This window comes from Stegodyphus dumicola, chromosome X1, assembly GCF_044657685.1.
Source record: "Stegodyphus dumicola isolate Sdum_Otavi_A_Nest chromosome X1, ASM4465768v1".
NCBI lineage: Eukaryota > Metazoa > Arthropoda > Arachnida > Araneae > Eresidae > Stegodyphus > Stegodyphus dumicola.
Genome location: NC_140780.1, coordinates 13,937,482 through 14,009,570, shown reverse-complemented (window position 1 = coordinate 14,009,570; position 72,089 = coordinate 13,937,482). Strand labels below are relative to the sequence as shown.

General features: G+C 35.0%; 1 protein-coding gene across 1 annotated transcript; it reads right to left on the bottom strand.

The window, feature by feature from the left end:
- Positions 1-22,583: 22,583 nt before the first annotated feature.
- Positions 22,584-67,410, bottom strand: LOC118184116 (acid-sensing ion channel 4-B-like). The gene is made up of 8 exons (XM_035353767.2): positions 66,969-67,410; positions 57,356-57,540; positions 54,538-54,668; positions 52,014-52,179; positions 36,173-36,253; positions 33,846-33,945; positions 28,057-28,136; positions 22,584-25,676 (listed from the first exon to the last, which is right to left on the bottom strand). Exons 1-8 carry the CDS (start codon positions 67,037-67,039, stop codon positions 25,564-25,566), a joined length of 927 nt encoding a protein of 308 aa, XP_035209658.2. The 5' UTR covers positions 67,040-67,410; the 3' UTR covers positions 22,584-25,563.
- Between the last annotated feature and the right edge of the window lie 4,679 nt (positions 67,411-72,089).

Here is a 72,089-nt window from a genome sequence, read left to right as displayed (position 1 = left end):
TGCATTTAAATATTTGTGAAAAAATAATAAAAGAAACCTAGATTTTGAAAATGGGAAAATGGCTAGGATTGACTAAGCGGAAAAATGATGATTCACAGGGGATGGATCCAGGACAATCTACTACCTCTAAGAATATTGAAAAGAAAATAAAAATTGTATATAGAAAATATAATGAAAGTTATTTTTCATTTAAGTTTCCTTGGAATGGAGATGAAATGGACCCTCAACCTCAATGTGTTTTTTTGCGGTGAATAAAGTATGACACCATCGTTTATTAAAAGACGTCTTGAATCCGCCAGTTTAAATGATAAATCTGAAGAATATTTCAAGACGAAATTATCGGAGTTCAAAATTGTAAAAAAGTGATGAAAGATTTTTTTACTTCAGGTGAAGAAGCTTTGGAAGCTAGTTACCTAGTAAGCCTAAGAATTAGCAAGACTGGAGGCTCACCACTATTGGAAAAAACCTTAATATTGCCAGCAGCTAAATATATCGTTTTAACATTATTCAGCGAAAAAGCGGTTAATGAACTTAATAATATTCCGTTTTCAAATAATACAGTAAGTCGACGAATTCATGAAATGGCAAATTCTATAAGAGGGACATTTATTCAAAAAATAAAACACAGTGCGTATTTTGCATTGCAGTTGGATGAAAGTACTGATATAACGAACTTTGTTCAATTATTAGATTACATACCTTTGGAAGAAGATAAACGAATTGCTAAAAAGTATTTATTTTGTGAATCTCTTCATGATAGAGCAAATGCAAGTGAAATTTTAAAGTAATTGACAATTTTATGCCTGAGAATGATATTCCTTGAAATAAGTGCATTGTCGTATGCAGTGACGGAGCTCGGGCTTTAACAGGAAATTAATTCGGAGTGATTTCTCAAGTAAAGAAAAGTCGCACCTGAAACTAAATTTACTCACTGCTCCATACATCGTGAGGCTTTAGTAGCCAAAACAATCCCTGAAAGTCTGAAAATCGTTTTAAATCAAGCAGTGAAAATTGTTAATTTTATTAATAGCCGTGTGTGTGTGTGTGTGATTATGGCAAAGCCTCGAGGGCTATCTGCCTAAGAGGAGGGATGCCTTCATGGAGGACTTTCTAAGGGAAAACTGGCTCGTATACACGTTACACATGGGGAAAACCACGAAAACACCCATGCAGCCAGCCCGTTCGCGGGATTCGAACCTCGGCCCGAACTACCAGTGTTCAGCGACTTTACCGCTCGGCCGCTGGTGGGCCTTATTAATAGCCGAGTTTAAATTTAAGAATATTTACGATTTTATGCCAAGAGATGGGCAGTGAACATAAAACGCTTTTGTTATATTCCGAAGTAAGGTGGTTATCCGGAGGCTAAGTTTTAAATCGTCTTTTTGAATTTCGATCAGAAATTTAAATTTTTCTCTGTGATTCAAAATTTGAATTCCAAAAATGTTTATTTAGTGAATTATGTTTGGCATGTTCAGCATATTTAGATGATATTTTTGGAAAGTTAAATAAATTAAATTTAGTATTACAAGGACAAAATGTCAATTTGTTTACCTTTAGCGATAAAATAAAGGCAATGATACAAAACCTCGAGCTAATAATCAAAGAACTGGATAATAATAGCTTAAGCTTTTTGACACTTTTAGGAAGTTTTCTAACCGAAAATAATTTGAAAATAGAAGAAGAATTAACATCCAACATTAAAAATCATTGTTTTCATTGATAAATAATTTCAACATGTATTTTCCCGAGGATTATGAAACAGAAAATTGGATTATAAATCCATTTTGTTCAAATATACCTGAAAATTTCTCGTGAAGATAAAGAACAATTGATAGAAATTTCCTCTGATCGAACTCTAACTGAAGATTTCAAAAATAACACACTTATTAACTTTTGGCTGAACCGAAAAAAAAAAAAAAAAAAAAAAAAAAAAAAGAATTTAGAAGCATTTCTAATAAAGCTATTAAATTTTTATTGCCTTTTTGCACAACCTATATGTGTGAACAAGGATTTTCTTCTATGCTATATTTAAAAAATAAATAAAGAACAAAATTAAATGTGGATTCTAATTTGCGCTTAAAACTAAGTGAAATAAGACCAGACATAAAGAAAATTTTTTTCCTTAAACAGGCTCAAATTTCGCACTAAATTTCAGAATTAAAGTATTATGACTTAAATTTTGATAATTAAAATGGTAATCAATTTTTAATATAATATTTTTATGTGCGCATATTTATTTCAAATAGACAATAGGTTGTGCACATGGCAAAATATTTTTTAGCCCAAAGATTGTTAGCCCAGAAGGGCTATTAATTTCAAAACGGCATTTTGCGTCGATTCATTTTTTAAACTGTTGCCACCAAATATTATCGCCGTGTATTATATTTAAAGAAACTAAATAATGAAGAATCTGCATGAATTTTTCACGCATTGGGAAAAAAACAACAGTACCTAGAGCCATCAAATATTGAATAATGTAGTCTTCCAACCGAACATGGCCACTTGGAAGCTCGAATTTCGAATTTGTTTTATTATCTATTTCAAATTTTGCAAAACTTTATAACAAACTCAAAGATTTCAAAGCGCGTAATGGCAAAAAGGCACGAAAAAAAAAAAAAAAAAAAAACACCATTTTAATCTCCAGCGCGCGAAACTGTGTGTCAGAAATTCTAAAGGTATGCTGTTTTGCTGTTTTTAAATATTTTGTGTTATTGCTATTGAATTGAATTTTATGTGTTTTAAGTACGAAGAACATGATATTTAATAAATAAAGGTAACACACTAAACGTTAAAAAAAAAAAACAACCCTTTGGGCGTAATATAAAACCTGAAAGCATTCAGATTTTCCTTCTTTCTTTTTAGCCCAAAGGGCGTTAACCCTAAAGGGCTATTAATTTCGCTTTGGCCTTTTGCGTTGAAAACTTAAATGAAAAAATTTATTGCGGCTGAATTCGGTGATGTAATTTTAACACAGGCAACAGGAGGTGCCAAATTTCAGCTTCGAGTTGGCTGCCATCTCCGGTAGGTGGCGTACTTCTGGAATAGAACACTACCTACAGATAAGTATTTGGACATCCATGCAAATGGTGATATCTGGGGTCCTGACATACATTATGCACTCCGCCGTTAAAAATCTTGTAGGAAACACCACTGGCATTAGTCGCATACAAGATGCCACCAAGTGCAGAGTTACCTAATTTTAAGAATTGTGTAATCGTCGGGTATCACAGGAATAGCCGATCCTTAAGTGGCATATCTAGTGAGCTGAATTACCGAAAATCGACAACTGTATACATTATTCAGAAGTAGAAGGTGAACATTAAAAAATGCTGTGACCATCCAGCTTCACCGGATCACATATTGGGTTCTTTCTAAGGAGGACTTAACATCTGATCCCCTCACTGTTATTGATTTTTTGACAGTCAACAATCTTCTGGAGCTGATCTGATATATATCAGATCTTTCGAGGGTAAGCAACAACAACAACAACAACAGAAAGTGAGCTGTGATTCTTGAAATGTGCCTCGACTCAGCAGACCCATGAAACTGCCAGATAGTGGTGACCGAGTGGTGCCGTGCAGAGTTTCCATCCTGTAGTGTTGTTTCGATGAATACCATTCGTAAGGAAGCACATCAGCTTTGATTAAAAAGTCCAACCGCGCTGCTCAGTTAATGTGGTACAAAACACGTCGACAGTGGACTGTAGATCAGTAGAGACGGATTCTCTGGAGCTACGGATCAATGCTCGCCCTATACCGTTCGGATGTCTATACCGTCGGGCGGGTCTGCGTCAGGCGTCTGCCTGGAGAACGCCTTCTACGAGAATGCATCATGCAGTAAAGTTTGGCAGAGATGGAATTATGGTCTAGAAGTGTTTGTCCTGGTATGGATTGGGAAACTTGGTCCAAATTCATTTTAAGCCCAACGCCGACACTTACTGCACTGTTTTGGATGACACTGTAATTCATGCTTTGTGTAAGTTTTACGAGTTCGGCCCATGTTACTTTGAGGACAACAATACCAATTATCAAGTTGCGAGATCCATTAGTATGGTGACAATGCGATTAACCGAATGAACTGACCTGCGCAGAACCCAGACATGAGTCTTATCTCGAACGTCAGGGAAGAGTTGGATTGCTGAATGAAATGGTGATAATTTCCATCTGACATCGGTGAAGGAAATTACATGTCTTCTACAAGCTGAATGGAAGAAGATACGAATAGCCGACATACAAGGATTTTTGGAAAGCATACCCCGGATGGTTGAGGCTGTAGATGCCTCTAGTGGAGGCTCTACCAGTTACTGAATATGAATAAATTTTGTTTTCTTTTCTATTGCAGTGTCCACATACTCATCCATAGATAATGTAACACAACGAAAATATTCCGTATTTTTGTTAGTTTTGTTTTCTGTGCCTAATGACGTTATGATCGTCGAATGCCATGTAGCTTTCTGATTGGATAAAAGAGAAATTAGCCGTACTTTATATCTCAATAGCTTGTAGCTGACACCCTACTTAACAGTCACTGTATCTTTCTTGTGAGTTTCGTTTGTATGTGCTCGTTTGCATTTGTTTTATTCGTTTTAAAGTATTTAATGTGCCTGGATATATGAAATATTCAATCTTTCACTGAAGTACTATTTATTAAATCATTATATGCATACTTTTTTTGTTCACCACATATAATTTTATTGCGTGCTGTTATCAACATAAATGAGGTATGGAATTGATAAGAAAAAAAGACCAAGCAATTACGTTTATATAAAAAAATTAATTAAAGTGATTATTAATAGTAATTACGAATGTTTAGCGTCAACTATTAATCCATAAGAAAAGTGTACTATTTGTCAAAGTGTTTATGAAATTGGATATATGCGTGCGTTAGCTGCAAGGCAGCATAAACAATCAGGTTGGCATAACCGTACCAGGACAACATAACAGGAGCGCGTTATCACCCAATTCTTTCATTCATAAGTTTTATAAAAGCAGCACGTTATCATCCAGTTCTTTCATTCATAAGTTTTTCATAAAAGCAAAATATAAAGCAGAAGATACAATAGTTGCTTTTGAAATAGCTCCAATATGCCATGGCGATAAACACAATAATTTCTAGAACTCATCTGATTGCAGTTTAAAATTAAATTAAAAATATTACCAATATTCCAAAGTAGCTGAAAAATTATCTGTCGTTAGAACAAAATCTCAAGTAGTTGTTAGTAATATACTTTGTAAAAAAGGCGCTAGGCGTAGTTTTAATGCATTGAAAAATTGTGATCCACTTCAATAATTATGTCTTCAAATTCATGTTTCAAATAAGAAACATGAAAATATATTTTCAATGTACGTTTAATATTTTAATATAGAATTCAGTACAGTGAATTACAAAATTAGTTGTTTTTAAAAAATAGTGACAAAATTGCAGATCCAACGTTCCGGTATTCGAAAAATTCTATAAAAATCTACAATTAGAATGGAGAAGAATTTCTGGTTTTATAGCAGGTAATGCTAACTGCAATTAAAGTGGTGTTATTAAAACTAACTGCTGTATTCACACTGTGCATAACACAGCAAAATGTGCTATGGGAAATCTGAATCTGGGCAAAGAAAGTATTGTCCCAAAATACATATAGCCCTATTTCATTTATTTGTAGAAAAAGAATTCTGTGAAGTTCTCAGACATGTACCTACTGAGTAGCTTTCTTTGAAGCCATGTATTGAAAGAATTTTGATTTTGCGGAAAGCGTTAAGTTCTTACTTTTTAATTTTTCTATAAGAGACCAAATGATCATTTAAACGTTATTCAAATAGAGTTTAATTGATGATAATTCTATAGAAATTACAGTGATTTTTGAAATATATGTATTGTTTTCAAAACATTTAATGCAGACATTCAGCTCAGTTGTTGAACAACTAAGGAAGAATAGCACTTCTGAAAATGTTTTCAGTGTTTTCATCAAATTAAGAAATAAGCTTAAACCTCGATATGATGGTATTTTTTTAACTTTCATCAACATTTGAAAAAAATTAGGTAATGCACGATCTCAAAAGATTACACTGTTCTGCATTTTGAAACGTTTTGTAACTCCCTGATATATTTATATTTTTGTGTGTGTCTACTGTAATATACTGAATTCAAATATGAGCTCCGTTTTCACCTGTCACCCATAGGTTTTTAGAAAAGGGATGAAGAATATAGAATATAAGAAATCTAAACTATAAGCAATCTAATGCACTTTCAAAGATTTAAAAAAAACATTCTGTTTACAAAATATACTTACTTTTGTATCGAAAAAAGTATAATACAATCATATAAATTATTTTGTTGTCTTTTTGCGCTTGTATTCGCCGGGATCGGTTACACGTTTGAGGGTCCAACAGCAGTCTGCTAACATATTTGGGGGCCATTTTCCACTACATCGCTTCTGCATTTGAGCAATTTGATTGCTGCATTTGAGTGAAATCTTTTGCCGTGTTCATCTGAAACTGCAAATTCTCAGAATTTCAAATGAGAGTGAAAAAAATGCAGCTTAAGTGACATGTTTCAACCTATCTTCTTATAAGACTGAATAAGTTCTTCAACTAAATCGTTGTAGTTCTCCGATTTCGTCTTACCTAGAAAGTTGCTACATACACTTTTGAAGGCAGTCTAAAACAGATGGTTGTTCGTTTCGATTAAACAGTAAAACTTGTAAGGATCTTAAGTTTTACTAACGTTTATTTTATTTTAAATCTTTACTATCACTTCTTATTTTCTACTTCCGGCCAGAATTATAAGCGTTAATGTATTTATGCAAAGTTTGTCTGGCGAACGCCAAGTATTTAAGTTGTGGCTTTTTGCCAAGCGAGAGAGAGGAAGCAGTTAGTCGAAGCAGGCCGCTTACCTTAGAAGTTTTACTCAGTTGCTGGTTGCCTTCCAGGCCAGAGGTTTTAATCCTCTTGATAATTTTTAAACGTATTGTAGTGTTCACAGTTCTCTGTACTACATACGGCTTCCTGTTAATATAAGGCCAATCTTCCACGTTTATTAAAGTTAAATTAGAGTTTAGTTTTATTTTTTATATTTTTACGTTTAGACCACAAGTAGTGGGTCTGTGTATTCCGAAGTACGGAAGTTATTGTAAATAGAGAAAAATAAAGGGTTTTGTATACCCTTCTTGTATATCCAGTCTACTTCCCACAGTGATTGAACATAGCTTTAGTAAGCTCTCTGTTCCGAGTCAGGTCCTTGCATGTTCCCGAAGAAAGTAAGACGGAACATTGAACCTGATAGTGGCGCCCAACGAAGAAGAATAACCATGGCCGAGTTTCAAGAAGAACCTGTGCTGCCTGCAGAAGCGGCTCAGAATCCAGAAATGCAAGCTGCCGCCCTGGAAGGATTTGGTTACATCGTCCAGACCATGCGCGCTTCGATGAAACCAGAAGCAACATTTAATGGAAACTCACCGGTAACCAGTTTTTTGGAAAAATTGGATGACCACTTCATGCTCTACCCCGTGCACGAATTTCAAAAAGTTACCTTAGCTACCAGCGCTTTGAGGGGCCAAGCGCTTAATTGGTTCAAATGTATAGGCAGAAGTCTCTTGGGTCAAGCAGGAAGTCCCACCTATACTTACGAGAATTTCAAGACTGCCCTACTAAAAGCCTTCCCTGTCGTAAAGGATCGTGCGAAATTAGAAACGGAACTTTTCAGCATATATCAACAAAGAATCGAAAATCTCTCAAGCTTTATTTTAAGAAAAATTCACGTCTTCAAACTCTTGTATGGAAACCGTCCGGATACTGAGATAATTCAAGTGATTTTGCCGAGGTTACTGCCCCAAGTGCAAGACTTTATTGAATTAAGAAATCCGACTACACTGGAAAAGTTATTTGAGCTAGCAATCCAGTTTGAAAGTAGAAGAACGGCGGACATTGAAAGAAGACGCCAATATCAACAGCGAAACCAATTTGGTGCGCCAAGACTACAGCAAACTCAAGCACACGGCTACGGAAGCAAAGCGAATCAGTGGGCAAGGAAACCCGAGCATTCAAAAACAGCCGGCGAACGTCGACAGTTCAATAGCAATCCAGGAAAAAAGTCTCAAGGCCAGTGGAAAAAGAAGGAAAGCACGGAAATGAAAAATAAGTTAAACTAAAACGGATTTCTGCTGACGTGAGGGTGCGGAAATCCGAAGGCCAAGAAAACCCCTCTTCCTTCAAGTTAAATACAGTAATGGTGAAAAATTTGACTCTTCCGAAGATTGAAGTGTTGGTGAATAATATCCCAGCCACCGCACTCCTGGATACAGGCGCGCAGTGTTCCTGTGTGGCAGAAGATTTTTTTAGGAAGTACTTTCGGAAATACCGCATATATAATTCGGATAATACGACAGTGTTAGCGGCGAAAGGAGAAAAATGTAAGTGTATAGGTAAATTACCGCTGTATGTCCGTATGAAGTACGAACAAGTAAAGGTGATGTTTTTCATAGTAAAGAATCTGCAAGCACATATTATTTTAGGAATAGATTTCCTTTCAGAGGCACAAACAACGCTGGATTTTAATGATGCGTTCCTTAAGCTGACAATGAAACCAGTTCGTGGAGAAAAGGCTGAACCGCCGATGTTAAATCTTGACCACCTGCCTAATGACGAGCAAGGAAGAATCCGACAAGTGGTAAGTGAATTTGCTTCGTTATTTAGTGATATTCCAGGATTTACTCAGGTTACTAACCATAGAATTGACACCGGAGATTCAATGCCAGTTCGCCACAAAGCATACCGGTATGATAAGAATAAGGAAAAAATTATAGAATGGCATATCACCGATATGCTACGTAAAAAGATCATAACGCCCATCTCAAGTAGTTATGCTAGCCCGGTGGTTTTATGTAAGAAAAATAATGACTATCCTTTGACACATCCAAAAAGGTGGAGATTCGCAATTGACTACCGTAAATTAAACTCCATAACTAAATATCCGGTATATCCGTTACCTATTATTGAAGAAATTCTAAGGAACATAACATCCACCAAATATATGACGACTTTAGACTTAACGACTGGTTATTTTCAAATAGGGTTTAGGCCTGAGGACGTGCCTAAGACTGCTTTTATAACCAAGTCTGGCACTTATGCATTTTTTCGTATGCCATTTGGCCTTTCAGGGGCGCCGGCAACATTTCAGCGATGTATGGACATTGTGTTAAGACCTGTTCTTGGAAAGTCCACATTTATCTATTTAGACGATATCATTATTACTAGTGATAATCTCGACCAACATGTACAGGATTTAAGACAGGTGTTTTCTTTATTAAATGAGGCCGGTCTAAAAGTTAATGTCAAAAAGTGCAAATTTGCAGCCCCTGAATTAAAATATTTAGGTTACAAAATATCTCAGAAAGGAATAGAGACAGACGAATCAAAAATAATCGCTGTACAAAAGTATCCGACTCCAAACACGGCGAAGAAGCTCTCTTCTTTTCTAGGACTTTGTTCATACTATAGGTCCTTTATAAAAAATTTTGCAGCTATTGCTGAACCATTGTTAAAATTAAAAAGGAAAAAGGCAAGATTCTCGTGGACGGCCGAAGCCAATAGTACTTTCGAAAAATTAAAACAAGCATTAACGCAAGCCCCTGTGTTGAAATTTCCTGAAAAGGATGAGAATTTAGAAATTTCAGCGGATGCTTCGGATTATGCGGTAGGAGCGGTACTTTCGCAAAATCAGCAGCCCGTGGCATTTTTTAGCCGAACTTTAAATCAAACACAAAGAAACTATTCCGCGACCGAGAGAGAGGCACTTGCAGTTCTGTTAGCAGTGCTAAAGTTCCGAGTCTATTTTGGAAAGGCGCCAATAACAGTGTACTCTGATCATGCGGCGGTAACTAGATTGTACTCAGGGAAAAACTTATCCCCAATGTTAATAAGATGGGCACTCAAGCTACAAGAATATAATCTGGTAATCAAGCATACCCCCGGAAAGGAAAATATCGTAGCAGATGCCCTATCCAGAATTAAAATAGATGAAGAAGGTAATACCGTAAAGGTGGCAATGCTCACAGCATGTACAATAAATTCCCGAGAAACTGTAATAACCGAACTAGGTAAGGATCCTGAGTTTGGAAGCATTTATGAGTATTTAAAGGATCCTGAAAATTTTAGCCACCAAGATATTGTGGCGATAAGAAATAGGGCGGCCCATTACGAACAAATAGATGGTCTATTATTCTATACAAAAACTACGAATTCCAACAACGAATTTCGACCTGTTATCCCAGCTAGTCTTAGATTAAATATCCTGCAGGAGCTCCATGACAGCCCTTTAGCTTCTCATGCTGGTATTCGAAAAACTATCCAACGCGTACGCGAGGCAGTCTATTTTCCTGAACTGCAAAAGTTAACAAGGGCGTATGTCCAGTCCTGCCCAACATGTCAAGCAGTTAATTATATTAATTTCCGCCCGGCCGGGTTTCTAAATAGTATTAAATCCGAATTTCCAAATGAAATAATTGGCATCGATTTAATGGGCCCTTTCCCAAAAAGTCAGTTAAATAAAAGTCGCTATCTCCTTGTTATGGTTGATCATTTTAGTAAATGGACCGAAATTGTTCCCTTAAAACGAGCCTCCGCGAAATTAGTTACTGATTCTATTTTAAATAAATATATTTTAAAATACGGGGCGCCCCTAAAAGTTATATCGGATAATGGTCCTCAATTTGTAAGTAATATATTTGAAGACATGTGCAAAAAACTGGGCATACGTCATTTAAAAATGGTCCCGTATCGGCCGCAATCAAATATAGCGGAACGGGTCAGCAGAAATATAGTGAAAATTATCCGTAGTTATGTTAAAAATTTTCATAAAAGCTGGGATAACTATGTCAATGAATTTGCTTTCGCCCTTAGGACCGCAAAACATGATACAACGGGCAAAACTCCTGCTGAGTTATTTTTAGGCAGAAAGATTATAACGCCGTTAGATAAATTATTTTATGTGCAACAAAGAGCCCCAGAATTTAAAATGGGTGATATAGAAAAACTAATTAAGGAAGCAAAGAAGAATACTGAAGTAGCACAGAGAAAACAAAAACTATATTATGACTTGAAACGACGGGGAGTAACTTATAAAGTAGGGGATGAAGTTTTAAAAATTAAGCATTCACTTTCTTCAGCACCAGAAGATAAAACTGCCAAATTTTTTCCACGATTTGAAGGACCATATGTCATAGAAAAAATAACTCACGCTGTAGTAGTGTTAAAAGCTAGAAATGGTGAAACCTGCTCCGCAAACATTGATCAAATCAAACCCTACTATGATCGTAATAAAATCACGGCAGACACCGCAGGCACAAGCTCCAGAGGTGGAAAAACGACAAGTACAAGGGCAAGCCATTAAGAGGCAGGAGCAAGTGAAAAGAAAGTTTCCCCGCGGAAAAATTGAAGGTAGCAAGAAAAAGAAGCCGTTCCACCGTCCAGAAAAGAGAGCTCACGAACACCCCCAGAATGAAGAAGGGAGAAGGACGACGTATGCAAAGAGAACCAGGAGAAATGACGGCAACTATAACCCGGCTCTAAAACGGAAGATCTACTCATCCGACAGGACTCTCCGCAGCAAATGTCGCCGAACTGCGGAAGGGCCATCAGCGGCGGAGGAAAAGTTACAAGGAAAATTTGAACGGCCAGCAACGAGGTCCAAGCAGGAACACGAAAGAAGTTTCCCGGTTCCGCCAAGACCAGCTGCCATCAAACGGCCAAGACCACAGGCAGAGGCGAAAAAGAAGGTATTCAAGGGTGACCGAACTGGAGAAAAAAGAAAGCATCTAGAGGAAGGCACTGAAGGGCGAGCCCGTACAAGAAGGAGGATAAATCAAACAACAATCTGCACTACCTTTCAGGACTGGGTCCAGAAAAGAATGTCCGAATATCACAAAGATAAGTAAAATTTTATGTTGCTTTGCAAACTTAAGTTAATCTTTCATTCTTAATGCAAGTGGCAGATTTCAAGAAGTTTTACCTCATGCGAGGTCTACCTTTATCGCCAAAAGGGCGAGAAATGAGTTGTTACCGATTTTGGTATTATGTTTTTCAATTACTCGCGCGTAAAACTAAAGTTGATGTATAATAGCGTTGTGTAAAGACTTAAATATTGTAAAAAGTTATTGTATAAATATTATTTAAAACATTCTGGCAAAAAAGAAGTTTTAGTCTGAAAGACTTTTTGAAATGTATTATTTCAATGTAGAAAGAATTGGCACTTGCTTTGAAAAGAATAGAAGTTAACAATGTACTACTAATGTATGTTTTCAAATGTATAAAATTAACGGCATGTTAATATGTTCTTATATACAATGTGAACTGTTATTTTAAATGTTAAGAAATACCGTGATATGATAAAAGTGAAAGTAATGTTAAATTTTTTTTTTATTCGTGTGACTGTAAAAAGACTAAATCATGGTGAATATGTGTTGAATGAATGTAGTTAGGCTCTCTGACGCTACACTTCAGAGTTAGCCACTTTCAGAATAGTACCTCAGGGTTTAGAGTTGAAGTTAGGGTGTGTTACGAGGTCTTGGTATGTTGAATTTTTAACACGTTAGTGCTTTGATTGTAGGAGGAAGTGTTGAACACATAGACATAAACACATTCGTGTTTGGTGTTCTTTTACAACACATGTCAGAGAGCACGGGGAGAGATAATTAAAATAGTCATGAATGAAATAAGAATGTTAAGAGAAGTATATTCTATATGTTATTTGCAATGTCATTGTGTAACATTTCATTAAACTAGTTTTCCTTCCAGATCTCTGGAAGGAACCAGAATTGAATAAAGCTCCTGTTTAGATGCAGTACAGATGAAAAAAATGTGTCCTGGGAGCTGCTATTGTAAAAACAAATTTATTTCTTTTAAATTTCTAGTTTCTAGCGAAAAATGTTTGTAAAAGATTGGCCTCGCGTTAGATTCTAGAGTTTATTTGAAACTTCAGAGGCTACAATGCACATAATGGTAACCGACAGGCAGCTTACTTATTATTCTCTACTATTTACGACTGTATATGACGTCTTAAATTCTTACATTTCCTTTTGATGTTAGTTTTAGCGTTGCCTGTTTACTTAATATGCTAAAACGTATTCGTATAAAATTATAGTTGTCTGTGGTATGCTATTAATGATGTATCAATTAGATAATAAATAACAAAAGTATTGAATTCGGAATTGTGAATTGGCAGAAGAGAGATGAATATGAACTAGGTCAAAAATGTTTTAATACTTTAAATATACAAGACAGGACCCTCTTATGGTATACAAAATTGTTTACTATACTAATAGGAGAGGCATTCTTCAATAATCTTCTAGTAAAAAGAGCTGAAAGGTTCAGTTTCATCAGAACTGCAAACTTAGATAAGTAATTAATATGACTTGCGTATCGCTGTGACTCAAAGCCTTTTATAAAAAATCTAGTTTTGATGTTATATAAAAATGCGAGTGAGATGCATCTTAAAAACAAATATTCTCAAACATTACTGTAAAGTCATTATGGTTTTTTGAAGCAGGTAGATATGAAAAATGCGCAATGCCCTCGCCGGGGCTCGAATCTGGACCTCTCGAATACGCACCGAGTGTACCACCGTTACACCACGAATGCATGCAGAAAGGAAGGATAGAATACTATATAATACATAATGACGATGTCAATGCAAATACGAGCACAGTTATAACTTACATTAATTTTACGTAAGTTGTAAGGATCTTAAGTTTTACTAACGTTTATTTTATTTTAAATCTTTACTATCACTTCTTATTTTCTACTTCCGGCCAGAATTATAAGCGTTAATGTATTTATGCAAAGTTTGTCTGGCGAACGCCAAGTATTTAAGTTGTGGCTTTTTGCCAAGCGAGAGAGAGGAAGCAGTTAGTCGAAGCAGGCCGCTTACCTTAGAAGTTTTACTCAGTTGCTGGTTGCCTTCCAGGCCAGAGGTTTTAATCCTCTTGATAATTTTTAAACGTATTGTAGTGTTCACAGTTCTCTGTACTACATACGGCTTCCTGTTAATATAAGGCCAACCTTCCACGTTTATTATTTTAAAGTTAAATTAGAATTTTAGTTTTATTTTTTATATTTTTACGTTTAGACCACAAGTAGTGGGTCTGTGTATTCCGAAGTACGGAAGTTATTGTAAATAGAGAAAAATAAAGGGTTTTGTATACCCTTCTTGTGTATCCTGTCTACTTCCCACAGTGATTGAACATAGCTTTAGTAAGCTCTCTGTTCCGAGTCAGGTCCTTGCATGTTCCCGAAGAAAGTAAGACGGAACATTGAACCTGATAAACTAACTACGTTTAGACTTGTCTTCGAAGAGTCAATAAATAGTCGCCACTTGGTAAGCTTATAGGACATGCTGTTAATGTTCTCTAATTTTGCTACGTGATATGACAATTTAAAAATCAGTGTAACAGTTACACAGGTACAAATTATCGAAATAACACATTAGTTTGGCGGGAAGGATTTTCATACAGAACAGTGATTATCGATGACTTTATATTATTTCTTTTCAGATATTACCCCTCAGGGGGCTCACTTTTGTGTACGGTTGTGGCAATTTATCGTAATTTTGCTGACAAATTATTTACAGAAGCTACTGAATTTTAATTAAGGTTCGGGATGGAATCTACGCAAGATGTTTGGAATTGGCACTAAATAAATATGATCCTTTAAAAGGATCGAATTATATCAATTTACATAAAGAACATAAATGTCAAAAATAATGCTAATAAATACTTTATGTAGTCTTTTTTATTTGCAGTTGGTCCAGTAAAATGCCTCTCAGGGGGCTCACTTTTGTGAGTACGGGTGTGGCAATCCCGAGGTACCCTAGCCCTTCAGGGGATCATCTTCTTGGTGAGACGGGTGTCACGATCCTGGAGCCCCAGGGATCTATCCTCTTTTCCATCTCCTCTCCTCATAACTGGAACTTTTTTCCTTCCCTTCTCCCTTGTGGTTTCTCTCTACGGAGTTTGGGGCTCGTCACGAGAGACTGATACAGACCTTGTCTCTAGTTTTCGACTGGCGAGAAAACTGCCCACGTGTTTGCCGTGCGTGGAGACCCGTGTCGCTGGAAAGGAGGGTCCTGGTAGTTGAGGGGCGAGGTACTGTCCCCAACACACTGCTTTGGCCTCTGCTTCAGCTAAACGGGAGGCACCTTAGTCGTCCTCACGGGTGTCAATCGGCTGGTCACTAGTACTTGTGTCAGTGGCTTGGGGTTACGCTCTCGGGAGTACCTGCTTTCGGGAAAGCCGACTGTGGGGCTTCAGTTTGCGTATATGTCCGGCTAGCCCTAACACAAGAATCTGTGTTCCCTTGTTGGGCTCCGTGGTGGGCGGGGCCGTCGGACCTGAATCGTTTCTCATACAAACATGCCACACGAAAAATGCCACACAAAAAATATCAAATAAAAATAGAAGTCGCAGCAATAGCTCTCTTGATGAGATGATTTCTGAATCTGCGGATTCAGACTTTATGGAAGTGGAAGAGTGTCTGGAAGTTCCCAGGCATCTACTTCCACGAAAAACAAAAGAACAGCACAGGAAAAACAAAAACCATTCATAATGGCCACCCTCATGTCATGGAACTGTCGCGGTTTCCACCGAAATTTGCTCGACATCAAAGCCATAATTAATGCTTATTATCCTGTATGCTTCGCAATACAGGAAACAAATCTAAAACCAGAACAGGCAAAACTTCGGAGGATTTCTTTCGTCAGGAAAGATAACATTGAAGGTGAGCGTGCCAGTGGAGGTGTAGGTCTCCTCACCTCACTGGATTATCCCTCAAATGTGCTTTCTTTGACGACATCCCTCCAAGTTGTCGCTACTCAAACAAATTTTGATATTGTTGTTACAGTCGTTTCTCTGTATTTGCCTCCAAATGAGCATATTGATCAGCAAGATTTAAATGGTCTTTTAGAGCAGCTGCCTGAGCCTTTCATCATAATACGAGATTTTAAAGCCCACAGTCCTCTCTGGGGTAGTAAAGATACAAATTGCCGAGGAAGACAAATTGAGCAGATGATCGAAGATCATAGCCTTTTTTCTCCTAAATAATGGGCAAGATACGTACTTCCATGAGCCTTCAAGGACATTCCACGCTCTAGATCTTGCCATCTGTTCACCATCTCTGTTGGCATTTTGCACTTTTAGTGTCGGAAATGACCTGTACAACAGCGATCATTATCCCATCTTTGTGTCTCTTGCACGAAGAGGAGCAAATCCCATGACGAGACTCCCTCGGTTTATGCTGGACAGGGCAGACTGGGAACTCTTCTCTTCCATTGCAGAGCTCAGAGATCAAATGGTAGAAGATGGGCATATCGATGACGCTGTTGAAGCTGTTACTAATACTATTATTCAGGCAGCTATGCTCTCCATTCCTAGAACATCAGGAACACTACTAAAATATTCAAAACCATGGTGGAATCGCGACTGTCATGAAGCACTGAAAAAACAGAAAAAAGCATCGGGTATTTTTCGTAGATATCCTACTCTGCGAAACCTCATAGCCTTTAAAAGAGCCAAAGCAAATGCACGAAAAGTAAGAAGGCAGAGCCAGAGGGATTCCTGGATTTCATATGTGTCGTCAATAACATCCTCCACGCCTAGTAAGCGGGTTTGGGAAAGAGTTCGAAAAGCATGCGGCATATATAAAGACCACTCACTTTCCTTTTCGGAAAAAGATGGTCGAGTGATTAGCTCCATAGAAGAAATTGCGAATACTATTGGTGAGACATTTGCTGCCGTTTCTTCCAGCACAAACTATACACCTGCATTTCTCTCTATGAAGCAGCACTCTGAAATAAATCCCATCGCATTCATCTCTTCCAAATCTGAGCCTTACAATAGAGACTTTACTATGCTTGAATTAAGGAGTGCTTTATTGCAGACACATAAGTCTTCTCCGGGTCTTGATGGCGTGAATTACGAAATGCTAAAGCATCTGTCCTATAAGTCACTGAATGCCCTTCTCACTCTTTACAATAGGGTGTGCAAGGAGCGTACCTTTCCCAGTGCATGGAGGAGAGCTGTTGTCATTCCTATTGCTAAGCCAGGGAAAGATCCAAGGAATCCCTCCAACTATAGGCCAATTGCCCTTACGAGTTGCCTCTACAAACTGTTTCAAAAGATGGTAAACAGCCGCCTAGTCTACTTCTTGGAAAAAAATAATATTATATCACTTTATCAAAGCGGTTTTCGAAAGGGGAGGACTACCGTAGATAATATGCTCCTCTTAGAGACATCTATTCGAAAAGCTTTTGTAAGAAGAAGTCACCTTGTCTCAATATTTTTTGACATTGAGAAAGCTTATGATAAGGCATGGAGATACGGTATACTTCGCCATCTTCACGAGAGTGGTTTGCGCGGCAACCTACCAATTTTTATTCAGAATTTCTTGAACCCTAGAACTTTTCAAGTAAGAATTGGCTCTGTTTTTTCGGATGTTTTTCAACAGGAAGAGGGTGTGCCTCAAGGCTGTGTGCTTAGTGTAACCCTGTTTAGTTTAAAAATAAACTCAGTACTAAAAGAACTTCCTTCCACCATCTTGGGATCTCTATATGTTGATGATCTGCAGATTAGCTGTCGAGGGGCAGACATGAGATACGTAGAGAGGCAGTTGCAGATAGCTCTGAATAAGATCCAAGAATGGTCAAACAAACAGGGATTTACTTTTTCCAAACAAAAACCTGTGTGCGTGCACTTTTGTAGGAAGCGAGGTCTCCATCCTGAACCTGAGTTATATCTCAATGGTTCAATTATTCCAGTTGCGCCCGAAGTAAAATTTTTAGGAGTGACGTTCGACCAGAAATTGACTTTCGTTCCTCATGTTTTAAACCTGAGAAAGAAGTGTCTAAAAACACTAAATATTTTAAAAGTGTTGGCGAACACGTCCTGGGGTGCAGAGCGTTGCTCCATGCTTCGCATTTACAGAGCCCTTGTTCGCTCTAGAGTGGACTATGGCTCAGTTGTTTACGGATCCGCTCGGTGATCAGTTTTGTTAAAACTCGATCCCGTTCACCATCAAGCTCTGCGGATTTGTTCATGAGCTTTCAGAACTTCTCCTGTCCAGAGCCTGTATGTTGACTCTAACGAACCATCACTTTATCTGAGGCGTGACCAATTGTCCCTATTGCAATATTTTAATATTCTATCACAACCTGAACATCCCAATAAGCTGTACTTACTTGATGATGTGTGTAACACTTTATTTGAAACACGTCCATCCTGTGTTCCTACCTTTCCTTTAAGAGTTCGCCCTATCATTGAGGAAATTTTCCGTCTCTGATATGCGCCCCCAAGCAGTACAGAATTTTGAATTTCCACCTTGGAAAAATGCACGGATTCAGCTTCTTGATGTTTTCAAGCATCACGTCAAGGCAAGCACCAATGACATCATTTATAGACAACTCTTCGCTGAGCACAGGCAGAAATATAGCAGTTATCTTCCAGTTTATACAGATGGATCCAAGTCAAAAGATCATGTCGGGATGGCATTTGTAATTGAAGACCACATGGAGGGCAGACGCTTGCACCATGCCTTCTCTGTCTTAACATCTGAATTAACTGCAATATATTATTGTCTTTTGTACATCTCAAGGCTCTGCCACAAAAAGTTTATAGTTTATACAGACTCCTATAGTGCACTGAAATCTTTAGAAGCTTTTTCTAACACTTAAAACCCAGTCATAGTGGATGTTCTCAAGATACATATAAACCTAACGAGTCGTGGATATGAAATCCTGTACTGCTGGGTTCCCGGTCATGTGGGAATTAAATGGAATGAGCTGGCAGATATCACAGCGAAATGTGCTGTTGAACTGTCCAGTCGCCTCATCCCTTTTGGAGACATCTGTTGTGTTGTGAAAGAGAAGATACGAAAAAAATGGCAGCAATTTTGGGATGTTCAGCGTCAAAACAAGTTAAGACATGTAAAGCCTAAAATTGAGCATTGAGATTTTGCTGGAAATCGTAAAGAAGAAGTTCTTTTGACTCGCCTCAGAATTGGTCACACAAGAGTGACACATGGCTACCTTTTAAAAGCAGAGAATGAGCCTGTTTGTTCAAATTGTAATGTTTGTCTATCTGTCCGTCATATTTTAATTGAGTGTCCATATTTTAATAATCTTCGTCAGAAGTATTTTAATAGCTGTGACTTACTTCTCGACCGTTTAATCGGAAGGGAGGTGAATTGTAATTTATTTTATTATTTAAAAGAGACTGGCTTTTATCACCTAATATAATTTGTTTTGAAAATTGTGTTTTGAATTTTAAATGTGTGGTTTTATCTTGTTTTTATATGACTTCATCCTCTGGATTTGATACATTTGTCTACTTGTTTTTATTTATTGTATTTTAATTTCATCAATTGTACTCACCCCATCTCGCGTCTGGCGCACTATAATCAACTTTGGTTTTGCGCCATAATCTCTCACTCACTCACTCACTCACTTTTCAGATATTAATGAAAATTCTACAATTAGAAAATTGTCAGTTGTAAGCCTGTTACGTAATTAATTTCCATTTAAAAACTTCTGACTCTATTCGAAGTTCTGAATATTTTACAAGAATCACAACATTGGGTACCTGATTAACAAAATATAAAGATAGAATTGCATCGTCAAAAGGATAAGCCATTATCTTTATAAATTCAGCAACGTCTCCTTAAGCTTTTATTATTCATCATGCACAATTGTAGATAAATTTTCTATTTAATCTCTGGTCCAGTTAAATAATATAATAGATTATTTTTCTTCTCTTAGTTTATATTTGTTTTAGTCTCTTAGAAAGATTTTATAAAAATCTTATAAATTATTATTATTATTTAAAATGTGGCACATGAACAAATTAGTGGTTCAAAAGCCTATCTTACTTCCATGTCTTAAATTGTAACTATAGATCTGAACTAACCATTTAAGAAATACTTAGATATGCAATCTTTTTGAGGCTTTCTGTCTGCAAACGCTTCGCTCGGAGCTACTTGTTCAGAAATTCTTAAATAAATGCCTGCATAAATATTTTCCAATGGAGATCAATTGCTAATATTTTATTTTACTTACATCATATTAGTCAGAAAAGGAAAGTCAAGTGATATTCACATGATTTGTTTTAAAATATTTGTGTTAAGATTGATTAGCATTGCCATTTATTTTTGTACATCAGGATTATCACACTGTCTGTGTATTAGGAATGATGCTTATTCTCTTCATTGCTGTGGTTATTGATTTTGTGCGTTTATAATGCAGGAAATGTTAAGTTTAAATTTCAAGCCGTATTTAAAAGGATTTTGCGAGAACATGCTTACTCGGTTTCTTAGGAATTAAACAAAAAGTAAGTGTTCGTGATGTCAGAGGCAAAATATTTCAAACGTTCCTCTTCATGATTTCAGAAAATTATCTTTTTTAATAGTCGTTTCACTGAAGCTGTACATTGCATGAGAGTCTAAGAATAAGTGAAACAATCTGCATATCAAACTATTCGCAAAAGTATCTAATGTGAGGGGTCGGCAACGCGGACACCGCTGGCGCCATGAAGGCCCTCCATGAGATTTGTATGCGTCTTTAGACATGCTGAGCTCAACAACTATATCGCTCGTAATGTAATGTAATCGCGCAAGCTCAACATCAGCAAATAGCAATCAATGTCATATAGTGACGCAGTTGTAAGAAGATTCTCATTACTGGTACATTTGGTAGTATTTTATTGTTCTGCAGACAAGCTTCACATATTTTGAGTATTAGTGGCCGTATCACGCAAGATAGTCGCATTTCTTACTACTAAATCCATATTGTACTTGTTAAACGGATTTTATACATAACCCACCATAGTAAAACGAAATGAAAGCATTCTTTTAATGATGACTAGAAAGCACAATTTTTCTTTATTGATTTCAAAGGCTTATTGCATTTTCTGCTTACTGCGCAGTAACAATGCGAAGATTCCCAAGAAAAGTAACATTGAAAGACATTCAAAACCGTTCATTCTAATGCCGACTACCTTATGAGCTTCGAAACAAGAAGAAAACGGATATTCTATAATAAACGGATATCTTTCTATAATAGCTGATATAATAATCAGCTATTACCAAACAAGAAAGCATTTTTGCTAAACCTTTAAAACGATCGAAAGCTGACTTGTTATGAATTTGTATTGCGAGTTTTAACCGTTTTTCTTTACGTATTAAAAGGTAACGAAAACGATACAGATAAGATTACTTTTGCAACGGTTGGTACTAATAGAATAATTTCATTTCAGCTGATTGTTGCGTGTCAGTAACTTGTTTCCATTACATAGTAGCAAAAAATTGCCCATTTTCTTGCTTGGTTGGGAAAGCATTTTATGTGCATTTTTTCATAAACGTTTTCACAATGACAAAACAAATTGCTAGAGCATAACAACTTTTACGCCGCATAAATTAACTCTGTTTTGATCTAATTATACATCTGTTATTTTTATCACATACTTAGTTTTATTACATACATATTTTTATTATTATTGTAGCCGCTCTACTGCCCCCGCCGAACTCTCGCAAATCTGAAATATGCTTTTCTAAAGAAAAAAGATGTGCAACTTTGTGTTATATTTTATAGATGTGAAAAACTACCCCGGCGTTATACCATATGAATCATTTTATAGTTTAGAAGTTTCCTGTTTATAAAATTGTTTTGACTTTTTTTACTTTCTGATTCCACAATAGTTTGTTTTACATATTACACACCTTTAACAGGCAACTCAAAAACTATCAATCAGCAGGCATTAAGACTTTTGCACCGCGTCTAGTCTGAGAATAAAATCATTCCCCCATGCTTAGTCCTAGAATAAAATAAGAATGAAACATCTTGGCTGAAAATTAAGGTTATGGAAAAAATGAAAGAAAAAATCAAATCAAATGAATTGATTGCTACCCTTTATATTGTACTAATCAATACTTTTATTTTCGTATAAAGTTTTGAACATTTCAATTTTTTTATTGAATTTTATGAAGAACAGTACCTATTACAGTGAACTTTAGCATCACTGGAAGGCTATATGAAAATAGTAATAATAATATTAATAAAGGCCTTGTGTATAATAAAACATAAAGAAGATACATAAAAATAAAGCTTTCTATCGCATAAAAAGAAGGCCTTACATCTAAGGAAAGATATTTAAAAATGATGCATAAAATGTGTATATATCTGATTATGGCAAAGCCTCAAGGGCTATCTGCCTAAGGGGAGGGATGCCTTCGTTCTAAGGGAAACTGGCTCGTATACACGTTACACATGGGAAAAACTACGAAATCGCCCATACAGCCAGCCCGTCCGCGGGATTCGAACCTCGAACCGAACTAAGCAGAACTAAGTAGACAGCGTTCAGCGACTTTATCGCTCGGCCGCTGGTGGGCCTGATGCATAAAAACAAGGATTGCTGTGATATATAAAAGAAGGCTTTAGGCACAAAGAGCGAAGTTCGTTAATCACCAACAAAAATCTGTTGGTGACAAATCAACTATTGTCTAACGAAGTAAACTTTTATACCATATATATATATATATATATATATATATATATAAACGATATAAACAAATAATTGGTAAACAAAGACATTTATTTTACAGGCTTTGAAATTTAAAATCTAAAGTAAATTTATTTATAAGATACATAAAAATAGCATTTTGCTTTCATCAGTTCTTTTAAACAGTAAAAGTTGTCATGAAATTGCGTAATAAATGTAGTTTGTCCTGAATTAGAATAGTCTTTACTATAACTATGCATAAGAAAAGTCCCTGAAATCGTAATTTCAAAATTGGTTTACAACTTCAAATTGGTTGTGATCTCGTGATTTTCATAAGTAGTTTATTGTCACTGTAACTTACAAAATATACGTACTTAAACAGAAATAACTGCAACATCCACTAAAAGGTGCAGTTATCTTTAAAATATTGGCATAATTGGAGTTACTTTATTCATGACAGAATGATGCTTGTAAATTTCTGTTTTTAATTGTTTCAAAATAATCTCATATTCTCTTACGACTTGAATTATTTATACAAAATATCGAATATCATTCGTAATGTTAGCCAGTGCAAAATTTATCAGTGATTTAAAATTGCAAAATAACGCATTCATGTGTGGGTAAACAATTCAAAGTCTTTAAAAACGGAAAGAACAGTATATTATAGATACTTTCCAGACCTGTCACTAATATGATTGTGAACAGTTTTCTTTTCATTATTATATACAGTTTTTCATATTTTTGCATTGTAGGAAATCATTTAAAACACATGACGAAGTTAATCATGAAATACAACTAAGCGAGTTTATTTGAAACTTCAGAGGCTACAATGCACATAATGGTAACCGACAGGCAGCTTACTTATTATTCTCTACTATTTACGACTGTATATGACGTCTTAAATTCTTACATTTCCTTTTGATGTTAGTTTTAGCGTTGCCTGTTTACTTAATATGCTAAAACGTATTCGTATAAAATTATAGTTGTCTGTGGTATGCTATTAATGATGTATCAATTAGATAATAAATAACAAAAGTATTGAATTCGGAATTGTGAATTGGCAGAAGAGAGATGAATATGAACTAGGTCAAAAATGTGGTAATACTTTAAATATACAAGACAGGACCCTCTTATGGTATACAAAATTGTTTACTATACTAATAGGAGAGGCATTCTTCAATAATCTTCTAGTAAAAAGAGCTGAAAGGTTCAGTTTCATCAGAACTGCAAACTTAGATAAGTAATTAATATGACTTGCGTATCGCTGTGACTCAAAGCCTTTTATAAAAAATCTAGTTTTGATGTTATATAAAAATGCGAGTGAGATGCATCTTAAAAACAAATATTCTCAAACATTACTGTAAAGTCATTATGGTTTTTTGAAGCAGGTAGATATGAAAAATGCGCAATGCCCTCGCCGGGGCTCGAATCTGGACCTCTCGAATACGCACCGAGTGTACCACCGTTACACCACGAATGCATGCAGAAAGGAAGGATAGAATACTATATAATACATAATGACGATGTCAATGCAAATACGAGCACAGTTATAACTTACATTAATTTTACGTAAGTTGTAAGGATCTTAAGTTTTACTAACGTTTATTTTTATTTTAAATCTTTACTATCACTTCTTATTTTCTACTTCCGGCCAGAATTAAAAGCTTTAAATTATTTATGCAAATTTGTCTTGCGAACGCCAAGTACTTAAGTTGTGGCTTTTTGCCAAGCAAGAGAGAGGAAGGAGTTAGTAGAAGCAGGCCGCTTGCCTTAGCAGTTTTACTCGGTTGCTGGTTGCCTTCAAGGCCAGAGGTTTAATCCTCTTGATAATTTTAAACGTATCGTAGTGTTAACAGTTCTCTGTACTACATACGGCCTTTCTGTTAATATACGGCCAATCTTCGAGTAGACACTTGTTTATTAATCCAAAGTTAGTTTAGTTAGAATTTAGTTAATATTTTTATATTCTTACGTTCAGACCACAAGTGGTTGGTCTCTGTATTCCGAAGTCCGGAAATCTTTGGAAAGAGAGAAAAATAAAGGGTTTTGTATACCCTTCCTGTGTATCTTGTCTACTTCCCACATTTATTGAACATAACTTTAGTAAGCTCCCTGTTCCGAGTCAGGTCATCGAATGTTCCCCAAACAAGTAAGGAGGAATACTGAACCTGATAAAGTAACATATTACTAGGCTAAATTAACATGAACAATTTAAATGCATTTAATAGACAGAACCGATTGAAAAGTTTCTGTTTTCTTCTTCCACTCTTTGACTGATAATTAAATGAAAGAGAATTTCAAGAACATCTGTCCACGTTTTCAGTACGTCTTTAAACCATCCAATACATCTGGATAAGGCAAATGTTTTCGTGACACACGCTGATACACTTTTTTTTCACATTTATGTCTGGGATTTCTGCTGATAAGTTAAACGTTAAGTGATATTTCCGTAATAAAATTTGAGCTACAGCTGCATTATTTTCTGTACTACAAATTCGTAAAATTTTAAATTTTTTTATGCATATGCTTAAATAAATCCTTATTTTTCATCATTGCTGATATATTCCAAAAATACTACTTCAAACACGTATTTCGCTAGTTTTAGCTTAAAGCTTCAGGAAAGTAATAGATATGAACACTTTACGCATTTAATATAGGCACTAAAGAGATGGTTTACCTTGTTCGTTAATTGTAAACTGAGTACAGTTCTAAGAATTGGTAGGAAAATGAACTGCACTTTCTAAATATGATTTAGTTAAATAGTAAAGAAAATTCGCAGAAAAATTGATAGATAGTGTCTTCTCTGATGAAAAGTCAAACATATGAACACAATTACAACTACCTCCATTTCATTCTTCAGTATTAACATTCCGCTCACTAAGTCTATCTTCTACAAACGTATTCGCTCACTAAATCTATCTTCTACAAACGAGTATTCCGCTCACTAAATCTATCTTCTACAAACGTATTGATGTTGAGTGAAGTGACTCGATTATTAGCTTGAATTCCTCCCTTGCCATGTGGATGACTAGATGACTTCCTGTTCATATTTTCTCAAAGAATGTAAAATATATCCACTGCCCAAGAAAAGTGAGCAGTTCTACTCCGGTTAGACAGCTAGCACCTAAGAGAAGTCCCATGGCTCCGCCAATATCACCTTTAAATAAAATAAACAAATATCAGAAATAGTTTCTTTTATTTCTTTTTTCTATAATATAACTGTTTTCGCTATTTTGTGTAAATTTATGTGCATGAATTGCAATTCAGATTCTTATTCGTTAATTTATATAATTTTTCGTTACTGAAATAATAAATCACAACTTTGACGTAGAGTTTCTAACGCAAGCAACAGAAGCGAAATTTAGAATATTTTTTCTAGAAAAATACGATCATAAGTGAATGAGAAATAAAAGAATAAATAACTTGTCTTTCAAGCTTTGCTTCGCCTTTAAACATTTTTAACACCGAAGTAATCTCTAAAAATCTAGATTTAGAAAAAGTAATGAGTTGGTAAGCGATATCAGATGATAAACATACATATAATGAAGATGAAAAATTATTATATAATCGCGATGAAATGGTCATGATGAAAATAATTCTTTAAGTTCCTTGTGGAGTTATCTAAGCATTTGAAACAAAGAATAAATCAGATAATCTCCTTTGGTTCTAAACATTTTAAAGGAATAAGTTTATTATGTAATTATGTTAAATATTGCATACATCATTTACATTATTTACTAATATACGCATCGAAACATACAGGTCAATGTTGAACGTTTAATTAATTTGTCACGTTTACTAGCATTATTTGCATAATATTTGTTCTGTGCGTATCAACATTTTTCGGAATTTCTTGAGGCAATATTACTGAATGATTGCAACGAGGCTAGATAATATACTAATGTGCTAGTCAGTTCCTTGTTAATGTGTGCATTTAGACACCTGCATTGCCGAATATCAATATCCTTGCTTGTTCTATAATTACAGAACATGCACAGAACGAACAGGTGTAGCAAATTTTAAGTATTCCAGTATTCCAGTAAATAATGTTTGTCTCCCTAATTCCAGATGATTTTTTAAAGTTTTTTTCAAGTTTTATTGAAATACTGTTTGCTTCCCTGAATATAAAATTCCAGATGCCTTAACCTTTTTCAAGTTAAATTGTTTAGCTACAGTTTAATCAAATTCTGGAGCATGAAAATGAATAAATTATACAAAATTACAATATTTGTGAAACAAAATCTAAATTTCTAATTATAATTTTGAGCTTAGGTTATAATTAATAGTTATAATTCTAAATTTGCAGTTATTTATTAGGAGCTAAGCTTACTTATTAAATGAAAATCAAAATGTAATTAAAGAATAAATTTATTTAATAAGTCAGAAAAATGAACTATGGTTTAAATATCGATCAGAGTGCACTCTTCGAGTTTTTGGAGATTTAGGGTTTTTTCAAGATAACCTAAATTTATGGAACTTTCATAGCGTATTAATTTTTGTGTTAAATTTTATGTTTCTCGAAGATTTTTTTATACGTATAGTATAACAAGTTCTTAATTCGACCGTTCTCTCTAATTTAGCATATTAACTTTATCGGAATTAGATAATTATAAGAATTCAAGCAGCCTAAAACAGTGAAAAATACAGAGAAGCACAAATTGCTTTTATAAATGCTATAAAACGAACTTATTATTCTAATTTCTTAAGTAACGGAAACTTTAACCTATGAAATCAACGTATGTTTTCAGTTAACAATTTAATTACTAATTTAATATCTTAATTAATAATTTAATTTTCCTGGCAGACAGACAGGAAATCATGTCAACATTCTGAACATGTAACATCAGTCTAAATTTTAATAATTAAACCTTCATTAGCAACCATTATTTCCCTCTTACTTAAGAAACGGTGGGCGAACTGAATAAAAAGATTAAAGTAAGTTAAAAGTATGTTAAAAATGCCAATGATTAACATGTTTTAAGAAAGGAAGAGTCAGTAATTTATTGATAAATTTATATATGCCGAACAGCCTAACTTCTACAAAACAAATTCTAATTATACCTAAAGTTTCGTTTTCAGATATTAATAGTTATACATTATTAAAAATTATTTAGCAATCAACTAGAAAATTGCTTTTAATTAACGAGATGAGTTGCCTGTGCTATCCTTATCAGCATTAATTCTTTGTAAAGCATTAGTGATCGTGAAAAAAAACTGTGAAGAAAAACATACAATATATTTATTGACTGAATGACAACGAAGGTGCACAAACATTTCCTTACAGCTACATTGTTTTATATCCAACAATTTCTCTCCAAAACGAAATGAGTGTTTCCATTTAAATATTTATTAGACTTGATAGATAATATGTTTATTTTAGAAGCATCTTACTTTAATATTTCTGTGAACCTTCCGATATGATTATAAAATGACATGCTATCAGTTCAATTCATAAGAAAATATCTTGAAATTATATGATTTATAAGTGATGCAATTATTATGTTAAATAAATATATTCGAGGAAACTGAATACTTACTAAACAGTGAAGACAGATAATGCTTATGGTAAATGTTATGATAGTAACTAATTGTATTGTAAGAAATTGAGATTCGGCTCCTAGGAAAAAAAGTAAACATAGAAAACAATACAACATATTTTATTTCAGTAAAGTGCATTTATATAAAAACCACACAAATGTATTAGCATTACATGAATTAGTTGCTTAAAATTTATACCAATCGTTATTCCACTGGTGATTTTGAAACTAAAAAAATATGGAGGTTACATAAAAATTACTCGTAAGTGCTTAAAATATTCTTTAAACATTTAAAGCACTATAAATCTTTATTACATGTCAATCACATACACATTTCTTGATATTTATGGAGTATTTTAACAACAGCATCAGCCTAAATTTCTAATGAACTCTAAAGTAATAAATCCAATTGCAATGTAAATTTTTAGTCATTCGGCGTAAATAATCTGACTGTAATCTCACATAATAGTTTAAACTGAAAGAAAAGTCCACTTGTAGCCATCGATCGAAGTTTACACTAATAATACTACCTGGATATAATGTGAAAGCGAAACTAAATCCTTTTGCTACAGTAGGCGATTTGTAATCGATGATATTCGACTGCTGATTGTAGTCGCTGCCCAAGAGCACCGCATACCTGACGGGCGACTGTGATCGCTTGTAGTAAGCGAAGGTCCTCGTGCGGGCAAAAGATGCCGCCCCGGAAGTCATTACGTAATACAGCAATTAGATGACTTTGTAGAAACATTAGGTATTTTTTGGAAGCAGCAGAAACGAAAAATGAGCAACGCCTTAGCCAGGAATCGAACCACGGATCTGGAATACGCGCCCAGCGTGCAAACCACTACACCACGAAGACACGCGAAGAAGGCGGGAGAAATACCTTATAACTTAAGCACAGAATGAAGTCTCCATTAATTCGTGATGCACCGCCATTTCTGAATCAGTGACACCTGGAAATGACGTCGCCATCTTGGCTCTACACGGACGTGACGTACGTGTTTGAATGGCACCATGCATAATAGTTTTTATTTTTTGTGGCAACAATTTTTTCAAAATTTTATTTTGTGGCAACGATGATTAATATTTCGTTTCTGTGATAACGACTTCTTGAATCACGTATTTGGGATGACATCATTTTTATCTAATTCTCCTTTAGTATTTTTCATTAGTTAATATGCAATTAATTTTAATTACTTAATCCGAAATTATTTTTTTATTATTCAATCTCTAATTATTTTAAGTAATTTCATTATTTATTTTAATAGCAATACCTTTTCCACGCATTTAAAAAAAGCTGGGATTTGAGGCCGCAACTTCTCGCATGAGAAGAGCGCAGGGTACCAAGGTTTGTCTCTTTAATTCCGTTATTTAACTTTATCTACTAGCGAAAAACCACAATGTCACTAGGCTGAAGGACTGCACGTGCGCAAGCCTGTTATATAACGTGCGCAAACACATTCACTCTTTTGTGCATCCGCAACGGCGAATGAATAAGGTCTTATAAAACCCCACACTTTCACAATTGCATTATTTTAGTAAAATACCAGATGCATACAATTCTTCGAACATATACGACATTTAGCATGGGATCATACATAATATTTAACTGCAGTAATTATTTGAGGATGTCTTCCAAGAAGGATACTAAAGTAAAGGTCATTTGACCCTAAGTCCGAAGAAATGATTGAAGTTTCAAGGTACAATGACACTACATAATAAAACTTAGGTGCATTTTTCTGAGTAACAAATATTTTATTTTGCGAACTCAAAAAAGCTGACTTGAATCAGGAGTATTATGAAGGCTAAGAGAATAGTCCATTTCTTAATAAACTTCATAATAAACGCAAACACAACAGATAGTAAATTACTATAATAACATTCAACAATAAATTTTTAACAGTAATAATTAGTAGTAATAATAAGTATGGTATTTTTTAACCCCCTTTAAGTCTACACGGGGCTGAAATTTCTCGAAAAATGATTAAACCGTGTATACACGAAGGTAAGATTTCCAATAAATGCTTAAGACGTGCTGAGAAGCTACGCGAGAGCTTCCTTCCTCCTGCGTTTCCGCAGGCGGATGTCATTTAGCACATAGATCTTAACAGGGTGTGGAATCTGTTTGAATAGCGCACTTTGCGCAAGATCCCTCTGAATGAAGCCTTATTTTCAGACAGCAAATATATATTATTCTGCAAGCTTGCTAAATGGAGATAAATCGTTTTACAACTGTTTGCCTTCTGTTATTTTATAGTAATAAAAGTCTAATCCACAGTCGCTGATTATATCCCAAATTTTAGTAAAAATAGGAAAAATTCAGAAATGTAATGAGAAACGTATTTTTAATAAATCATATAATATAGAGTTGACTATTTAATCTTCATTATAGAAGCTGGTTACAGTTTCTGATTTGTCAACAACAAGAAAAAAATGTATTTCAAGTGGAGTTTTGAATGGATTTTCTTTCAGCTTTATGAAATGACAGCACTATTTTCAGCATGCCTGAGTTTTGGGATTTGTATGTGTCACTATTTACTACAAACTCGAACTTACATGTAAAAAATTCTTAAATGTAGAAATAAAAATATCCTACTAGAGAAATTAAATTAAATCGAATAAATGAATATGTCGAAAGAATTGATGGAGATCAATAGCTTTGTTAAAATAATTTATTAAAATTTGGAATACCACAAAATTTTAAAATCTGCATGGGGGAAAAAATCTTCTCCGTTTCATGAAACTTTTCTTAGAAAGAAATCTATTAGTATAAGTCTTTCGTATAAGTGCGTGGAAGTGCTTGATATTTTGCGCACAAAATATTACAATCGACAAGATATTTTGTTATCACAAAATAAATTATTTTCTCTCCAAATGCCAGGACTGATGGCGATAAATCGAGTGAAAGTTTTCTTTATATTGAGACTTAATTAATTCATTAATTCGTTATTACCTTGTAGGGATTTATATTTATTTCAAATAACTGATTTAATTTAATTTTACGTTCTTTCCTATAAGTCTTAATTCTTCTAATTGTCAATGGCAGAATATTTAAATTTGGTAGCGCGCGTGGAGTAATGCAAATTCTACCTTGAGAAGAAAAAGTTTAAATACGGAGTTCTAGAATTAAAATGGGAGAGTTTGGGCATTCGCCTTCACCTCTGTAGCGTGAGCTTCTATTTCTGCAGTTCGACGCGGTTTTAAGTAACAGGAGTTTTCTGAGCCCTGTAGAGAATTTCTACAACTTGTTAATATCTTCGAATTTTTAGTTTAGTTCTTGTTATTTCAGTTACCGCCGGAGTGAGGCGTAGTGTGTTAGCGTCAAGTCGACGCATTGTGAATTTTAAAGAGTTTAATAAAGGGTATTTTTAACCCTTCTCCTGTGTAGTTCATACACAGGTACGGTATTTAATGTATCTAGTACATGTAATTTTTTAACTGAAATTAATTTAATCTGTAATTTTTTCCCTCAATGTGTATTTCTAACAGTGTTTTTTATAAGCTTTTTGTATTAAGAATTATGTTGTATATAACAAACCACTGCCTATATTATTTAATCAAGAGTAATGTTCAATGTAGTGTGTAGCCAATACACACAGTGCATTAAGTGTAGAAATGAGTTTTGTAAGGTGTCCTAAATATAGTGCAGTGTTCAATGTAATATGTATTATAAAAAAGTTAGTGTATTGAGTATTTTATATATAGCAGTATGTTAAGGTGCAATGTAACCAGTAGAATGTTTAATTACAAAGTTATTTTTGGTATGTTTTAAGAATACAGCAAAATTTATGCCACAGTTAACTTTTAACATGTTATTTAATCAAAAGTAATATGGGCTGTACTGTGTTCTTAAATCTGTATTTTGTATATTATAAGTACAGCACAAAGTAAACAAAAAGGATTTCTGTGTGCAAAATGTGTAATTTGTTTGTAATGTGCAATTTTGCTCTTTATTTAAGAGCTCTTAATTTATTTATCTGTTGTATCAAGTTATTTATTTAAATCTGTCTTATATAACGAAGTTATGTACTATATAATCCAGTTATGTCTTATTTAAGCAATTACATTGTTTAGAATCCATGTTGAATTGTCAAGAATAATGTTCAGCATTATATGTTGCAAAGAATATATAGTGTATTAAGTGTAGCATTGAGTTGTAAACGTGCTTTAAGTACAGTGCAATGATCAACGCAATGCATATTATGAAATGTATATTGTAGCGAGTATGTGTAGCAATGTGTTAACATGCGATGTAGCCAGGAAAATGTTTAATTTCGCATGCAGAAAAATCTATATTTCGCCTTTGTATGGCCATGTACTTTGCCCTTGTATTGTTTTCGGAGTGTAGCTTCAGATAGTTGCGGGATCCGGACGATACCCGACTAGTCTATGTAAGCCGTCCGGGTGTCCGGACCTGCTCTCACCTGTCACCTGTGTAGTTCCTACACGTTCGGTTGTCACTTACAAGATATGCGTGCGGATCTTAGAACCTAATAATTGTATCTACGCAATTATTTTGAAAAATCTTTTGATACAAATGCTAATAAACGGCACCAACGGTTGAGTGGCTAAGTTGTTGAACAATGGTAGTTTGAACCGGGTTCTAATCCCGGAGAAGGGGCTGGATACATAACAGTTTTCATGGTTTTTCATCAGATAGAACGTGGATACGAGTTAGCTTCCTTTAAGAAATCCTCGGCGAAAGCATACTTACTCTTGGTAGGTAGTCTTGTATACGTCGTTATAATTAAAACGGAGCTATGAGAAGGATTTTAACTAATGTATGTACTTAATGCTTTCATTAAGAGCAAAAATCAACTCTGAATCACAGAATAATCTTCCATATTTATGCACATTTTGTTTTTGATATATTTTACTAAGAAAGAAGTTTCTTGTATTAGCGGGAAACAAAGGCATTGAATATTGTATAATGTAATACCTGTTTACTCAGTTATTTGGGAAAAGCAGACTATTCTTCAATGGATGAAGAAATAATTAATTTATTATATAGATGAGTGTTGAATGACACCCGGTATTTTTGAAAGCAGGAGAAGTGAAAAATGAGCAACGCCATCCCCGGGAATCGAACCACGGACCTCTGGGATACGCGCCCAGCGTGCTGACCACTACACTACGAAGGCACGCTAAGAAGGCGGGAGAAATACCTTATAAGCTAAACATAACTGGCTAAACGTACCTAACAAAAAAGCATATAAGCAAGTATTTACGTAAATTGCGTGACGAAGAATAAAAAATGCAATTGATATGAAGATTCTAAAATTAAATTTCCAGAAATAAGGAAATCCGATACAATTCCCATAGCGGCCTACCTGTGGACAAGTGGATACAACCGCTGGGCACTATTAGTTTAGTCCGGATCGAATTCGTCATACGTGTATCGTTCCAAAGTCATTTTTGGTTTTTAAATGTGCTGAGCAATTAGCGCAGGAGAAAAGTGAATGTTGCCATTTGAAAATTTCGAAATTTTTCACTGTCACCTAGTAAGCGTGAGAGCTATATCGTTTTAAATCACCACAAGGGGGGAAGCTCCAGTGCTTGCTTTCGAATAATAATATCTGGAATTTCATTTAGATTGGTTGAGCTGATGGACCGCTATGGGTTCATATATTGAGGAAGCGTTTTTATGATTACACTGTACTTACGTAACACTTCGTAATATGTACATTCATAACAATTATATAATGAAAGCATCGTACATCAAAGCATACTATCAATATTAATATTTATACGCTTCACACTTTTAGAAGTACGAATAGAATTTTACTCACCTTTCCTGTATACTGTAATTGTACCTGAGCTGGGCGTAAGAAGATGCAGCTTCAAAGATGTATTCTACGCATGGAGGTTGGCACTTCTTTAATAAATCACCTGAAATGCAGAATAGTTCACCTAATTTTATAGGTGGTGTAAAAATGATTATATATAACTCGTGTTTATATGGTTACAAATATATTAAACGCAACTGTAAAAGAGTTATATTAGCTGGAATGCGGGATAAACTATTTTATGATTTTATATTTGTGCGACTGTGAAGTACAGCTGGGGATATGTTAGTATTTATAAAATAAAAAATATAGTACTTTTAACAAGTTAATGACTTCCAATTTTCAGTTAGTATGAAACTGTATTTTCGAGACTAAATGAATCTGAGTCGAATCTAATCCTTAATACTAAATCTGAGTCCTAACTTAAAAAAAAAAAAATGCATATAGCATAACTTCGTTTAACTGATATAATACTAAACTGGTACTGCTTATCTTAGCAAACATTTCTTAATTTAATTTTTTTTTTTTTTGAATTTTAGTGCAAAAACTATATTACATTTCTAAAAATATGATTGCTGAATATTATAAATAAGCACAGAAATTCACTTCTAAAATAAATTTGTGTTAATTATGAACATAATAAAATACTTTACTAAGTCCAAGCGTTTAGAGATGTTTGGCACTAATAAGTGTGAAATAATTTAGGAGGCACTTTAGTACAAACATTTGGAACAAAAGGGAATTCTCCATCGGGAATTGAATTGCAAATGTAGAATTTTTAATAAAACACATATCTAGACTTTTGCTTCATTTTTAGTAGTAAAAGATAACATAAATTTTAGCTTTCATTTAAATAAAACTAGATTTTGAAGGCGAATTTCTTTTATTTCCTGAAAATGCTTTTAATGTTTTCTGTCTTATATCGCATATTATCCTGATCATTTTGATCAGATCTTAATTGATTACCATTATAATGAACAATTCTGCATAACTTTTGAATTCAAATTAAATTGAAGATTTTAAATGCAGTGAAATATTTTAAGAAGATACCAGTTTCTCAATATGATTCAGATAGTCCAAGCTAGTTGCCTTCATAGATCCAAAACTGTGCGTTATTTTGTTTTAAATGCATTTTGAATTTAACAAGAAATATATAATATATAATTCAATAAATGCTCAAATTAGTGTGTACAATAGGACATGTGGAAGGGATCGTCTTTCATTTTTCAATCCGGTCATGAACGAAAATGCTCAGAAAATTCCTTTCTCCCCATTTTTGTCATAATAAATGCATATATTGAAATAATGGGAAACACTGGACTCTCTAATCTCATGGCAAATACTGAGCCTCAATGTTCAGTGAAAGTTGAGTCCCAGCTCTAGGATTCAGACCGAAAATTCCTAGGTTGCTCTCAAAGAACTTTGCTTCTGATTTGAGGAAAAGAAGCATTTTCTTTTCTATCCGAGGAAAAAGAAAATAACTTGAAATTGATTATATGCTGCTCCTCTAATGAAAATTGTAATTACAGGCATAATGGTACTAAGAAGTTCCTATGTTTCTTTACTTTTACTTCTTTACTTATTAAATGTTTCTTTACTTTTGTGGTTTAATTTAATACCAAAATAAAATATATGAAAGCATAAATGTCTTTTATAATCTTATACAATAAAAAAATTTAATTAAGTAGACATTTACGGTGCTTAAGCAAACTTACATTATATTAAAAAAGTCGAACTTCTGATTAACAGGAAAGTGAAATTTAGACGAATAAATAAAATTTACTGCCTTACAATTGCTCGCTGTTAGGAGGTTTTGATATTTAATTTGGAATCTAGACTCCAGATATACTGTTCTGAAGTAAATTTAACTCTGGTTAAAATATAATCATCTTATCTTCCTAAAAAAATGAAATGGCTAAAAAAACAATGTCACTTGATTAGAGGACTTAGAATACTAAATTTGGATGCTTTTATCGAATGCATTGAACTGGCTACATGTAAGCAGTACTTAAATGCAATTTAAAGATAAATTATTTCTTCATCTGAAAGTTTTGATTAGAACTGATATCTGAGTAAATAGTTTCATTGGATACATTTCAAAACCCATTTTGGCTACTGAATCATGCAAAAATTCTTAGATAATGTGTGTATGGGTAACAGCGTTGTACCTAAGTATATTTTCTGTCAAAAACTATTTGTTGGTTATTCGTCCTATCTGATCCCATTAAAGCTAATCGATAAGATTCATCCATATTTATTGCATTTACTGCAGCAATAATGTGCATGAAAGAATTGAAAAATTCGTGCCAAATAGAAAACTTTTTACTGACTTAAAATTCTTGATCCCTGTCTTATGACACATTCTGTCATTTCTTTAGGACCACACACAGGAACACCTTGGCTACTTCCACCTAGAGTAACATACTAATCATCAAAAACAACAAAACTACACATTAATATGTTACTTGGAAGAAATAGATAAGTAAAATAAGAAAAAAAAATAATTAAAAATGTTTTTTATTCCGTAAGTTAAAACTACTTTAAAATTAAAAAGCGTTGAATCTGTGTTACGTCTCTTGTTTCGTAGTTTTCGTATAATTAACATTATTGAAAATAATACTTTCTGATTATTACGCTGAAATTCCGAGACCACTCTTCCTAGAAATCCCGTCGTTGCATAATATTACGCCGTTACATTATATGAACGTAATTCTACAATTACGAAAATTCAGATCATTCTGCAGACTATTTGGAACTCTCATGATTTTATTATTATTATTATTATATTAGTAGTTAGTAGCTCGATGTAACTTGCTTTTGAAGCAAATAACATAAAAAAACACTGGAAGATAAGAACTTCCTGCTAAGAGCAAAATTTTTGAAAGTGTTGACCCGAGCGATTTTTTTCAGAGGAGCCGTAATCAAACGTGATATTTTCATCAATTAAATATACAGCAGATGTAGTGTAATGGCAGTATTATCCAGCATGGAAGAAAATTAAAGTAAAAAGAATTATTGAATGCAAATAAAAAATACTACGCAGAGTATAAATTAAAGATAAAGAAGTCCAGTACTAGGAAATGTATGGAGGGATGTCATAATGAAAAATTTTATTTCTTAAAGATAAATTGATTTTTTTAAATTAATGAATATTTAAAAAGGGGATACATATTTAGAAATTTAAAAATAAAAAATATTTCATATAAAAATCTTTAAAAACTTTCTACTAACTATCATTTTTAATATTTCATATTTTTTTATTTCTATTAATTCTTTTTTCGTTTTTTTTTTTTTTTTTTTAAATTTTCTAATTCAATAACTTGCCTATGAGAATCTGCATTTTTATCACAAACAAAACATATTACCCAAATAATCATCATATCAAACAAAATATATTACACAAACAATCATTATATCAAAGAAAACACATTACAGAAAAGCACCTTCAAAATGATGAGTGAAATTACATAAAACTTTATCAGGCTATCAGACAAAAACGCATCGAATTAGCTCACAAACTTGCAATTCTTGTGTGAGCAGGAGCACAGTTCATAACGAGATTTTAATTTTAACTTTAAGTTTTTTACATATTAAGGGATTCATTACAGGCTAACCCATAAAAATTTCGTGGACTGCAGGACTCTGAAAACGGGATAGCTGAATTTCTCGTTTTCAAGAGTAAAAGATTATATTGAACATAGACTAGTGCGCAAAACGTCAGCAACAAATCCATTTTTAACATACAACCATGAAGTTGTTGAAAAACGCTTCTTGTGATCAGTACAATGAAAAGCCTACTCAGTAGATAGATGATGCATATGCGAATATCAACACCATGTCATTAGAAGATACATCAGGGTATACAAAGCACGAGGAGACTGCGCGCACAGTGCAAGACAACTTAAAAAGAAGAAAGGGAGGAGCATTTCCATCATTCTTCTGCAAGTGAAAGTGATATTTTACGTGCAGATATGGCTGCAAGAAAACATCAGGATATCTTTAAACGTGATAGAATGATTGGCAAGCTTAAGGAGAGACATAGTTTGATGTCTGGCGCTCAGGAGTGTTGAATTGATAAAACTGTTATCTCGAGAGCTTGGAAAGCATTCTAAACGACTGGTACAGCAGTAAGAAAGGTTGGTGATGAAAGCTGGAAGAAAGGTTGAAGAAAGGATGGTGATCAGCCAAAGAAAAAATGGTGATTGATGACGAAACTATTGCCCTGTAGGTGAAAACAGATCGAAATCAGACAGCGGGCAACATTGCTCAGCAGCTGCGCACGGCAACCAACCGGAAGACAGATGTCCCGGTTTACTGTGGCCATTCCTAGCAGCCTATAGGCGGCACCGTTTGTTGTGATGTAGAAAACACAAAGACTCGACACGTCATAAATGAAGTCGTCCTCTTTCCCGATGAGAGCCGTTTCAGCCTGGCAAACAATTCTAGGGGCTAGCTAGAGAGGTTTGAATACGCTTTCATCCCACTAAAATCGGGGAAAAAGACTGCTGAAGTGGCACTTGGCTGCTTGTATGAGGGGGCATTATGATGAACGAACAGACAGAACTCCACATTTTTGACAGAAGTTCACTTATATAAGATCGTTACGGTTGTAGAGACATTAGGTATATTTTTGGAGGCCGGAGAGATGAAAAATTAGCAACCGCCTTCGCTGAGAATCGAACCACGGACCTCTGGAATACCGAACCAGCGTGTAGAACCACTACACCACGAAGGCACGCTAGGAAATCGGGAGAAGTACCTTATACTGTGATGAAGTTATCCTCCCACCCCCATGTGCCTCTTTTCCTGGCTGCCATTGATTCCGACTTTTTTTATGGATGACAATGCACGGCCACACAGGACTTATGCTCTTGACGAGCTCCTGGAAAGAAAAGATGTCCGCAGAATGGTTTGGCCAAAGTGTTGCCCTGATTTAAATATAATTAAACATGTGTGGTACACTTTATAGAGACGCCTGGGGGCATGATTTTACACTCCGGAGAATTGAAACAGATGCTCCTTGAAGAATAGAAACTCTAATTCAAAGAATTGTTAGATAATCTGGCGTAGAATATCGAAAGATGATTCAACGCAACCATTGCGGTTAGGTAAGTCATATTCCTTATTGGCTCTTTGGTCTCTAGTTCTTCCTCTTAACCAGACTAAAAGCTTTTTATACCAACGCTATTCTGCCAGTAAAAGCCTTTTTTATTCGTTCTGTACGATATGCGTCCTATTAATTTTTTCTACTATGCTTTCCTCATTCTTTAAGAAATTACATTGTGCTTCTGTAATCTCAGTTGATTTTTTGCGGGATTACATTCCAGATCACGAAAGTTGCAAAGTTTTCTCGCTAGTAAATAAGATTCAAACAAAATGAAAAGACATTTTTAGCTTAACTTTGTCAATATAGATAGGTAGATTACTGAAATTGAATATAGAAAAATATCAATATTCTTAGCTATGTGATATAAAAAATAATAGAATTACATTATTATCACAAATTGTTAGAAATAAAAGAGTTAATGCTTCAATACCCAAAGCAATTTAAAGTTCATTAAAGACGTAATCGCAAGAATTTACTAAATCTCTAAGTGAAACTATTGTAAAAATATAAAAGCAAAAGGAAAATGTCGGTTAAATTATTGAAAAGTAAGAAAATTCAAACTGATAATTAAGGCCAATTAAAACTGGTCAACTATAGCTCTTTCAACAGTAAAAGAAATAGAGCAATTACTCGGCAAATCTATTATATAATCAGGAAATATTAGGACAGCATGTTCAGTCTTTTATATATTTAGCCAAGACTCCTTTATGCATCAGTTTAAAACCACTTCTGTGTTTTTTTAAATTATTTCAACTCTTTCGAGTCTAAGTATAGAGGATCTTAAAAATTAATAAGCTATTTCGCTAACAATGAGAATTATGGATGTCCATTTTTTTTTTATTTTTCTACATAATTTTCAACCTTCTTGTTTTTTTTTTTTTTTTTTTTTTTTTTTTTCGGAATAGCTTTTGTCTTCACCCTCAAGATTGCTATTTCTAACTTAAACGTTCAGCATTTAAACCTTGAATAAATGTTATTGTATTTTCACGTTATCTTTGATTATATTCTCAGAGTACTTGTAATAAAACTAAGCTTACGCATGAGCTTATTCATAGTCTTCCGGGCCAAGTTCTAACTGATAAATATTGATGAAAACTTTGTAAATATATCACTGACCACTCTGATCGGTTTTTGTGCTTATCGTTCCAGGTTGTTGTATAATTGCGCTCAGACTCAAATCCAGGAAAAGATATTGGATGTTTATATGCGTCTAAGCGGCATGGGACACCGAAAATACTACCCACCCGACAGGTTTAATAGTAAGGGAAGAGGGAAAGACCTCACATCCGTCCTCCTAGGTGTGCTACATCAAACCTGGAACAGAATAGTACAGTTTGTTCAATAGAATTACATCTGGCAGACCATTTGCTGAAATTCTGATGTTCCGCCTACTTCTTTCTGTCCTGTCCAGGTATCTCGTTTCCGTCCTAGTGGGTGAAAAATTGGTTTCCCGTGTGCAACCTTGTGTGATAAGATGGCTAAATAACCGATGGGTATTTGCCTTTCCCCGACCAATGCGTTTAGTTGCAAGTTTCCAGCCATTTGAAACAACCATATATGCTACTGAGTCATAAAGATACAACCTACGAAGGAAAAAAAATTAAAAAATTTTTCCATTAAAAGAAATTTAGGCTGAAAAAGGTAAATGTTATGCAAATTGTCGAATACCTGACTTGGGAAAAAATATTTTTTTAATGGCGGACACTAGCAATTTTAGGCTTTGGGCACAACAAAGGACGGAAGCAGTGGTTATTTTATTATGGTGTTACTAACAGGCGAGCACCATTACCTCCTGTGACGGGGCAGACAATTTTACATCCATGCATTCTCCGGGGTTCGAACTCCGACTTTAGTCGTACGGCAGTCAAAGTCACTAACTAGTTTCTACCTGGGCAGCCTGAAAAAACATGAACAGTCATCATGTGCTTAACATTCGACAAAGAGACCCTTTCGGGGTAAAGATTATGCTTTTTAAGGAAAAAGACCATTATCTGTTAACAAACTTATTTTAGAGTTATTAGTAGCTTGCCTACATTGAAAAAATACTGTTGTTAGAAATATCTGTTAATAGAGCGTAGAAGGGGGATAAATGTGGATAAAATTGTGGATAAAAATTCAAGGAATTCGAGTTTTTAGTGTGGCATGAGAAAGAAGACAATGATCTATTGCGACAGAAGTTGCTAATGAAATCGTTTTGCAATGGTTCATTAAGTCAGCATTCTTCATTATGTTCCTAAGCAGTGACACATGAAGTATCATTACACGGTTTTCTTCTAAAAAATATTGGAGTCCATTTTACACTAGTTTTAATGTTTAATATTTTGTAGTGTAAAGCTGTTTTAAATTGCCATTCCAACAAAACAATAAACATGCACGCTTGTCATTTTGTCTTATTTTTTTTTTTCAAACATGAAATGCGCTGAATAAGTTTGGACCACCCTTTATATCTGCAAAAACTAATAATACAATAATCGCAAAAATGTGTTGCTTTGCTGATCGACTTTCAACAAAGACACTTGCTGACAATATCTGAGCTTGGATTAGGAACATTTTTGCTCTAACAAGTGCACATAATGTGCACATCTCACATGTTTGGATATGTAGCGCAAGAACAGGCGAATCATCCCACCTATGCTGTCAGTATGAAGGATATTTACCATAAGTTTTAGTGTTGGTGCAATGTTTAAGATCTGGCGCCTATATGATCAGCATATGTCCCATAACGAGCCGTGATTACATTAGGCATTCTTATAAGCAGCAAGTGTTAGAGTCATTAGGTTTGTCGATGCAGGAGACCTGAAAATGTATAATGCCCTCGCCGGGATTCGAACGCTGGACCTCCAGATTACAAGTCGGACGTGTATCCAGCTACATCACGAAGGCATATGGAAATGATGGAGAAAGTACCTTGTATACTCCATTTTTAAATGGTGACTGGGAATGAGGGGACTCATTCGCCAAATTCTGGCGGTGACGAATTATCATCCATCAACTGTTAGTTCGAACACCACTTGTAGAGTGTTTTCATTTTTTTATGTCAGGAAACTGGAAATATTTGCAATGCCCTCGCTAAGATTCGAACTCTAGGCCCTCTCGATTGCGCGTCGGACATGTTATCTAGTTACTCCTTGAGCGCAGACGGAAAGGATGGAGAAAATACATTCTAAATTTATTTCAACTTTGTATGAAAGATGCTGTTTAAATTCACGAAAAACTATCTTCGAATTGAGAAGAATTGAGCACAACTTCAGTATCCTTTGACAAGTGAAAGAATGTGTGCTAAATTTCTGTGATATTCACTTACCGTGTTTACTTAAATATAAGAAACCACTTACATTTTAGAATAAATTGAAAAATAAAAATGTCGGTGAATACTGATGAGAGCATAGTTCTGATTAAAACTCATTTCATTCTGATTATAATGAAAGGTGAACAGCTTAACTAAATACGATAATTTACTATTGTATAGAGAGAAAGATTAGAAACATTTTACCTATTTGTCTTCGGTACATCAGTGACTAGTATAATGAATGCATGCCTAAAGTGAAATCACTGACTAGGCTATTATAATTAGCGGTGGCTCGCAGTTTTGTATACGGTAATTATCTATGGGGTTTAAAAAGTGTTGATAGTTAAACTCTCTCATCCTGGAATTTAATTTATCAAACTATTCTGCTTTTAAGACCGTAGCAAATTTTACAACATAGTATATATAGCAAAAAAAAGGATCTCCTTTTCGAATAAATACGGTAATATCAAATTGTTTCTCAAATATTTTGCTTTCAGTTTCCCAAAACCTGAATCATTCTGTCTTCTGACTCCAAAGAAGCTTGTGTCTAAAGAATGCGTAATTTGCTTCGCTGTTTTGGAGCTTCGTTTAACGCAGCTCGTCGTTGAGATTTTCGTAAAATTCTTTTCACAATTATTGATCACGCTGTAAGGTATATTTTAATTTTATAACAGTTGTTTTAATTTTGAAACCCTTTCCCATTAATTCTTGTTTCCACTTACATCTCCTTACCAGAATGAGTTTTTAAAATCTTTTTGAATGCAAATGAGTTAGAAAAAGTATTTAAGGAAGGTTCAACTAACTTCAATAGAGGTCAATTCCCACTGTAAACCAGAATATGCAATCAAAGTATCAAAGCTTCGATAGTCCTTAGTAGCGCGTCTCTGCCTTTTGGCTAAGTCACTCTTGGAGCTGTTACACTCGGCCGTATTATACGTGTCTTTTGATATTCGCCGGCTAGCTTAATTTAAGGGCTACGTCAAATAATTTTGTCTAGCTTCGGCCAAGTCTCGTTTAGTTAATTATAGTTTAGTTTCTTATTTCTTATTCTGAGTTAAAGCCCTAGCAGAGGCTTCCTGTAAGCCCAAGAAGGGGCCGACTGTTTTTCTTATTTGAGTGAATAAAAGGGTAATTTAACGCTTCTCGAATCTACGTCTTAGTTGTTTTGAACACAGCGATAAGTCGCTGCATAGTTGTCTAGGTTCCTCGACTCTCATCTTAGACTCAATTAGGAACTCTACACAACGTATAACGGACCTCTTGTTGATTGGCTTTTAGAGAGCTCAATAGGGTGAATTAGGTAGTGTTCAACATCCTACTGCTATGGAATTTCGCCTCGTTTGTCCACATAATATTACCCACGAAATATGTCTGCATATCCATCTCTGAAAAATCTCTTGGTAGCATCCCTTGCGTTAGTGTAACACTATATGTGGGTGCATGAAATTCGTGTAAAATTTGAAATATGCTACCAAATGCAAGGCCACACACTACATTGATGTCTTTGGTTCTGCAGTGTAGTTGAACTATCGCATCAACCAATACGTCCACTGGCTGCACGTGCACTCTTAAACTTGTGGAACACCTGAATAGGCACGATTACTTCTCTAAGCGGCAAATGGTATTGATAGTAGTCGTGGTAGGATAAGAAACAACCAGAAAAGCTTAAAGCATATCTCTCTCGGCCGATGAAAGTATTTCCACAAGAGAAAATTATCTCTCTCAGTACTTTTGGAGTAGTAACTAGTCATGTTTAGACTCAAAGTTCTAACTCATACACAGTCTTCTCAAACCCTCCCTGTTTGCCAGTTTTTGCTTCGAGGTCACGTAGCATTTTCATTTGCATGCTATCATTCAAACTTTCATCTATTCGCCACGATTTTGGAGACAAATTTCGTTTAGAAATTTTACGCTTTACGATTTCATAAATGACATCTATTTCATCCAATGATAGGATACCGAGAGATTCTCATTTCAGGGTTTTTGTTCTAGGTTATTGGTTATCTAGAGCATCTTTTAGTGTTCTTATTCAATGTTATTGGTTTATCTAGAGCAGCGGTTCCCAACCTTTTCTCACTCGCGTACTCCTTAAAAAGACTTTATAGTGCAGAGTACCTCTAACCTCCTCTTTCAGAATTATTGTAAACTTCCTCATTCTCTTAGAGCATTCCCGCAATATATCTTGCTGTTGTATTATTTTAACACCATAAAATTTATAAACTACTGAGAATAAGGTCATAAAAATACACCAACCACTTTCTATTTTTATTTAAACAAACATTACATTTAACAACACTAAAAGAACAAAAATAACGCAAAACAATAAAATTCTGCTCTCACTCAAATTGACAGTAATATTCCTATAAAGGAAGACAGCTACCTGCCTCATTTGATGATTCACTCAATGTTAAAAATATTATTGCTTGCCAATCGATTCATACGACACTGCTATATCAAAGCTGGAAAGGCGATTTCTACATGCGATGAGTAAAGTTATGTTATTTGAATGTGACAAAGCATACGAGGTTTATCTGCCTAAGGAGTTTGGGTTTGATTCATTCGATTATAGCAAAGCACTCTAGGGCTATCTGCTGAAGTAAGGGATGTCTTCGTGGAGGACTTTCTAAGAGAAAATGGCTCGGATTCACTTATGGGGAAAACTAATCCTGCAGTCAGCCCGGTTGCCTGGCTCCGACCCCAGGTCCAATATTCGGCGGTCTTAACCACTCAGCGAGGTGGGGCACGATGAGTAAGAAATCGATCAATAAAAATGGTGCTGGCAAAACTAATTACAACTAATTAAATTGATTTCTAACACATCTGGATGACTAACGGTCTCAATGGAGTTCCCCCAATTGCTTCCCCATTTAATCAATAAAATACATAAACATATTGAACACTTCGTATTTTTTTTAAATCTGCATTCGTTACATCAATTTGTTGTTTTCGCCATTACTGTTGATTTCTTTGCATATCCTTAGGTTCGCTTCAAGTACCTCAGGTTGAGAACTGTTAATCTAGAGAATCATTTCGTACCAAATCAGCGATGCTGTACACGTTTGCTATTCACGATGTTTCGTCGTCTCTCATAGGTTTCGTGGTATTATCGCCAGCTTCCAAATTTCGCTTTTAGGAGCGCAGCAGTGGTCTCATATAATAGAATATAATAATTTTACTGTAGGTAGACATAAATCCAGTTTTCTGCGTTTAAAAGTTATTTTGCTGTTCAAGGACTTTACTTCTCTATATCGACAAATACAAAATTTAAAGGGGTTGATATGAGAAAACCTTTTCTCCGCCTATAGATACTTCGTTAAATTGTTTTTCAAACTAGCTTCAAATCAGTCAGATATTTGATTTTACCGAGCAGCATCCTTAATTTTACTTTTTTATATGATTAAAGAGAAGATTAACACCTTTTTAAATTACCTTTGAATAAAACTTCGAAATTCAGCATAAGCTTGGATTACATATGCAGTAGATATTACGGTATTAGAATCCTAAATTTATTTCTTGTATAGTCCTAGAAACTAGCCACATGTTAATAAACATATGAAAAGAGCCTTAATATGTGTACTTTCTAGAAAATTAATACATCTTTATATAAATTAAGGAAATATTTCTTCATTTCGTATTCAGTTCATTACATTTGTATAATTGTCCCTCAGGGGGCTCACTTTTGTGAGTACGGGTGTGGCAATCCCGAGGTACCCTAGCCTTTCAGGGGATCATCTTCTTGGTGAGACGGGTGTCACGATCCTGGAGTCCCAGTGATCTATCCTCTTTTCCGTCTCCTCTCCTCTTGGCTGGAACTTTTTCCCTTCCCTTCTCCCTTGTGGTTTCTCTCTGCGGAGTTTGGGGCTCGTCACGAGAGGCTGGAACAGACCTTGTTTCTAGTTCTCGAGTGGCGAGAAAACTGCCCACGTGTTTGCCGTGCGTGGAGACCCGTGTCGCTGGAAAGGAGGGTCCTGGTAGTTGAGGGGCGAGGTACTGTCCCCAACACACTGCTTTGGCCTCTGCTTCAGCTAAACGGGAGGCACCTTAGTCGTCCTCACGGGTGTCAATCGGCTGGTCACTAGTCCTTGTGTCAGTGGCTTGGGGTTACGCTCTCGGGAGTACCTGCTTTCGGGAAAGCCGACTGTGGGGCTTCAGTTTGCGTATAGGTCCGGCTAGCCCTAACACAGGAATCTGTGTTCCCTTGTTGGGCTCCGTGGTGGGCGGGGCCGTCGGTCCAGAATCTTTTCTCTTACAAACATGGCTTCACTTTTCATTCTTAAAAAACCTGACTCAAATGATACCAACCAAAATATAGAAATCGTTGACAAATCCATTAACAAAAAGATCCGGACCGATGAAAATACCAAAGATATTGAAGTTATTGACAAATCCAGTACAAAGAATATCCGTACCGTTGTAAATGCCAAAGAATCTGCTGATTGTCCGCGCTTTGTTGTTGTTTCCAGTGCCTCTGGAGAATTGCAAAAGATGTCTCCTTTCCTGGTCAGCAAATACATTCATTCCTGTGTAGGTGAGCCAAGGAACATAAAGCGTCTCCGTTCTGGAGACTTGCTCATTGATACCCTTTCGGCCACCCAGTCTGCTTCACTTTTATGTCAAACCAAACTTGGACAACTAGCTATAACAGTGTCAGCACACAAAACACTTAATACCTGTAGAGGCGTGATCTCGGAGATCGACCTTCTGTGTGTTTCAGAAGAAGAGTTCGTCTCCGAGTTAGCTGACCAAAATGTCTGTGGTGCTAGGCGGATCAAGATGCGAAAGGAAGGTCAGTTGATTGACACGAAACACGTGATCCTGACCTTCAAATCGCCTGATCTGCCGAAGAATATAAAGGCTGGGTATCTTAACTGTCCCGTAAGACCATATATTCCCAACCCAATGCGATGCTTCCAATGCCAGCGATTTGGTCACTCTAAGACATCCTGTCGTGGCACCCTTACGTGCGCCAGATGCTCGTTGGTTGGCCACGATAGTGATAAGTGCACCGCTGCGCCATTGTGTGTTAACTGCAAGGGTGATCACCCAGCATTTTCTCGCTCTTGTCCAAAATGGAAATCTGAAAAGGAAGTTCAGACCATAAAAGTTTCTAGGAATATTTCATATGCCGAAGCCAGGAGACAAGTTCAAAGCACACGTCCTCAATCAAACAAATCATATGCAAATGCCGTGAAATCAACCCGCACTATAGCCACCCAAACTTCCATAACTACACAGACTCCGACAAATAAAACCCAGCAGCCTGAAAGCAAGAAAAAAGAAAATCCAACACATACAATACAAAATAAAGAAATAACAATCTTGAGCAAACCAAAAACTGTGCCTCCAAAAATAGTATCCAAAAATAGAAGCCGATCTGTAGATGACATGAATTCTGAATCTCTAGATTCAGAAGGTATGGAGGTGGAGGAGGGAATGGAAGTTCCCGAGCATCTACTTCCGCGCAAAAGTAAAAAGGAACACAGGAAAAACAAACACCAATCATAATGGCCACCCTCGTCTCATGGAACTGTCGCGGTTTCCACCGAAACTTGCTTGACATCAAATCTATTATAAATGCTTATCATCCTGTGTGCTTCGCAATACAAGAGATATATCTGAAACCAGATCAACATGCAAAACTTCGGAGGTTTTCTCTCGTCAGGAAGGATAACCTTACAGGTGCGCGTGCCAGCGGAGGTGTAGGTCTCCTCACCTCACTGGACTATCCCTCAAATGTACTTCCTTTGACGACATCCCTCCAAGTTGTCGCTACTCAAATAAATTTTGATATTGTTGTTTCATTTGTTTCTTTGTATTTGCCTCCAAATGAGCAAATTTATCAGCAAGATTTAAATAATCTAATAGAGCAGCTGCCTGAGCCTTTTATCATAATAGGAGATTTTAACGGCCATAGTCCACTCTGGGGAAGTAAAGATACAAATTGCCGAGGAAGACAAATTGAGCAGATGATCGAAGATCACAGCCTTTGTCTCCTAAATAATGGGCAAGATACGTACTTCCATGAGCCTTCAAGGACATTCCACGCTCTCGATCTTGCCATCTGTTCACCATCTCTGTTGCCATTTTGCACTTTTAGTGTCGGAAATGACCTGTACAACAGCGATCATTATCCTATTTTTGTGTCTCTTGCACGAAGAGGAGCAAACCCCGTGTCGAGAGTCCCTCGTTTTATCCTGGACAGGGCACACTGGGAACTCTTCTCTTCCGTTGCAAAGCTGACGGAGGAAATGGTAGAAGGTGTGCGTATCGATGACGCTGTTGAAGCTGTTACTAATACTATTATTCAGGCAGCTATGCTTTCGATTCCTAGAACATCGGGAAAAACACTAAAATATTCGAAACCGTGGTGGAATCGCGACTGTCATGAAGCACTGAAAAAACAGAAAAAAGCATGGGGTATTTTTCGTAGATATCCTACTCTGCGACACCTCATAGCTTTTAAAAGAGCCAAAGCAAATGCACGGAAAGTAAGAAGGCAGAGCCAGAGGGATTCCTGGATTTCATATGTGTCCTCAATAACATCCTCTACGCCTAGTAAGCGGGTTTGGGAAAGAGTTCGAAAAGCATGCGGAATGTATAAAGACCACTCACTTTCCTTTCTGGAAAAAGATGGCCGAGTGATTAGCTCCATAGAAGAAATTGCAAATACAATTGGTGAGACATTTGCTGCCGTTTCTTCCAGCCGAAATTACTCACCTGCATTTCTTTCTATCAAGCAACACTCTGAGAAAAATCCCATCGCTTTCAATTCTTCTAACTTTGAGCCGTACAATAGAGACTTTACTATGGTTGAATTAAAGAGAGCTTTGTTGCAGACACATAGGTCTTGTCCGGGTCTGGATGGCGTGTATTATGAAATGCTAAAGCATCTGTCCTGTAAGTCACTGAGTGCCCTTCTCACACTTTACAATAGAGTGTGGAAGGAGCGTACATTTCCTAGTACATGGAGGAGAGCTGTTGTCATTCCTATTGCGAAGCCAGGGAAAAACCCGAGGAATCCCTCGAACTATCGGCCAATTGCCCTTACCAGCTGTGTTTGTAAACTGTTTGAAAAGATGGTAAACAGCCGCCTAGTCTACTTCTTGGAAAAGAATAATATTATATCGCGTTATCAAAGTGGTTTTTGAAAGGGGAGAACAACCGTGGATAACATGCTCCTCCTAGAGACTTCCATTCGGAAAGCATTTGTAAGAAGAAGCCACCTTGTCTCGGTATTCTTCGACATTGAGAAAGCTTATGATAAGGCATGGAGATACGGTATACTTCGGGATCTTCACGAGAGTGGCTTGCGCGGCAACCTACCAATTTTCATTCAGAATTTCCTGAACACTAGAACTTTTCAAGTAAGGATTGGCTCTGTTTTTTCGGATGTTTTTCAACAGGAAGAGGGTGTACCCCAAGGCTGTGTGCTTAGTGTAACGCTGTTCAATTTGAAAATAAATTCTGTATTAAAAGAACTTCCTCCTACCATCTTGGGATCACTATACTCGTATGTAGATGATTTACAGATTAGCTGTCGAGGAGCAGACATGAGATACATAGAGAGGCAATTGCAGATGGCTCTGAATAAGATCCAAGAATGGTTAAACAAACAGGGATTTACTTTTTCGAAACAGAAAACTGTGTGCGTGCACTTTTGTAGGAAGCGAGGTCTCCATCCTGAACCTGAGTTATATTTGAATGGTACAATTATTCCAGTTGCGCCCGAAGTAAAATTTTTAGGAGTGACGTTCGACCAGAAATTGACTTTCCTTTCTCATGTTTTAAACCTGAGAAAGAAGTGTCTAAAAACACTAAATATTTTAAAAGTGTTGGCGAACACCTCCTGGGGTGCAGAGCGTTGCTCCATGCTTCGTATTTACAGAGCGCTTATCCGCTCTAGACTGGACTATGGCTCAGTTTTTTATGGATCCGCTCGCTCATCTGTTTTGTTAAAACTGGATCCTGTTCACCATCAAGCTCTACGGATCTGTTCAGGAGCTTTCAGGACTTCTCCTGTCCAGAGCCTGTATGTTGACTGTAATGAACCATCACTTTATCTGAGGCACAATCCTGAACAATTGTCCCTTCTGCAATATTTTAATATTCTATCCCAACCTGAACATCCCAATAAGCTGTGCTTACTTGATAATGAGTGTAACTCACTATTTGAAACACGTCCATCCTCTGTTCCTAGTTTTCCTTTAAGAGTTCGCCCTGTCATTGAGAAACTTTCCCTCTCTGATATGCACCCCCAAGCAGTACAGGATTTTAAAATTCCACCTTGGGAAACTTCACGGATTCAGCTCCTTGATGTTTTCAAACATCACGTGAAGGCGAGCACTAACGAGATCGTTTATAGACAACTCTTTGCTGAGCACAGGCACAAATATAGCAGTTATTATCCGATATACACAGATGGATCAAAGTCAAATGATCATGTCGGGATGGCTTTTGTATTTGAAGATTACATTGAGGGCAGATGCCTACACCATGCTTGCTCAGTCCTAACATCTGAACTAACTGCAATATATTATGCTCTTTTGTACATCTCGAAGCTCTGCCACAAGAAGTTCATAGTTTATACAGACTCGTATAGTGCTCTTAAATCTTTGGAAGCTTTTCCCAACACTGAGAATCCTGTGGTAGTGGATGTCCTGAAAATTCATATAAATTTAACGATTCGCGGATATGAAGTCCTGTACTGCTGGGTTCCTGGACATGCTGGAATAAAGAGAAATGAGCTTGCAGATATCGCAGCCAAATCTGCTGTTGAACTGTCCAGTCGCCTTATCCCTTTTAGAGATATCTGCAATGTCATCAAGGGAAAGGTCCGGAAAAAATGGCAGCAAATTTGCGATGTTGAGCTTCAAAACAAGTTAAGACATGTAAAACCTAGAATTGAGTATTGGGAATCAACCAAAAATCGTAAAGAGGAAATTCTTTTGACTCGCCTCAGAATTGGTCACACTAGAGTCACACATAACTATCTTCTCAAAGCTGAAAATGAGCCTGTGTGTTTTAATTGTAATGTTTGTTTATCTGTTCGTCATATTTTAATTGAGTGTCCATATTTTAATAGTCTTCGCCAGAAATATTTTAATAGCTGTGATTTACCTCTCGACCGTTTAATCGGAAGAGAGGTCAATTGTAATTTATTTTATTATTTGAAAGAAACTGGCTTTTATCACCTAATGTAATTTGTTTTAAAGATTGTATCTTGAATTTTAAATGTGTGGTTTTAACTTGTTCTTATATGACTTCATCCTCTGGATTCGATACATTTGTCTACTTGTTTTTATTTATTGTATTTTAATTTCATCAATTGTACTCACCCCATCACGTGTTTGGCGCACTATAATCATCTTTGGTTTTTGCGCCATAATCTCTCACTCACTCACTCACTCACTCCCCATTTGTATAATTGTATAAGGTACTTTCCATTATTTGTTGAAGTTAAGACTAAAGAATATTGACCAAATAGAGATGAGGAATTTTACCTTATAATTACTCTAAAATTATTTTGATGGTATGAAAGCTTTATATTTCTGAACATATTATTCTAGACTTGTTGAACTTTAAGTTGAGTTTATTTTAAACGAATGCTTTAAAGATGAATATTATAACAGGAGCAGATATTATCTAATTTTAAGTGCAAAAATATTTTTTATCTCAATTTTAGCATACAATTTGATTTATAAATTTCTTTGTACATTTATACATGTAATATCTTCCCATAAAATACTTAATTAAATGCGGAGAAAAGGTGGCTTACTTTCACACTCATCAAGAATCCAAGAACAGTTGCAAATATCTTTTACTTTATACGCTGCATTCTGGAAAACGCACTCTTGAATACTGTAGTCTTCACCCATACATGCTACATTTGGGCAATCAGTAACCAGACCAAACCATTTAGCGTATTTTGCGCTGTAATCAGTCTACAAAATAAGAATGAGGTTCAAATGAATATTTAACAGAACTATTGCAGAAAAATCTGAAGAAATATCAAACAGCAATCAATAACTAGTCGATTATTTATAATCGGTAAGAAATTTCTTAGCAATCAGAGAATTTCATACTATCACCGAAAAAAAAATGAAATAACTGAAAGTTAATTTTTTTAAGTACAGCTATGTCTCAATTAATATTCGGATTAAGACAATTATAAGTTTACTGAGCTTGATCAAGGCAATTTGAAGTTTACTGTTTTGTAATAATAAACATTCGAAAGAATTTTTTTTATTCATTTACACTAGAAAAAGAGATAATGATAAAAATGAAAAAAAAAATGTCGGATACGAATATTATTTCCTCAGTTTCGTCATATAATGCCGATGAAAACAGGTCTAACAAAATTTTATTAAAAACTGCTTCTTCTTCGATTTGGAATAATGGGAAATGTGGAAGTGTGAGAATTTCTTTTAATAATGAAATCAAAGAGAATGAGAACTTTCATAACAATAAGAACTTCCACAACTAAAGATGTATCTAGTAAAATGAATCTTCCGATTATTAGAAAAGAGACACCTTCTGTTCATTCATTTGGAGATACAACTGCTCTAGAAAAGACATTTCATGTCTTTAATGCAAAACAAGAAAATATCAGAGATCCCATTCTTAGTACAGATATTGAACTACTAGAAACAGAAAGTGCCTCCAATATTATTGTACCCTCAGCAGATTTAAAATTCGCTAAAAAAATAATGTTTTGAAAGTTTAACAATTAATTGATTGTTGTATAAAAAATGTAGTAGCCACGAAATAACGATTTCGTGCCCACTACATTTTCGTGGCTACTACACCACCCAAATAACGATTTGGGTGGTGTTCTCGGGGTAAAGTAAATAATCAGAGATCCCAATATTAGTATAAATGTTGAACTACTAGGAACAGAAAGTATCTCCAATATTTTTATTCCTCTCCACCGATTTAAATGTTTCTAAAGAAAACAATGTTTTAAAAAATTTAAAATTAGCTAATTGTTGTAAACAAATTGGAAGTAGTGATATTCTCACAGGAGTAGATTTCTACTTTTCAAAAATTACAGGTAAAGTTAAAGAATTTCGAAAAATGTAGCAGAAACTAAATCATTATTTGCTGGTTTTTACAGGGTAAAGTAAATAATCAGTGATCCCAAATCCCAATCTTACTATAGATGTTGAACTACTAGGAACAGAAAGTATCTCTAATACTTTTATTCCTCTTCTCCGCGATTTAAATTTAGCTGAAGAAAAGAAAGTTTCAAAAATTTAGTTAACTAACAGAAACAGTTAGCTGTTGCTTGTAAACAAAGTGCAAAAATTGATAGTCTCGTGGGAGTATACATCTGCTATTCAAAAGATACACGTAAAACTAAAAGAATTTCGAAAAATATAGTAGCCACGGAATCATTATTTGGATGGTGTTTGCAGGGTAAATTAAATAATCAGAAATCCCAATACATGATGTACCATTACGAACAGAAAGTATCTCCAATACATTTATTCCCCCCCCCCGGTTTTAAGTTTCTCTAAAGGAAAGAAAATTTTTCAAAAATTTACGGTTAGTTGATTGTTGTAAACAAAATGAAAAAATTGATGTTCTCATAGTAATATATATCTGCTAACTAGTCTTCTCTGCGGAAATATACGGCCTTTAATTCTAATTAAATAAAATGTCAGTTATATATTTGTGTAGCTATTTTTTCAGGTGATCATTTCAAATAAGGAGTCATCAGGGAGATTTTCGGCCCGGTCCTAGCAGTAGGTCTGACACTGGGACTAAGACACCATGAGAATTGCGTAATGTTTAAGGACATGGATATTGCACAAAATTACGGAGATACGCTATGACTTCCTATTTGTATCCACAGAAACTTTACTATCAGCTTGCTCGAAATAATTATTAATTTTGAAATGTTTAAATATAATAAGAAAATTAGTTGTAATGCAAAGATATGCTTAAACTGTTCCATTTTATACAATGATTACATAATGTAAAATCTCAATGCAGCCGTCAATTTTAGCATCATACATGAATAATTTCGCTTTCAATTTGAAATACGAATTATACTCCTAGAAAAAAGTTACGCGAAGCATGTTCATATTATTTGCTAGAATGCTTTCAAGTGTAAGATAAATAGAGCCGTAACGTAGTACGGCTCTATTTATCTTACACTTGAAGGATAAGTAGTAGGATAAGTAGGGATCTTTCTTATTTCGATTACTAAGTCAACCAGAAGTCAGAATATATTTTCATCAATTTTAAATATTCTTATAATTTGCCTTTAGTAGGTTTCAAAATTAAATAGTTCTTACGATTCTCAGTGTGAGGCGTAGGCTCATCGTAACGCCAGGTGCAACCAGCAGACCATCTTTAGGAAGTATCATGCGTGGAGTAAAGCGAGGATCATGGACCAAAAGCAAGTAACCTTCTTCAGAGTCAGTTGCTAGAGTCAATACATAATAACAATTATTTGTTATCATAATAAAATTATGAAATTTACAAATAAGATATACAAACGTCATCTGTGTAAATGTAAGATATTTAGGTTATACTGCATCGCAGTCTTACTGTGAGAAAAATCATTTTAGTTATCTATGCTTCCATGGAGGATTTAACTGGAAATTACGCAGAACATTCAGTTTTTATCATCAAAAACTACTTAATTTCAATACATTAGGCACTTCTTGCTGGTTTAGCAATCTAACATCACATGAAAAATTTTTCCAACAATCACAAATTAGAATTTCAAAAAGATGCCTTTAAAGGCAATACTATAAAGCAGTTAGCTGACTATAAAACAAGTTTGGGACATAAAACTACAAACTTTTTACTCCTAACGCACAATTTTTAGTTTACTAGATAAATAAAAAAGTAAGAAGTGCATGAAAAGATCATACTCAATTATGATATTCATGCGGAAATGAAGGAAGAAAAGATCCACGACTTTTTTGGCGGCTCACAAGAATTGGGTTCTTTCTTTAATGAGGGATTCCAAAACTGTTTCTTGATTGAAAAAGTCCTTCAGTTTAGGATAAGAAACGGGTAAAAAAACTGACCAAAATTCTGGCGGAAAAATCTAATAATAACAATAAAATTTGAAAGGATTCAGACTTAACCTTGCAATAGAGGTATATGCATTCGTTGAGCTTGCAGTTTATCTACCTGCTGTTGGACTCACTCCTGCTGACGGAACTTTTCTTTTATCTTTTTAACTTGATTATTAAACATCATCTTCTTCTCAGTTATGCTATATAAAATTCAATAGCAATGTCACAAAAGTTTTAGAAACAGCGTATCTACGCTGTACAGCTTTACTTCCCAATACAGTATATCCTTTAAATTCCTTAGTCCAAAGAAGGACTGTTATTCTCGTTCCTCACTTTTGTTCTTCATTTCATTTTTTCATTCGTTCTATTTTAATGCTAGCCGCTGGCGCTAGCTACTGGAAAAAAAATGTAACTATAAAAAAGAAAATAATTAAACTGAAAATACTATAAAAAAAGAAATATATACAGTGTTTTTAATAAATTTAGTGTTTTTCGCGGGTTCAACTGGTAATTGATAAAACAGATAAAGAACTGAGTTTATTGCTTTTAAATTGCTAAGCTTTTAATCAATATCTAACAGATTAAATTCAAAATAAAATTTACATATCTTACGCTTCGCCAAATAGCAACAAACTGACAAGTGGAAGCTAAAAATTATTTTGGATATCTTTAGAATTTTGGATAAAGCGTTGAATGTTGCCATACATTTTTATTTTATATTCGCTATATTATTACTTTAAAAATAATACATGGTGATAACATACAGCAGCAACATTCTTTTATTTGTGTTGCCATACATTTTTTTTTAATATTCGCTATATTATTTGTGTAAGAATATGTAAAAGCAGTAGGATTTTTTTGGGGGGAAGCAAGAGAGATGAAAAGTGAGCAATCGGCTTCGCCAGGAATCGAACCTTGGGACCTCTGGAATACCGGCCCAGCGTGCAGAACCACTACACCACGAAGGCACGTCAGGAAAGCGGGAGAAATACCTTACATACTCCCTTTTTTAAAGGGCAACTGGGGTTTTAGGGGACCCAATCGCCAAATTCTGGGTGTCGAGAAACCCCATCCAACACCCTTTTTGTTCGGGCGCTACTATAGAGACATTAGGTAACTTCGGAAGCAAGAGTAATGAAAAATTAACAACGCCTTCACCGGGAATCGAACCGCGGACCTCTGAAATACCGGCCCAGCGTGCAGAACCACTACACCACGAAGGCACGTCAGGAAAGCGGGAGAAGTACCTTACATACTTTCCCTTTTAAAGGGCGACTGGGTTTTTTTTTAGGGGACCCAATCGCCAAATCTGAGTGCGGAGAATCATCATCCAACACCCTTTTAGTTCGGGCGCCACTATAGAGACATTAGGATTTTTTTTTTTTTTTTGGAAGCAAGAGAGATGAAAAATGAGCAATTACCTTCGCCGGGAATCGAACCTCGGACCTCAGGAATAGCGGCTTAGCGTGCCTAACCACTACACCACGAAGGCACACCAGGAAAGCGGGAGAAATACCTTATAAATAATTAAACCGATAACATTTGATGGCAACATTTGAAAATTGATACGGGCAAAAATGTGAGGTTTGAGACTAATGCCACGTCTTGATGCTAGAACGTAAGTAATTGTAATTGTACACTGAAGGGACTTTGTCCAAATTTTAATGCATATAAATATTTACATCTTACTCTTGATTGTTTGTTCTGAAAATCAACTCCGATTTTTCATAGCGTTTTTTCAATAGTAATTCACTTTTAAATGTTCATACAAGTTTCAACAGAGAAATTTCAGACGCTCACATCGATAATGAAATAGGAGCTGCTAAATGTGGTCGTATGTGCATCTTATAGCTCTGAAGAAATTCCTCACCAACCGAAAATTTTTTAAACTTTTAAACGTTTTTGATGTCCATTACTAAAGGAAAAATAAATTTAAAAGCTAATCATGCAGATTCATGCATGGAGATTCTTCTATAGTTTAATTTTCATGGATGAGGTAAAACAAGTTTCCAGATATTCCTAGAATACACTGTTCGGTGAGATGGCGCTAACCTTTAAAAAACTGTTTAGTATTTTAACTCACTGTTACTTGTTGGAACGTGGAGGTCAACAATAAACGGAAGTGTCTCCATTTCCAGTGCTCCAAGAGAAGTTTTGTTCACTTGAAGTGCGAAACAATATCCATATGTTGTAAGGACAGGATTGAAAATATCACAGCAGCTCATGGTTTCAAACCCTACAGAACATCTCCTGAAGACATCTTCACATCTAAGAAAAAAGGAAAAATATGAAAATTTTATGAATGGAAAAATTGCTAACAGATACGTTTAGACTCGTATTCTTATTATAATCGTGCATTATGAATAATGAATCTTCAAACCATTTCTTATCTCAGAATTTCAAAGCAGTATTTTCGATACATATCGAACGAAATTTCTTCTATGAAGTTACATGATCTACAGTTACAAAGTAAAAACAATGAATTTCAGAATAGAATACAGGCAATCGAAGATAGTCACGGATATAGTCGATGGTTTGAATCATTTTAACAATGACGTAGTGTTACGTAGTGAATGATATGTAGTAAGTTGCTGCATCTCTAATATTTAGTATAATTAACAATATTAACTCAGTAGTCAGAAATCACGTGACTTCTCTATGCAACCTCTTCTCAAAATTTACCGATTTTAAGGAGTGACGTAGCTAGGATTCCAGTGCCCGGGAACAACTCAAGAATTTGCGCCCCTATGTGCAAAGAATGAAAAACATTTCATTAAAAACTTTAGTAGCATCAATTGGGCGCCACCTAGATGATGCGCCCGGGGACAGATGTCCCGTCTTGCCCCACAATAGCTACGCTTTAAAGGTTGTAGGCAGTGAGAGAGACATCAAGATCACAAGTAGATTTATAACATCACACAAGGGACAATCATGAAGGGCTCCGCTTTCCAAGGAGCCGCAAGTCACTTTCCGGATTCAAAGGAAAGCAACGTACGTATACGTGTCTTATGTCCTAAAATAAGAATCCCTCAAAAGTTCAGAGGAGACGGGATGCAAATAAGCATTCCATACCGCGCCCCACTCATAGGAAAAAATCCACCTCGGGATTGGATATGGTTTCCGATGACATCATTTCCTCTATTTTGCTTGGGCTCGAGAGTAGGCCTTCATAATTTTTCTGTATTTTAATAGCAGTACCGAAAAGATTATTACTGTTTAATGACGTGTTTGTATTTTTATTGCCATGAGATTCCATTTCTTATGGCATTGTAGTGTGGCGAATTGAATATAAAAAATGTAATGTTCTTCCTCCCTAGAGAGAAAGCATATTATTTCTTCTAGTGTTTTTAACTCTATTGGATGCAGAGATTTTTCATAAATGCGTTTTTAATTTAAAATCGTTCGTATTAAAAATCCTGAGATAATTAATTTATTATTTCATATTCATTACATATCCATTCTCTGCAGTTGTAATCTCTGAAAACGCGAGACCAGTCAATTTTCGCAAATAGCAGAAACAATAGGAGCTATCATAATAACAAGAAATTTACGATATTTTTATTCAGTTTGAAAAGTAAAATTTATTTTTGAAGTTAGACTACTGTAGATTTGGAAAGCAGATAGAGCTACGTACGTTTAAATTGAATAACATTACTTTATGAATATTGCCCATTTTTTAATGTGTAACAACTTTTTTGTACATTTGTAGAAACATAATGTTTACTAAAGAAGGAAGTTTCTTTTCTTACAAACGTGTATTAAATTCAGCATAAAACCGAATGTACTTTTTTCTTTTATTTCAGGCAACAGAATACATGTTAAAGCCATGGACATGAAAATAGAAATAACATACACAGTTGCATAGAAAATATTTTCTGCAATGTAAAAGGAACGGAATGCAACAAAATTGCATTAATAATATGTACTTACGAGTAACCACTGTGTTTTGGTTTTTCGCACTAAATTTATAAGCTATTTTTCCCGCCTTCTTAGCTTGCCTTCGTAATGTAGTGGTCAGCACGCTGGGCGCGTATTCCAGAGGTCCGTGGTTCGATTCCCGGCGAGGGCATTATTCATTTGTCTTGCTTCCAATTAATCTAATGACTCTACAGTGGCGCCCGAAGTAAAAATAGCGGTGGATGTTGATTCTCCACACCCTGGATTTGGCGATTGGGTACACTAATCCCTAGTCGCCCTTTAAAAGGGGGAGTATATAAGGTATTTCTCCCACCTTCTTAGCATGACTTCGTAGTGTAGTGGTCAGCACGCTGGGCGCGTATTCCAGAGGTCAGCGGTTCGAATTCCGGCGAGGGCGTTGCTCATTTTTCACATCTCCTGCTTCTAAAAGACACCTAATGTCTCTACAGTGGCGTCCGAAGTAAAAGGGTGTTGAATGATGATTCTCCATACCCAGATTGGGTCTCCTAAAAACTCCAGTCGCCCTTTAAAAGGGGGAGTATATAAGGTATTTCTCCCGCCTTCTTAGCATGCCTTCGTAGAGTAGTGGTCAGCACGCAGGGCGCGTATTCCAGACGTCCGTGGTTCGATTCCCGGCGAGGGCGTTGCTCATTTTTCATGACTTCTGCCTCCAATTAAACCTAATGTATCTGCAAATTCATTTCATTAACTCAACTATTTATATAATATAAGTGCTTAAGGTTGCTTCTGATATTAATAGCATCAAGGATTTTATAATTTTATTATTACACGAAACAGGAACGCTGCATGTGATTTTTTTTTCTGTCGGGCATTATTGTTCAAAGAAAACAAATGATAATTTTCACGCTTGCGTGTCAGTCATGCATGTCGTTCAACGAAAATGAAACGATAAAAATCCCTCCTAAACATCATTACGTCAAGAGAAAATAATATCATCGGAAATTATGTCCAGTCACAAGTACGGATTTTTTTCTTATGCGCGTGGCGCGGTACAGAATGCTTAGATGAAGACGGGATCTCCCATTTCATAAATCTGCCACTTACCAGGATAACAGGGATTGGTATGCAGGTATTTCGTTTTTCACCTCCAAAACAGTAGGCTCAGCTTTGCATTAAATTGCTTTGGTCATTTATAGCTCTCATTCCTTTGCTTTCATACAATTCTTATCGTTCCTATATTTTAACAAACACAAAGTTTGAGTTTTATCTTTTAATAAGGCCTTTTTCGTGCAGCATAAGAAACACTGATTTTGCTCCCATTGTATGGCAGCACCATGAACATTGGCCTTTACAGCAAAATACAAGTAAGAAAGTGTTACTTGAAAAGATAGAGAAGTTTTCATTTTGCCTCTTTACAGATTGTAAATATTCTATTATTTGTCTTGAACAATTTCATAAATTTCAAAATCACACTCATTATTTGTCTCTTCTTTTGAAACAGACTTATTTATTAATTTCGATTTATTTTGCTTATAATAGTAGGCAACAGTCTTCGTTTCCAATATAGTTTTACAGAGAATCGTTTTCCAAAGTAAAATTCCAAATTCGCTATTTCATACAATTCTCTTTAGCCATAATCCGGCAAAAAGAACTTTACCATACTGCACTTCGCTTTTAATTTAACATATGGCTACATATCCTGCCCTCAGTTTATTGCTTTAATTCATTTTTTTTTTTAATTTCTGTTATTTTCGTTACAATTGTAAGGATTTTAAGTTTTACTAACGTTTATTTTATTTTAAAACTTTTTGACTTATAATAAAGAGGACTTTATTGTCCTCTTTTATTTTCCACTTCCGGCCAGAATAAACGCGGTTAGTTTTAGTTATGTAAATTGAGCTTGCAAACTGTTAAATATTTAAGTTGTGGATTTTAGCCAAGAAATAGTTAGAGACAGAGACATCTCGCTACCTTAACCTCACAACACGTGCTTTTCAGTCAGATCTGTCAGCCCCTTAACCCTTTCCGGCACGCTACATTTTAAAGTCGGAGTTTTGATTAAAAAAAGAAAGGTAGGCAGTCTAATTAGGCCTAGAGGAGTACACAAGTAAAATTTTGTGAAGATACTCGTAGCATTTATCGTTTTAATTCTGTGGGTGTGCCCAAAGTGGCACACTAATTGAATAGAGCTTCGAAAAGAGTGCTAAAACGAGCATTGTTGTCAATGAACTGACCGATGAGATGCGAAGAAACAAAGAATACAGACTCTGAGTTGTCCTAGATTATCGGTGAGCCCGGTCTGGGCACACCTAAAGTTCGCCGTTTGATTTTAGGCAAGATTTCAAGGTAAAAATTTAAAACTAATATAGCGTAAGGAGATTAGCATACAGCCAAAAAAATAACATAGAAATTTCTTTTCAAACAATTCCTTTTATACCCTTAAAAAATCAGGAAGATTTCTTTGAAAAATGAGGGTCTTAAAAAAACTAAACATGGCTAAAATATATGGACTAGTTTGTGTTGAGCTGCCATCTAGTACAAATAAAGAAGGTTCAGAGTAACCTATAGTAATCTATAAATCCTTTTTCATTCAATTTTTCTGTGCGTACAGAAGGAAAATTTTAGGTGTGTCCAGACCGGACACACTGTGCCGCAAAGGGTTAAGGCCAGAATTTAGTCCTCTTGATACTGAAGACGTATTGTAGTTTTCTCGCATTCTGGCGTACTGCATACGTAAAGATTAAAAGGCCAATCTTCGCGTTACTAGTCTTTGTAAAGTATATGAGTTATTTATTGAGCTCTTATTTAATTTAATTAGTTTTAGTTCTTATTTTTATGTTCGGATCATAAGTACTGGTCTTTGTATCCCAAAGCGCGGGAACGTCTGTAAACTATAAGAAGAATAAAGGGTAATTAAACCCTTCCCATTTGTGTCGTGCCTTCTACCATTTCCAGGAACATAGTTTTAAGTAAACTCTCTGTTCTCCCTCAGGACTCCAGTATATTCGAAAAGGCAATAATAGGAAACAGCAGTCCTGGTATAATTAATAAGTAATTTCACCAAGTCTCTTAATTGGTAAACTACATGCCTAAAGATAAAGTATTAATTGAATAATTTCAGTTAAAAAAAAGACGTACCATTTTAACTTTTTCATTACTGATACATTTTTAAAAGAAATTATCAAAAATAAAAATTTTAAGAAAGATCACTTTACTCTGGAAGTTTAACAAAAACTCTTTTCTCAATTTTAGAATTGTCTAAAAAACTATACAGGAAACTAGCGTGATATGTTACATAAAATAATTCTACGCAGAACAAAATTACTTTTTCTGCATGCTCATATCACAAATCAGAGTTCAGATAAACTGATTTAGATTTGCAGGGTGTTTATGAAGCATTTTACCGTGAACAGTCGTACAGAACATTAAGCATTTCAGTTCGGAAACAGGGGATGTGATAAATGTGCAATGCTTTCGCCGAAATTCGAAATCTGGACCTCCGAATTGCTATCCATACATACTTCTAATTACATCACGAAGGCATGCGGTAAAGAGGGAGAAAATCCTTTACATTCTCCTCCACTTAAAGGATGATTGGGGAGGCGAAGACCCAATAGCCAAATCCTTGTGGTCATGAATTATAATTCACTATATTTTAGTTTTGGGCGTCAGTTGTGCGGTCAGCAAGTTCCCACTCCCCTAAATCGCGCTAATCGCGAGAAATCCTCAGTACTCTAGCCGGGATTCGAAATCTGTCCTCCCGATATCTAGCCTGGCGTGCTTAAAAATACACCATGAAGGCACACAAAAAGGAGGGAGGAAAATATAACTTACTATTGAGTGCTCAACCATCAAAATCTGTCAAGATATATCTAGCTTTTAGACGAATAATAATTGTTATGGATAATTTCATTAGTCGGGTATAAATTTATGTATACATGAAGAAAATTTCAAAAGTGGTCCTTTTCTACTATACTGCAATAGCATGTGAAATGAAACATTTTGTACAAATGACATTCTTCAATGAGTTATTAGTGGAATTACTCGGCATTACAAAAAACTTAAATTTATGAAAATGTGTTAATAATGAAAGGATGGAAAGCAACTGTGTTATGACAAATAATTTTTGCGAGCCTGAAATTTTTAATTAAATAAATTATTTTAATTTTGAATTAAAATCGTTAGCTACTTAAAATTGTTCTAGATTTATAATTTTATTTATAATTAAAATTTCGCTTCACGAATCTGTCGCATCAGAAGTATTCATCAAATTAGAGAGTATTTGCCTCCTAAAAATGAATTATTCCTATTCTTATATATAAAATATCTTTTGAAACTGTGCACCATAAATGCATAAAATCAGAAATAAAAGAAACTTCAAACAAATGTTTTTAAGTACCGAACACTTGATTATTTTACTTTGTATAGGAATAAATATTTCTTTGCCATTGTTAAAGAAAGAAAACATTGATTTTATGGTATTTTTAAATTTAAAAAGTCAATTAATTAATTACTTAATAGTCAATTAACTATTAAGTAATCCAACACGTTCTTCCAACACGTTCATATACGTTCATATACGTCCAACACGTTCATATACGTTCTTCCGGTTCCTATAGCTACCTCATTCTAGTATATAGAAATGCTCATTCCAGTACATAAAAAACAAAACGTTTGACACTCGTACGACAAAAATTAGCCGAAGTATTTAATTTTAAAGTTTGAGGTCATGCTCAAAGGTCACACAAGAAGTTAAAAGCGAAATATGTCCATTCTCACTGATCTAAAAATGAAATATATGTTTTTTTTAAAAAAAAATTCTTGTTAATAGAATAAATAATGAGCACTGCTACGCAGGTTGTCTCGAAAATTGTTCAGCAGTATATTTTTTTCACCTCCAAGAGGAGCACTCATTGTTGGAAAAAAGCCAAAAATGAGCAGCGAAGATCGGCGTCACGCGAGTAAATTTGCAGGACTATTATTTCGGAGGTCAAATAAAGCCTTACTCTGTAGAGACATTAGGTATTTTTTTGGAAGCAGGCAAGATGAAAAATTAGCAACTCCTTCTCTAGGAATCGAACTGCGGACCTCTGGAATACGCGCCTATTGTGCAGCCCACCACACCACGAAGCCATGCCAAGAAAGCGGGAGAAATACCTTATATACTTCCCCTGTTAAAGGGCGGGCGACTGGGGTTTTTAGGAAACCCAATCTCCAAATCCTGGGTGAGGAGAATCATCATCCAACACACTTTTTTAGTTCAGGCTCCACTGTAGAGACATTAGGATTTTTTTTGGAAGCAGGCAAAATAAAAAAAATTAGTAACGCCTTCGCCGGGAATCGAATCACGGACCTCTGGAATACGCGCCCAGCGTGCAGACCACTACACCACAAAGGCATGCCAAGAAGGCGGGAGAAATACCTTATAACTCTTCAGCAGCAAGAGTAAAAATGACGAAAAAGAAACGTGGTTTTCTAGCGAGAACAATAGAAAACAATTCCAGAAGCTTCTAGCTAAATAATAGAAAACTAAGCCGTTGGGACCATCTACTGACTGAAACCTAAAAGAAAACAATCAATTTATTTAAAAGCTGAAAAGGAAAAAAGCTTAAAAAGCTGCAAAGAGGGATTAGAAATGAGACCATTAACCAGAAGTAAAAGATACTTATGAATGTAAAACACTTTCAGAAAATTTAATTCATCAACGGAAATGGCAGTTTATATATATATATATATATAATTTTAGTTTTAGAATTATCCAGGGGCAATCTTATAAGGGGAAGGGGGAAATCTGTTCCCGAGTGCAGCGTCCAGGGCGCGCCAAATTCATGTTGTGAATTTTCAAAATGAAATATTTTCTATTCGTGGTAAACATAAGAGGGCGCCAAATTTTCAATTGTCTGGAGGAGCTGAAAACCTTAGCTACAGTTCTGGAGTCGTCAAAGTAGTTTTAGTTCAGCCGTATTTTGATTATTAGTGATGGACAACGAAGGAATTATGAGTTTTTTTGGGGGGGGGTTATTGTTTTTTTGTTTCGTTTTTTGTTTTGTTTTTTGAATGAAGGTCTTGTGCTGTTTAGGGCAAAATTTCAAGGTTGATCAGTGTGCATATTAAACCACAATGGCAACAAATACTGTAGGTACCTTATGAGTTTGTATCGTGATTGAAGTCTATGTAGCCAACTACGAATTTTATTGGTAGAAGAAAATGGACACAAATTCAAGTATCAAGCGGTGAATTTTATTGGTAGGGGAAGAAACAACACGAAGGTGAAATGTATCTAAAGTATGTGTAATATTATAACTCATCGATGACAAGAAAGAAATAACTACTTTACGGATAGGATTCATAGAAACTCATATAAATTATAGTCTAAGAAACAGTGGCACGCTTCAGTACTGGTGCATAAACGTCTCTTAACATTATTTGTGTAATTTACAAATGAGGAAAACTATTTTTCATTTAATGATTGCTGTATGATTACTAGAGTATGACTGTAAAATAATAAAACTGCACGAGTTTATGAATAAGCCTTGAGCTCAAGGCCAGTCTTGTACTCCTCGATCCGATAAAATTCATGAATTCGTGGACTTGTCTTGATTAGGTAAGACAAGAGAGATTAGCCACAACTAGAAGAATAAGTATTTTTAGAATTTGGAAGCTTATAAAATACGTGTTTCTAAAGTATTTTTTCGTCACATTGTATGTAACAAAGTTATAAATCAATGAATATTATACACTAATAAATCACGAAAGAATGCCACATTGGGACATTAAAAGCGATAAATCGGTTTCCACTTATTTTAATTTCATTTTTAATCAACCCCCTGAAGAAAGCCGAAATGATGGCAAAAGCAATGAAATTGTTATATTAAATATCTCTGTTAATTTCTGCAAGTCGATCTTTTTATTGTTATTTGCACTGAGTATAAAAGTTTAGTAAATATCACTATAGGAACCGGAAAACTGCATAAAAATTTAGATTTGAAAAATTTAAAAAAATCGATTTTTGTAAAATTCAAAAATGCCAAAGCATAATTGATGCCTAGCTCATTTCGAATATTGCTATAATGGGTACGACCAACAGTTGCAAAAATAAAGGCCGTATGAAGGACATACATATATATCAAATTATCAAAAGTGAGAATATACACGGAAATAAAGAAATCAATTATGTCTGTTAGTAACAAAGTGTAAAATGGTACAGTATTATTAAAATTTCTTTTTCAAATTGTTAGCCGACCTGCCTTTATTGTTGATATTAATATCTGTCTCGAATAACTTCCAAGGCACCGATAATATTGCTCTTTTATTTTATTCCTTAAGAAGTGAGCCTTATTCATCTTTTCTGATTCATTTAAATTATAAAAAATCTGCAAAATTTATCTAAAATGTGTTACAATATTTTTGCTTAGCAATCTTTCAGGCTGTTATGGCTTGAATTTGTTTATTTGATTATGGCAAAGTCATTAAAGGTATATATCTAAGAGATGCTTTTGTGGAGGGCTTTCTAGGGAAAATGGCTAGAATCCATGTTACACGTGAGTAAAACAACGATGATATCCATGAAACTAGCCCATTCCCCGGAATTTAAGCCCGAGCCGAAGTACCGATGTTCGGCAGACGTATTCCCATGGTAAACCAAGATATTGCAGGGGAACTGATGTTGCCTATGTTACTAGAGTAAATATTATGTCGGTTTGCAGTATATGATAATTAACTGAGCAATATATACAAGCTGACTGAGGAAAATATATTGAACAGCATAGCATGCAAATACTGTTCTTTAAGAAAAATTCCTTTAAAAATATGCTCACCGATAGCTGTTTTCCCAAAGTATTTCAGAAACATTGGCATTCTCAAATTCTTTGAGTTTGTCTTTGTGCATCCATAATGATGAATTGACTTTTTCGATCCATTCTTCAGTTAAAGTAACAGTTTCGTGTAAATTAATCCTTTCGTCGAGAGTTAAACCGCTATAAGGATAACCAAGGCTCAAAGCATGGTATATTGGCAAGGACAAAGTGTCTTCAGTATCTGTAATAAAAGAAACTGATACAAATCTGTATATTAAAAAAAATATGAGAAGTGTTTAAGTAAGTAGATATGTTTTATCCATTGTATTTTCTTCCTTCTTTCTGCATGCCTTCGTGGTATAACTGTAGCACACTAAGTGCGTATTCGAGAGGTCCAGGTTCGAGTCCCGGCGAAGGCGTTGTACATTTTTTCACGTCTCAGGCTTCAAAATAACCTAACGTCTCTACAACATTTTCCGTCGTTTTTACACGTATCACAATGAATCCATAAAATGACAATCATAAATGCTACTTAAGAAGCATTGTCCTGCAAGTTTGGGGCATTTCGCTTACCTTTGTAAACTGAAAGGAGTTGAAAAAAGGAACTAAACGGACTCAGGAACAACAAGCTCAAGCTACAACAGAAAGGAATTTTATCCGGTCGCATGAATTTTATCAGTATTTGAGTGAAAAAATAAAAGCTAAGTGAATTTTAGTTAATATTTCAAACTGAAATGTTGTTCCAAAAGTTAGGATTAACAACATGCATGTATCGAAGAAAATTTCAAAGCAATGCCAGTTAGCTAATATTAAATATAGTATTTCAAGTGTGGAAGATCGAATATAATTTTTGAAAGATTTCATATTTGTTTTAAACTGTAATGTATCTAATTTTGAAAAGACTTTAAGAGTTTCTGAATTGTGATGTGTGTTCGAATGTTAGAAAGATCACAACTTAATTGCTTAAAATTGTAGGATATGTGTAAAATTAAAAGCAACGATAGTGCTTCGACTTTCTGTGAAGACGAGAGTGAATAGATGATGCGTGAAATAAGCTAAATCTATGGCCCATTACGTTAATAAATAAGGAAAACACTGCGGTAGATTTTGTGGTATTAAGGGTGTTGTTACTAACATACGTACGTTAGTACGTATAACATTGGTACTAACATACGTGAAATTGAGTTGCTATATGAGGAAAAGCAGCCGAAACATTATGTCGTTTTCAGAACAAGCACAACGGCAGCATATAAAAATTAAGATGGATTTTAAATTAGTAGTATGGATAAAAATAATAGGTTTGTAGTTAAATGATTGTCTTATATTAAAATAAATGTGTTATAGTGTAATGAAATGCATTATAGTGTGCTCAAGTTGAATGAAATGCATTACAGTGAATTTTACATCCAGGTTAGCCTGAAGAATTGATTATGTAAGATTTTAATTTAAATAAATTAAAAAAATTAGGAGTAAAATTAATTTAAAGAGACTACAAGAAAGGCATCAGAATTTAGGATTTTAACCCTTTTTTTATCAAGTCCATTTGAGGACTGTTATTCAAAGCTCTTTTTTTGGAAAAGTCATTTAGATTTAAGTTTACTGACAAAATATTAATTTAATGCTTTCCTTTTTGTCTCTTTTCGCCACGAGGTTCGCCCATTCTAGAATTTATGTAGATATTGAGTGGCAAGTAGTTTTACTATAAAGTGTAGAATTTTATGACTAGGAGTGTAAAGTTTTGTCCTGCTTCTCCTGCTCTGCCTAGGGAAGAAAACTGTTGGCCACGCTAAAGCTGTTCTTGCTGGAATTACGTTAGACGGAGATTAGATCTTGTTTCGTAAGTGTGTGTGTGTGTGTTCGAAATTCTATCGCAAGTTAGGAAATCTTGTAGTCTCTGAAAAAGTTAGATTTAATTGTAGGATTTATTCCTGGTATGAAGGGAAGATTTTGTGTTGAAACCAGGTCCAGGTTGGCTACTAAATCTGTGTTGTTCTCTTTTAATTTAAGCACACATAAGCGGTGATGTAGAATGAACCTAAAATATTTTAATTCTGTTGTCTGTTTGCTTGATGGTTAGCTATTCTGGCGGTGATAATTCACTGCACATATCAGACGTAACACTTTACTGAAGTTGTAATTGTACTAGCTAAGTAGTTGGAACTCACACAGGTGTTTATTTCACATTTGAATTATTCTGTAAAAATAGCCGTGTCATCCACGCTTTATTATTAGCTTCATATCACAATGGCAAGGTTTTTAAAATACTTTTGATTTCAGTGACCTTGGTTTCTGTAATTTACCTAAAACTAGAGTTATCGTTTTCGTTCCATCAACACATGTACAATGTAAAGTACTTATCTAGTATTTTACTTATCTTTGCTCTTCTTCCTTTATTGCCTTTTAAAAATTAAGATTCTTGCAGGCATGAGGTGAAATAGATTGATTTTATCGATGTTTAAAAGTATATTTTAGCTCACACCCGTCCTTTTCGTTGAATAAATTCGGGAACCAATCTTTAGACAGTCAGCTGAAGCGTCATTAGACACTCCGCTTATGATGTGATACTTGATTTAGTGACACAATTTAAATTAATTCAGATATCCAACTGAAAAAAAACAATATGGTTCACATTCAGTTGCAGTAATATCTTTTTACCGTTTCCATGAGAACAGGTATGTTAAATGGAATATATGACAAATGAGCAATGAATGAAAAATTACAGCCAAATATTTCCAATTCAGGGACGTTTTCTTCCTTAGATAGGCAACATTTTAAAGATAATTTTTCGCAAGCTATTAATCTTTCTTCTATTTTGATTACGTGAACTATTTTGAGTGTTGAATAGCTAGTTTTCTGGATGATTCTGCTATTATCAATCCTATATCTTGCAAAATTCTTTTAAAATTTCAATTTTGTCCTTTCATGAGATTGTTTCTCATTTTCGAGATATATTAACAGTAAATTAAATTTAAAGAGAGGTCAGAGGATAAGCAGCAGTCAAGCTGAAAGTTATACACCAAATCATAGAAGAATAAAGATCTTTCGACAGCAAATATATCTCGTCAGCAGACTACTTTGTCTGTTCTGTCCCTTCGAGCGATTCATGGAGTTAAGAAAAAACAGTTCTAAAGCCTCTCGGTTTTTCACTCCACAGTCCCTTTCTTTTATTGCTACTCATTCCTGACCTCAACGTTACAATGGGTTGACATTCTCGACAATATTTTAGATATTTTGTTTTAATTTAAAGAAATATAACCTCATGTTCAGCTACCTCATGTTCAGATAGAACTAATGCATAAAAAATACATGGATTTTATCTTCCATATGTACGTCATTTTTACACATAAAGTAATTCATAATTTCCTTTCCATTCGCATTGTTTTTGCTTTGTTTCGTGCTAGAATTCCTTAGACGTGGTACTTTTTGTATTGAAAGTGTATGTCTATAGTTTACGTTGGAGATAAGGTAACGATAACGCTGGATATAAAGAATGTAATGTTTTTTAAATGTGCTAGCTTTTTAACGGTTAATATATGTAAAATAATATGTTATAACATGGTTGAATTATGATTATTTTATTATGATCATTTAAAAAATTATTTAAAAAGAAAAATTTTATTGATTTTATTCATGTAATTTTAAATTACCTAAAATTAGTTTTGTGTTAAATTAATTGCAGTTAATATTTATAAGCAAGCAAAATCAAATAATTTTATGCTATATAATTATCGTTAACAATTTCGAAACTAAGCTATCCTAACGGAGATTCACCTGTTAATCATGTTTCTCACCGAATGATGTTTTGGATATATGCCATGAAACGGAGAAATCTTGTCAAACGTATCCGGCCCTCCCGAACACTTCCAATAACACTAGAAAGGAGTACGGAAAGGAGGAAGGAAATACCTTATAAATCATCCTTTTAAAGGGTGACTGGGGATAAGGGGACCCAATCGCCAAATCCTCGTGGTCTCTAATTATCGTCCTCCACGTTTTAGTTTGGCTCCACTTGTAGAGTAATTAGATTATGGCGATGCGAGATGATCTGATAAACATGCATTGCCCTCGTCGGGATTCGAACTCATTACCTCCGAAAATGAATATATTTTGCTTCTAGTTACATTACGAAGGCATGCAGAAAGGAGGGAGAAAATACCTTATACTTTAAATAAGCAAAAATTGCCACCCACATACTAAAATCCGTGTTGTGCAGTTGATTCGAGCAATAAGTAAACATTACCTAAGAATCAGAAGCATATAATTGATGTGAAGACCTGTCTAAGAAATTATATTCCAAAAAAATAAGATATGTATTTACGAAATTTGTTCCATTTAAAGGACAGTAACCTTAACTTTTATTAAATAATTTTGAAGAAAGACTTTTAATTATAAATATATCCTTGGCCAGTAACAGGATTACTGTGCACGAATGTCAGCTTGATCAGTTACTGCAGTCACTCTTACAAGATAGCGAATGATGTTATTTTAGTTCATAAATAGTTCAAAGAAAAATTACGCGTTATTAGACGCATTTGCTCGGTAATGATCTAAAAACCTCTCCTGCACGAAATATTAATGGCAGTATGTAAGCCTAGTCAAGCTATACAAAATTTTACCGCATGCGTTAAAGCAATCCACCGTTATCTAAGTATTTCCCACAATTATAACAATTATGACGTTAATACACGATTTTGCAGCAAAGTGGTATAATTCTGCAGCTACTGATGTACGCCAACGGTATAACACAGAAGCTGTATATCATTTATAAAACTAATTAATTTAATAAAACATTTAAATTTGTTTTGTGCATTTTTCTCCGTGAATATATTATTTATCAAAGATATTCATCCATAAAATATTTAATTGCTTGCCCAAAATCGATGAGAAATTATCTTAAAAATAAAATAAATAAATGCTTTAAAATATAGAAAGAGTCCCACTATGAAGCAAATACATTTTAAATAATTAATTTAAAAATTGTGTAAATTCTGCAAAAGGCAAGTATCATATTAATATTTCAGATGCAACATGCCCAAACGACCGAAGCAAATAGCCGTAATATGATTTGCTATATTTAAATAACCTCCATTCTTGACATTTCTCCAGATATTTTAAAATCAATATGCTTTATCTACTCTACAA

Bases quoted from the DNA above. Each gene is read 5' to 3' on its own strand.
- LOC118184116 (XM_035353767.2), bottom strand. From the start codon at position 67,039: ATGCACAAAGACAAACTCAAAGAATTTGAGAATGCCAATGTTTCTGAA. The intron at 54,669-57,355 runs GTGAGTTAAAAT...TATTGACTCTAG, and splicing joins CCACGTTCCAACAAGTAACA to CAACTGACTCTGAAGAAGGT. The intron at 28,137-33,845 runs GTGAGTAAAATT...TTTTTTTCCTAG, and splicing joins AATTACAGTATACAGGAAAG to GAGCCGAATCTCAATTTCTT.